At 38.6% G+C, this 72089-nt stretch overlaps 3 protein-coding genes and 2 long non-coding RNA genes across 6 annotated transcripts in view; 3 read left to right on the plus strand and 2 right to left on the minus strand.

Annotated features, from left to right (window-relative positions):
* otx2a (orthodenticle homeobox 2a) overlaps positions 1-2346 on the plus strand; it is a 7192-nt gene extending 4846 nt beyond the window's left edge. The window contains exon 4 of the mRNA XM_007260603.4: positions 909-2346. Within this exon, the coding sequence (XP_007260665.3) occupies positions 909-1736 (828 nt within the window). The 3' untranslated portion in view covers positions 1737-2346. The remainder of the gene's footprint in view (positions 1-908) is intronic.
* The window catches only part of LOC111193512 (uncharacterized), a 17576-nt gene extending 4853 nt beyond the window's left edge, over positions 1-12723 (minus strand). Inside the window, exons 1-2 of the long non-coding RNA XR_007427915.1 lie at positions 12638-12723; positions 4786-4861 (exon numbers count right to left, since the gene is read on the minus strand). This is a non-coding gene — a long non-coding RNA (uncharacterized LOC111193512). The remainder of the gene's footprint in view (positions 1-4785; positions 4862-12637) is intronic.
* LOC125785567 (uncharacterized) lies at positions 9241-10692 on the minus strand. The gene is made up of 3 exons (XR_007427914.1): positions 10605-10692; positions 10273-10312; positions 9241-10229 (listed from the first exon to the last, which is right to left on the minus strand). It is a non-coding gene; the product is annotated as an uncharacterized LOC125785567 (long non-coding RNA).
* Positions 12724-37658: 24935 nt separating the features above from the next.
* On the plus strand, positions 37659-54930 carry mdh1aa (malate dehydrogenase 1Aa, NAD (soluble)). Of its 2 annotated transcripts, none has more exons than XM_007260601.4 (9): positions 37659-37818; positions 44119-44217; positions 45447-45543; positions 49745-49920; positions 51196-51318; positions 51554-51730; positions 52722-52835; positions 52950-53039; positions 54498-54930. In XM_007260601.4, the coding sequence occupies exons 1-9, from the start codon at positions 37765-37767 to the stop codon at positions 54618-54620; spliced, it is 1053 nt and encodes a 350-aa protein (XP_007260663.2). In that variant the 5' UTR covers positions 37659-37764; the 3' UTR covers positions 54621-54930. The 2 variants fall into 2 exon arrangements, with proteins under 2 accessions (XP_007260663.2, XP_007260664.2); XM_007260602.4 differs by lacking the exon at positions 37659-37818 and adding an exon at positions 43162-43308.
* Positions 54931-60681: 5751 nt separating this feature from the next.
* ugp2a (UDP-glucose pyrophosphorylase 2a) overlaps positions 60682-72089 on the plus strand; it is a gene marked incomplete in the record, with an annotated part of 29380 nt that continues 17972 nt past the window's right edge. Inside the window, 3 exon segments of the mRNA XM_049469239.1 lie at positions 60682-60904; positions 62774-62901; positions 69624-69731. Of these exon segments, the coding sequence (XP_049325196.1) occupies positions 60889-60904; positions 62774-62901; positions 69624-69731 (252 nt within the window).

Raw genomic sequence — 72089 nt, forward strand, 5'->3', positions numbered from 1 at the left:
TACATAACACCCTGTTCAGTCACACACAGTTCAGGTGGATCAGCAGGCTCGAGTTCTACACAGTGGAACTTTACAGGAGAAGAAAACAAAAACCTACTGAACTTCCAATGGAAGTCAATGTAAAACCATTTAGTTCTACTTATATTTTGGAGGATTTCTATTGGTCTATTTATTATAACATTTAGACACAATGTACAGAACACCTGCCAGACTCACAACAAAAAGGACAAAAAGTAAAAACAGTCAAAAACATCAGAACTAAAGATAAAAGCATGACATTTACAACACATCTATATAGCAGTTAATACTGTTTATTATAGATTATAGTACAGTGTTTGATTGTACATCTCATTTAGTGATGCATAACTAAATGTTTATAACAAAAAATACCAAAAAGATAATGTAGCTAACAAGCAACTAAAGTTAAGATGATTATTTCCAGATCTGGAAGAAATTAAAAGACCACTTCAGGTGGTTTTTAATCACAGTTTTCATGAATCTTGGCATGTTCTCCTCCACCAGTCTTACACACTGCTTTTGGATAACTTTATGCTGCTTTACTCCTGGTGCAAAAATTCAAGCAGTTCAGTTTGGTGGTTTGATGGCTTGTGATCATCCATCTTCCTCTTGATTATATTCCAGAGGTTTTCAGATTGATAAAATCAAAGAAACTCATCTTTTTTAACTTCTGATTCTTGCCCAAGGACTTCCTGTTGCTCTAGTATGATTGGTTTGCCAGCTTAGGAATTGCACCATAGTCAAGGAACAGGGAAGGCAGTGGTGTTATCCACTACTCCACACCGTTAACCATATAATACATAAAAAGTATGTCTGAGTGTATGTTTGAGTGCTTAAGAGTTTGTGTTGATCATATCTTTTTTTTCTTTCTTTCTTTCGTTTCTGCTCAGGTTTGGTTTAAGAACCGCAGAGCGAAGTGCCGGCAGCAGCAGCAGAGCACCAGCAGCAACAACAGTGCCAAAATCAGACCCGTAAAGAAAAAGTCCTCTCCGTCACGCGACAGCCCCGGTTCAGAGAGCAGCGGACAGTATACGCCTCCGGCCGTGTCCAGCACCAACTCCTCTTCATCCTCGTCCTCGTCTTCATCATCTTCAGGATCGAACCCCTCAGGTTTGGGAGGACTAGGGATGAGCGGGAGCTCCGCTTCCGGTACCACGCCTGTTTCGTCCATCTGGAGCCCTGCACCCATTTCGCCTCTGCCGGCACCTGCCAGCCTACCAGACCCGGCACCACCGTCCAGCGCCTCCTGCATGCAGCGTGGCGTGTCTGCGGCGACCGGCGTACCCTCGTACCCCATGTCCTACAACCAGACGACCGGTTACACCCAGGGTTACCCGGGTGCCACCTCCGGGTCGTACTTCGGTAACATGGACTGCAGCTCGTACCTGGCGCCCGTGCACGGTCACCCGCACCACCACCATTCCCACCACGCACAAATCGGCTCATTGGCAGGCACCGGCGTGTCTGGGCACCATCACCCGCACCACCCACATCATCTCAGCCAAAGCAACGGGCACCACCATCCACACGCCCACGCTCACCCGCACCAGGGCTACGGCAGCTCAGGGCTGGCATTCAGCTCCACGGACTGCGTGGATTACAAAGACTACAAAGACCAGCAGGCAGCAGCCGCTGCCGCCTCGTCCTGGAAACTGAACTTCAGCTCAGACTGCTTGGACTACAAAGACCAGGCCGCCTGGCGCTTTCAGGTTTTGTGAGTTCCTTTCTTGCTGAATTTGATTCTTGTTTAAAAAAAAAAAAAAAGACAAAACCCTCGCCCCCACATTGAAGACGTTTTTGAAGACGCTCGGATTGGGAAGCCCAAGCTTTTCTCTACGGATTCCTAAAAATTATACCTCCAGACCCGAGACTTGAGCCTGAACTCTGAACTCTTGAGCTGTTCCTCTTACTGTAGCCCTCACCAAAGTTTCTACTGAAGTAATGAATGCCTTTTGTTTGGTCCTGTTAAAAAAACAAGGTTCTGCTGTAACCTGAAACCTGAAACCCACCCGGTCCTGCTTTACTGGACCTCGATTGACCAAGATTTTGAGACAAAACGCAAACAAAAACTTACAAAACCCTGCTGATGCCATCAAGAACCAGATTGGTGCTGTGATGTTGCTGCGAGTGCGCTTTTTGTGAGTGTGTGTATGTGTGTGAGAGAGAGAGAGAGAGAGAGAGAGAGAGTGTGTGTGAATGCATGAATGTGTGTGTGAGTGAGTGTGTGTAAAGAAAGTAATAATTCTGTGATTTCACCTCGTTTCTTCTTGTGAAAATGTGCTGATACGTTTTACATTATGTTCATTAAATAAAGTAAATCAGTATAAATGCTTTGAATGCTTTTCATTTTTCCCATTCCACTTTTTCTTTTACCTTCTCAAATATGGTGTCCCAAAATAGTCTTAATATGAATAGGAGCTAATTTTGTGTCCCATGTGTTCGCATGGACAACTCCAGCCAGAAGTTGCCGGTCACGATCATTACCCCCCACTGTGAGTAATGTCCACTGTGGTTGGTAATATCATCAGCCATATATGGTGTATTTCTGGTACACGTGTGACACTGTGGATGGAGGAATGTTAAATACCTGCACTTAAAACTTCAAAAATAGACAATCCCATCTATCTGCACCCACTATCAGACCTAACTTCCATAAACTCCGCCCATCTCACTCACAAGAGAGCACCTTAAAACTTGTACAGGTGTTGGTATTCCCAAGTCCCAGACTTTTGCACCAGGAGTGATTAGCATAAAGTTATCCAAAAGCAGTGTGTAAGACTGGTGGAGGAGAGCATGATGCCAAGATGAATGTTTCAAACTGTGAATAAAAACCAGGGTTATTCCACCAAATATTGATTTCTGAACTTTATGAATATGAATTTGTTTTCTTTGTATTATTTGAGGTCTGAAAGCTCTACATCTTTTTTTTGTTATTTCAGTCATTTCTCATTTTCTGCAAATAAATGCTCTAAATGACAATATTTATATATATGGTTGCACATATGGGGGTTGCAGAAGAGGTACCCACTATATTAACTGCATGCCACTGATAAATACCATAGTCAAAGCTGGTAAAATGGTTAAACGAAATCGACACTTTGGTTGAATATAATGTTTTAGATTTCTAATGTTATATAGAGCAAATTACAGGTAGACACTCTCATTGATCACTGACTTTATTCTTTATGTTTATTTGGGTTTAGGATTCTAATGTTATATAGAGTTAATTACAGGTAGCCTTCCCTCATTGACAATGTTTTTTATGGGTATATTGTATTATACTGTATACAGTTTTACATGGTAAAATCATGTTAGACATTATAAAAGACCAAATAAGGGGATTCAAATAAGGACAAAAATACACACACACATATACACACACCTTTTAAGTACACACACACAGTGTGACGGTGAGTTTGTTTATCCAACAAGAAAAGCACTAATCACGATTTTAATTAACATGGTTTTCTCTGGTTTTCCCAGAGTTGCCACATCCGCCATACAGCTGAGTAAACAGGCTGGTGTGTGTGTGTGTGTGTGTGTTTGCCCTGTCGAGTCCCACTGGGGTTTTTCTGAGCTGGTGTACAAACAGTGCAGGATTTGGTGGATCTGCATCAGACAGATCTGCTAATCTCTCTCAGCGCTACGGCTACGCCATGCCCGCGTTTACACTGTAAACACCTGTTTATCCTCAGCAGCTCATCACCACACATCTACCTCACCTTACACTGTACTACCTCACACTCAACTACCTTCTCCTTACACTGTACTACCTCACATAATGGATGGGACTAAAATTAATGGAGGACCATGGAGTTTAGAGAAAAACAATAGATAATTCAGGTTGTCTGAGAAAAACACGTACATGGTCGTTCTGGATGGTAATAAAATCACAGAGGACCCCCATAAAAAATTAAATTAGCCCAGAACCCCCTGAGAAACTAATCCCGTCCAGATAGGGCTATATACTGTATTACTTTGCACTAAACTACACTCAGAGATTCTGGTCCATATTGACATGAGAGCATCACGCAGTTGTTGCAGATTTGTCGGCTTCACATCAATCATGCAAATCTCCTGTTCCACCACATCCCAAAGCTGCTGTATTGGATTCAGATCTGGAGACTGTGGAGACATTCCAGTAGAGTGAACTCTTTCATTTTCATGTTCAAGAAACCAGTCTGTGATGATTCGCGGTCATCTTTATGACATGGAGCATTATCCTGCTGGAAGTAGCATCGGAAGATACAGGTACACTGTGCTCATAAAGGGATGAACGTTCAAGGTTGAACGTGTTGTGCTGATGTTCAGAGATGCTCTTCTGCAGACCTCGGTTGTAACGAGTGGTTATTTGAGTTACTGTTGTTGTTCTATCAGCTCGAACCAGTCTGGGAGTATCTCTGTAAACCCTAGAGATGGTTGCGTGTGGAAATCCCAGTATATCAGCAGTTTTTGAAATACTGGCACCAGCAACCAACCATGCCACGTTCAAAGTCACTTAAATCACCTTTTCGTCCTCATTCTGATGCTCTCATGGTTTGAACTGCAGCAGACCATCTTGGCCATGTCTACATGTCTAAATGCATTGAGTTGCTGCCATGTGATTGGCTGATTCGACATTTGCGTTAATAAGCAGTTGGACATGTGTACCTAATAAAATGGCCAGTGATTGTACATACTGTGTATGACCTGCCGTCCTGACAAAAAGTATGAAACGTGTGTGTGTGTGTGTGTGTTACTCTGAGTGCAATGCAACCTGTAGCTGACCTGTTCACTGGTTTTAGGAGCCACTGAGGCATGACACCACCATGCTGCCATCACACGTCCATGGGCAGATACCTATCTGTGCCAAGCAGAAATAGAGAGAGAGAGAGAGAGAGAGAGAAAGAGAGAGAGAGAGAGAGAGAGAGACAGTGGGGGCGAGAGAGGACTATGATCAACAGAGGCTTAAGGATGAACATCAGATTTTGGGCATCTATCAACAAGCACTGAACCTCTGGTATCTCCTGTTGTTCTGCTACACACACACACACACACACACACACTTTGTATCTGTTGATACAAACAGAGAGTCAAACAGAGGACAAAGTCAAACCACCTGCCTGGCTTGTCTAGTACCAACGTTAGAGAACTACTCAACAGAACACGACTCTTTAGAACCGATAAACCATCATGAACCGTTGAGCATCATGCCTAATGCAGGAGTGGGCTATAAAGGGGGTGTAACGCCCCCCCAGTACTGAGCTGTGAAGCAGTGGGAAAATTGTTTTGGATTGGATAAGTTGATGAGTTAGAGATGATGAGGTGAGGTGGTGATAATCACCTTCAGACAGCCCGTACCTGTTTTGCTTAATCTTATTTATTCTTAACTTTTATTCTTTATTTTAGTTTTTCTTTTAGTTTTTTATTTCCTTTCTTTTTCTTTCCTTATTTTATTATTATTTTAAATAGTTTTTTATTATTGTTTTTGTTTTACTTATTTAAATTTTCTTTTATTATTATCACTATTTTTATTATTATTGCTTTTATTTTGTATTTTTTTAGTTCATTTATTTATTTGTATTTCTATTGTATTATTTAAAAGTTAGTTTTAGCTAATTTTAACTAATTTGTGTTGTATTAAACTTATTATCTTTTTATCTTAATTTTTTATCAGTTAAACTTAAATTAAGCTTTATTGTTATTATTCGTTTTTTTGTTTATTGTAATTCTATTTTTATTTTTTATCTACTTTTATATTTTATTTACTGTTATTTTAAAATAATTGTAAAAAAAAAAAAGAAAAAAATATTTTCTCTGTTATGTCAATCCTTGTTTCTGTAAATGCTTAGCTACATTGCAAATGAGGGTTCCCCTTAATGTATTTCCGAATCAAATCAAAAAAAGGTTGATTAATTGATTGATTGATTGATAATCCAACATCCTGACCTCAGTAACTCTAGTTCATTTTACTGAATGCAAGCAAATCCTCACACCAATGTTACAGAAAATTGTACACATCAGCAAACACCTTAGCAACCAATAACGTCACCAGAGAAACACATCAGCGAACATCTCAGCAACCACCAAGAAGTATCGAAACACCTTTCCATTGCTACATCCTAGCAATTAACAACTCTGCCATCACAACACCTCATCAACCAGCTTGCAGCACCATTAGTAATACACAACTGTACCACATCCTCTCAGTAACCACCTAGCAACACCATAGCAACTGCCTTGCAACATTTTAGCAACTAGTAGCTGAAGCATAGCAACATCTCAGCAGCCACCTAGCAACACCTTAGTTACCAACAACTGTACCACAACCTTTTAGTAACCACCTTAACAACTAGTAGCTGAAGTATATCAACACCTCAGCAGCCACCTTAGGCACACATTAGCAACCAACAGTTGCACCACAGGAACATCTCAGCAAACACCTAGCCACACCTTACCGACCACCTAGTCACACCTTAGCAACTGCCTTGCAACATCTTAGCAACTAGAAGCTAAAATATAGCAAACACCACAACAGCCATCAATAATCACCCTTAGCAACTAACACCTGTACCATAGCAACATCTCAACAAACACCTAACCACACCTTACCAACCACCAAGCAACACCTTACCAACCACCTAGCCACACCTTTGCAACCAACATTGTGTACCAAAATAACACATCAGGAACCACATCTTACCAACAACCAAAACTTTTACCGACCACCTAGCCACACCCTAGAAATCAACAACTGTACCATGATATCTCAGCAACCACCTAGCTATTCCTTACCATCCACCAAATACCTACACACCTACACACTCACAGAACTACACTCTCTAGTTATCTGTGGAATTTTTCTTTAAACAAAATCCACGGTTGCCACTGAAGCCCCTCCTCCTGCAGGAGTGAAATGAAACTGGCTGGAGCTTCTTCTGCCCGGGCTGGGAGTGTGCAGGGCTGCAGGTTGGCACTGCTGGGCACTGCAGGGGGGCTTCTGGGGGCTCAGAGCTGAAGAGTGGCTGCAGTGCAGCTTCACCAGCTTCACCCTCAGAATAAGTGTGAATAATGAATGAATGCCATTCCACATTAAACCAATATCGATCCGCTCTGGTTGAGCTGAATTAATGTTTCATGTTTACGTTTAAAGTGTGTGTGTGTGTGTGTGTGAATTAGTCGAGGGATATGCTTTAACACTATAATAAGGTAATATAGGACCGTTTACGGCTTACAAACTGATACTCAGCTTTTCAGTATTACCACACTTTTCCCTTTTAAGTATAGTGGAGTACAGAGTAAAATATTATAGGGATATATTAAAAACATATGAAAGTAAAGGGAGTGTAGGGTATTTTAGCTAGCCATGGAGTACTGTTGTAGTACAGGATGGTGTCGGAAGTACGGGATGTATAGGCTAGTGTAGGGAGTATACATAGTACCATGTGGTATAGGGCAGTATAGAAATTATATGGAGCATTGGCTAATACAGAATGGGTGTAGAAGGTACAGGAAGCATAAAAAATATTGGGTAGTGTAGAGAGTATAGGGTAGTATTGGGAACATAGGGAAGTAAAGAGAGAATTGGGTAGTATTGGAAACATAAGGAAGTAAAGGTAGTATAGGGGAGTATAGGCTAGTCTACAGAGTATAGGGCAGGGTAGTATAGGTAGTAGAAGGTGGTATAGGTTATTATAGGCAGGATAGGTTTGAGGTAGTATAGGGACAATAGGGTACTATAGGGAGTATAGGGTATTATAGTGAATATAGGCTAGTATAGGTACTATAGGATAGTATAGTTAGTATAGGGTAGTATAGAGAGTATAGGGTAGTATGGGGAATAGTGTATTATTGGGAACATAGGGAAGTAAAGAAAGTTTAGGGTATTATAGGGAGTATATGTTGGTATATGGAGTATAGGGTAGTGTGGGGAGTATAGGGGAGTATAGAGTAGTATTAGGAACAATAAGTAAAGGTGGTAAAGGGTAGTATAGGGTAGTATTGAGAGAATAGGGCAGTATAGGGAGCATAGGGTATTATCGGGAACATAGGAAAGTGAAGAGAGCATAGGGTGGTATAGACAGTATAGGATAGTATAGGGTAGTATAGGGAGTATATGGTAGTATAGGGAGTATATGGTAGTATAGGGAGTAAAGGGTAGTATTGTGAACATAGGGAAGTAAAAAGCATATAGGGAGCAAAGGGTACTATAGGGAGTATAGGGTAGTATTTGAAACATAGGGAAGTAAAGGGAGTATAGGGAACTATAGGGAGTATAGAGTAATATAGAAAATATAGGGAAGTAAATGGAGTATATGGGAGTATATGGAGTATAGGGTAGTATTTGGAACATGGGGAAGTAAAGGTATTATAGGTTATTATCGGGACTATAGGCACTATATGGTAGTATAGGGAGTATATGGTAGTGTATGGAGTATAGGATAGTATTTGGAACATGGGGAAGTAAAGGTATTATAGAGTATTATCAGGAATATAGGCACTATAGGGTAGTATAGGGAGTATATCTTAGTATTGGGAACATAGGGAAATAAAGAGAGTATATGGTAGTATAGAGTAGTATAGGGAGTATAGGGTAGTAAAGAGAGTATAGGGAACTATAGGGAGTATAGGGAATTAAAGGAAGTGTAGGGTAGTATGGAGAATATAGGATCGTATAGGAAATATGGTGTAGTATGGGATAATATAGTGGTTGTATATGGTATGTTGTAAATGTATGGAACAGGGTAGTAGTGTTGTATAGGGTAGTAAAGGTGACATATGGTTTTATAAAATAGTACAGGGAGTGTAGAGTAAGAGAGGGTAATGTAGGGAATATAGAGTAGTATAGTGGAATATAGAAACGTATAGGGGAGTATAGGGAATATAGGGTAGTAGTTTTGTATAGAGTAGTACAGGGGTATAGGGTAGTATAGGGGAGTATTTGGCAGTATTACAGAGTCAATGGTATTATAGGGTCCTAAAGTGGGTATAAGGTATTATAGGGAGTATATGGGACTATAGGGGAGTATTAGAGAGTATAGTCACAATTTGCAATTAATTTATTTCCATTTTGGCATTTTTTTCTTAGCATTTTTTTCTTGGCATTTTTTTTAAATTCTCCTCTTTTTTTTTTTTTTTTTTTTTTTGCTTTTTTCTCGTTCACTATTGTTTATGTGTTTCAGCACATTTAGCACTTATTAGCTCCATAGCTTTCACTTTGAAACTGTACACCCTCACACACACACAACACACACACAAAACACACAACACACACACACACACACACCCTACAGCCCTGTATGTTTTACACAACATCTTTTCAGCAGCAGTGTGTGAGTGTTGTGTTTTCTGCTTTGTCCTGCATGCCTCTGCGTGTGTGAAAGCCGATCTCCTCCAAGCCTTTGGGTGCTGTCAGGGTTTTGATTGGCGGGTCAGGTGAGTGCAGTGGGATTAAAGGGTGGTCCGGCATAAACAGACCCTGAGCTGTGAGTCCAGTGCAGCCCAGAGGCTGGAAGTGGGCAGTGATTACTTCCAGATATCGAGAGTTAAAACAGTGATTGTGTGTTTGGACTTTCCTCGGTACTTAATAATTTAGTCATAGTACTTTTCCTTCCAGTCAAGTTCACTCTTTAAAATAATAGTTCTTCTTGTTTTTCAATATTATAATACATCACCATTTCTGCGTAGAGTATGTATTAGTGAGGAATTAGTAAGAGGTGGTGCACTATTCTACTGTGCATTGATATCTCAGAGTTCATCACTACACACCTCCAAACTTCATGTAGTTTCAGAGTTCATCACTACACACCTCCAAACTTCATGTAGCTTCAGATTAGTTCATCACTACACACCTCCAAACTTCATGTAGCCTCAGATTAGTTCATCACTACACACCTCCAAACTTCATGTAGCTTCAGATTAGTTCATCACTACACACCTCCAAACTTCATGTAGCCTCAGATTAGATCATCACTACATACCTCCAAACTTCATGTAGCTTCAGATTAGATCATCACTACACACCTCCAAACTTCATGTAGCTTCAGATTAGATCATCACTACACACCTCCAAACTTCATGTAGCTTCAGATTAGATCATCACTACACACCTCCAAACTTCATGTAGCTTCAGATTAGATCATCACTACACACCTCCAAACTTCATGTAGCTTCAGAGTTCATCACTACACACCTCCAAACTTCATGTAGCTTCAGAGTTCATCACTACACACCTCCAAACTTCATGTAGCTTCAGATTAGATAATCACTACACACCTCTAAACTTCATGTAGCTTCAGAGTTCATCACTACACACCTCCAAACTTCATGTAGCTTCAGATTAGTTCATCACTACACACCTCCAAACTTCATGTATCTTCAGAGTTCATCACTACACACCTCCAAACTTCATGTAGCTTCAGAATTCATCATCACTACACACCTCCAAACGTCATGTAGCTTCAGAGTTCATCACTACACACCTCCAAACTTCATGTATCTTCAGAGTTCATCACTACACACCTCCAAAATTCATGTAGCTTCAGATTAGTTCATCACTACACAACTCCAAACTTCATGTAGCTTCAGATTAGTTCATCACTACACACCTCCAAACTTCATGTAGCTTCAGAGTTCATCACTACACACCTCCAAACTTCATGTAGCTTCAGAGTTCATCACTACACACCCCCAAACATGAAATGGCTAAAATAAAAAAACAGATGCAGAGCTTTCAGACCTCAAATAATGCAAAGAAAATAAGTTCATATTTATAAAGTTTTAAGAGTTCAGAAATCAATATTTGGTAGAATAATCCTGGTTTTTAATCACAGTTTTCATGCATCTTGGCATCATGTTCTCCTCCACCAGTCTTACACACTGCTTTTGGATAACTTTATGCTACTTCCTGCGCAGAATTTCAAGCAGTTCAGTTTGGTTTGATGGCTTGTGATCATCCATCTTCCTCTTGATTTTATTCCAGAGGTTTTCAATTTGGTAAAATCAAAGAATTTATAATATAAGAGGCCTTTTACTACTCCCTAATCCCAACACACACACACAGCTCCAGTCAATTTATCCTCAGTGGCTAATTAAACGACTGGGTGAAACGTCAGTGCCCCCCTCCTCTCCTCTATCCCTCTATCTCTTCACCTCTCCTCCCCCCTGCTCCTCTCTCGCTCCCTCCTTTTGTGCACTTTAAAGTGGTCGACGGAGTGTTCATAATTTGTTGCTCTCTGTTCTCTCCCTCTCTCTCTTTCTCTCTCTCTCATCTTCCTTAAGTGAGCAGGATGGGGTCTTTCAGGGCGTCACCCACCCCTGTTCCCCTCATTCTTTCCCTCTCTCCTTCTCTCTGTTCTTTTCTCTCCCTCTCTCCCTCCTTTTTCTGATCCCCTTTCATGCTCCGTGGCTCCAGTTCCACCCTTTCAATTTGGACTCACCACAGCGCCACTTTCACAGCGACTGGACTGGAACTGTTGCTATCTTTGTGATCTTCCCCAGTGCGGCAGTACTGTGGAGTGTGTGTGTGTGTGTGTGTGTGTGTGTGTGTGTGTGTTTTATACGTTTTAGGACAAAACTGAAAACTAAGAATCATTAAGTATTTGCTATAAATTATTCAGTTTCTGCTGAAAATGATAATTAATTTACTAATTATTATTAAATTACTTTAAATGATAAAGTTTTTATTTTTTTTAAACAAATATGTTATTCAATATTAAATACTAATTATTTAACTATTTAATTGACTATACATTAATTTATATTAAGTGATCACACATTTTGTTTCATAAACGACTATAAATTATTTTATTATCTACTTTAAGAGACATACTTTACAAACCTTTACTTTTACTTACTACAAATTAATTAATTTATTACATTGATTTGTACATTATACAGTATCTACTATAAATGATTCAGCAACTGCTATAAAACATACAGGATCAACTATAATTGTTCATTAATTACTATTACTATTATTATTCAGTATCTACTATAAATGATTCAGAAACTTCTGAAAATAATACAGTATTTACTAAAAATATTCAGTACCCATATTATTCAGAAAATTACAAAATGATTTAGTACTTATTTATAACTTACTTATAAACTATTATATATGTACTATACATTTTTGATCCATTATAAAATCACAACTGAGAAGAATTTCAAAGTTTACCACAAATTATTCAGTATCTACTAGAAATTATTTAGTATCTACAAAAAATTATTCAGAATTGCTATAAATTTGTTTTTAATTTCTATAACAAACCAATTTAAATATATTATATAGTATTTACAATATATTATTGACTATAAATTAATCATTCTCTACAAAAAAACTATTTATTAACTAAATTCTTTCTACTACAAAAAATATATATTTATTTAGCAAAACTTCTAAAAATTATTTACTAATCGAATTATAGAACACAAATATGTAATTTCACCAATTATAGGGAGATATGCTTTAGAATGTAGGGTTGAATTTTTATAAAATAGTGATAAATAATTTCTAAATCATTCTTTAAAAGGTTTAGTTATAAAAAAACATAAAGCATGTTTGTGAGGTAGAGTCTGATGGTTGTAAATAAAGTAAATAAAGAACTGGGTGTTTATGGGTATAAGAGTAAGAGATTACCTGTTCCTAATAAAGTGGCCGGTTGTTGTGGTGTGTGAGGAGCTGTATCTGTGAGGTTGATCAGGTCTTTAGGATGAGAAACAGCACTATTTGGTCCGGTTAAAACAGTAATCACACTCAGGTTCGGATCAAAAGAACCGGTCCTAACTGGTCCTAATCGAACTCTGCAGTGGTTCACTTGTGGTGAGAACGTGATCCGTTCTCGATCCGACCCAGCCATTAAATATAGTCCATTTATTTGAGCTAAACTGCTGATAGGGCGCAGTTTAAACTAATATATATTAGCCAGATAACGCTAATTACCACAGCTATGAACAAACGCTGTATCCATGCTGTTTACACGCACGGTCTGTGCTGCGTTCACTGCTCACTGCTGCATTATCCGGTTTACTACATACACATCTGCGCTGCACATCCAAACACTGTGTTTGAAAGCACAGGGTTTCAGCGTTCAGTGTTAAAGCACAGATATACAGATATATTACAGCTCTGACCAATCAGAGGACACAGCCTGCTCGCGTGGGTAATTGGTGCTCATTTAGGTTTATGCCTGTGTGAAACCAAACCAAACAAAAGGAGAAACGCTCCAACTAAACAAACTCATCAACTGATCCGGACCAAAGAAACAAACTACAGGTGTGAAAACGCCCTAAATCTTCTGACCAGATTTTGTCTTCACATAAATTAATGCATTATTTTTGATTCTCCTTTCATTGACGTACTCTGGAGATACGAGGTTCTATTGGAACAGTGATGATATGCAGCTCATATGGCGATTGCTTTCCACTCTCCTGTACTGTATATATTTGACTCAGCTCAGTTATTTTTCCGTCTTACGTCAGACCCCCGGCCCACTCTCCTAAATCCCAGCGTCCCGCGCTGGTCCTGGGGCAGGTGGGGCACAGCGGGAGCCCCTCGGCTCCGGGGCTGAAGCGGCTGGCTGCTCCCCAGGTCCACAGGCTGCGGCCCTGATACCACCTGGCCATAACCGTACCCTCCCACCCCGCCCCCAACGCCAGAGAGCCCCCTTAATTTAAGAATCTAATCTCACCCCAAAACACACACCATCAGCCGGGTCACACTCGGTGTCTGATATTCACTATTATAGTAGTTTTACACTGAAGCTATGAGACTAATTTACAGAGTTAAAATAAAATACATGAAGCTTTTAAACAGCTTTTAGTTGCAAAACTAAGCATTGTTTAACATGTATGAATATTTTCTGTTGTTTTACAAGAAAATTGTGAAAATTCACTGTCAGACACAGATAACTCCATGGAAATATGCCAGAAAATACATGTAATAAAAGACATTTTAGACATCTTTCAGAGATTTCTGTCTATCAAAAAACAGAGAAGTCCTGTTAAAGTACAACCATTGCAGCAAGGGTGCCAGAAAAGTACAATTTCCTGGTAAAGCTCTGTTCAAAAAAAAGGAAAGTCTTTTTTTGGCAGAAATGTCTCAAAGATGTCCGAAATGTCGTGTGCTACATGTATTTTCTGGCATATTTCCATAGAGTTATCTGTGATTGTACATTTCGGTTGTTTTACAAGAAAATGGTCAATTTCCTGGTTAATCTCTGTAAATAACAATAATAAAAAAAGGAAATTTTACTTTTCTGGCACCCCTGCTGCAAGGGATGTACTTTAACAGGACTTCTCTGTTTTTAATAGACAGAAAATTCTTAAAAATTCAGAAATTTATTTGTTACATGTATTTTCTGGCATACTTCCATGGAGTTATCTATATTTGAACGTGAATTTTCTTCTCACTGTTTATACTTTTAATCGAATAAAAATGTAACAAATTAAAAACTAAAAGATTTTTAAAAACAGACAAATTGTGTATTTTACAGATACAGCATTTTTATCACACCATAACTTTTTATAAACAGTGTATTTTTGTTATATTTAAAAAAGTTTTTTCAGAAAAAAGGTTTACAGAAAATATATTTATAGGTAAAATGTGTGAAAAACATTTTACAGTGTAGTTCTAACAAGAAATAGAAGATATTAGCAAATATTTGTGAATACAGCAGTCCATGGTTATAAGTGGGATATAATTGATCTCTGTAGTGATTTCCATCAATTTATAACAATTAAAAAAGCCAAACTTTAGACATGAAACTTCCAAAACATGACATGAGCTTATTGTAAGTGTGGAAGTTGCACTGAAGCTTGGGTAGAAACCTCCCTGACTCAGGCCTCTCCTTGTATCTCCTCTGGCCCATTTCCACAACTGGGAATTTGGGATTTTTTGGCAGAGGGCAGAGGCAGAGGGTGTTGGTCTGGTGTTACATGACTAGATATGGCCAAGAGTTTAAGTGTTTTGAAAAGAGTAAGAAGACCTGAGCTTTAAAACAGGGATTTTAAGATGCTACAAAAGGTAATTTCATTGGTATCATAGAAATATGCCATAAAGAACCATAAAGAACCATCTCTGTAAAAGAGATTTCTTTAAAGTTACTGGTTTAAAGGGTTAGAAATCTCGTCCAATGACTTGCACTGTCACATGGAGTGAAAACTGAACCCTGGTAGGCAGTGGTGTTATAATAAATAAAAAGAGACTCCAGTTCAATTCCCACTCTGTGTGATTATGAAAGCCATCTGGCAAAACGTCTAAAGCCCTATCCACACAGGATTAGTTTCTCAGGGGGACGTCTGTGAAAAATATTTCACACTTCTACTTAGTGATAAAACTCCTGCATCTGGACTGCACTTAAAAAAAGAGGAGCAGTGAGATTTTTGGCTTTCTTGGTCACATGACATCGCGTTCAGTAGCTCTTCCATTTCCACTGTTGTGTTTACATGGATCTCTGTGGAAACGTAATTACGGTGCACAGCAGTGGACAAATAGCTATTTTATTAAACGCAAGGAGATGTGGATCCGGACAGGACTAAAATTACCGGAGGACCACGAAGTTCAGAGACAAACAGTAGATAATTCAGCCTGTAATTTTCTCAGAGGACGTCTGAGAAAAACACGTACATGATCGTTCCAGACGGGAATAAAATCACAGAGGATAAAAGAGAAAATTACCCCCAGAACCTCCTGAGAAACTAATCCAGTCCGGATAGGGCTTAACACTTTATTGACCAAAGCACTCAGCTTTTTCGAGTTGTAGCCATTGCTGACACAGGTATACAAATGCACAGAAGTTTTGTAGATTGTGTTCTATCCAGTAATTTTGGAATGAGTTGGGAAGCTGGGGATAATTAAGTGGTGTGGTGTTCATCTAACAACATCCTAACCACACTTTTCGTTGCTCCTGTTACTGAAAGCAATCAAATCTTTTTTTATTTTTTATTTTAGCTGTGATTATTTTATTATTTATTTTCAATTTTTATCTCATTTTCTCCCAAATTTACAAGGCCAATTACCCAACCCAACTCCCTGATGATAAATGATGCCACAACACCAGGAAGATGAAGACTAACACATGGTTCCTCCGATACATGTGGCCCCACCTCTTTTCGAACTGCCGAGTAGCATCACAGTGCTAACACTCGGAGAAAAATGCAGCAACTTGGTTCTGATACATCAGCTCACAGGCGCAGCCTTGTGCTGATCCACATCACCCTTTGGAGTGATGAGGGGAAAAAGCACCATCTACTGTACCCACCCAGGGAGAGCAAGAGCAATTGTGCTCTCTCAGGGCCCTGGCAGCTGATGGCAAGCTGCATGACCGGGATTTAAACCAACAGTAAAGATAGTTACTCCTACAAAAGCATGATAAAACATTTTTCAAAAAAAAACTATGAATATTCAGACGCCCCAATACTTTTGTCCATATAGTGGGGTTTATAGAGGAATCAAACATTAAATAGTTTTAAATACAGTAGAATAGAGTACAGCACACTATTTTGAAGGGTTGCGTAGCAGTGTGTGTGAGCGCATGTATTAGAAAGTGTGTGTGTGTATGTGTGTGTGTGTGTGGTTGGGGGTAGAAAGCAGCAGCATGGGGTGAGTCACAATAACATTTCTGTAATAGCGTCAGCGCTAAGCAGAAAATAGGCTTAGCATTCAGATAGCAGAGCCAACAATGGGAACAAGCAGCAGCTCAGTCTGATTACAGTCTGTCTGTCTCTCTCTCTTCTCTCTTCTTTCTCACACACACACACACACACACACACACACACACACACACACACACACACACACACACACACACAGCTAAGATGGTGTTCTGCAGGTCTCCACACTCTAAACACACTTTAATTAGATGGATGGAAGACACACACACACACACACACACACACACACACACACACACACACAACCAAATCAATACTGAACCATCCTATATAATATCACTACTTATAATACTTATAATACATCTTATGTACAAACAGGACTTTTTCATGACTTTTCCTTGCCTTCAAGGCAATTTTGTTCATGACTAAACGATTTTTAAAACATCAGTGCAAACAATAAACCCAAAAATCAACTAAAACTATAATTAAGTATTATAGTAGGTCTAAAATTAATCTGATAAAAATGTTGACACAATCTTCAATAATAAAATGTGCGTCAGATTCTGTTTAAGGGCTAAATTACTGAATTAACTCTGAGTTGATGTATCTGTAGCTCAATATAGATTTTCTCCATTAATAAACTGAAACACAAAGATTTGTAGACCAAATTTACATGACTTTCACAAAACTTACTGGATATTGTTATTTTACCAAAACTTATCCAGGCCTGGAAATTGCTATTTTTAGATTCCATGACTTTTCCAGGTTTTTCATGACAGTAAGAATCCTGACAAAAGTATTGAGACACTTGCTCATTCATTTAAGAGTACTAAAACTTAGAATTTACCCATGGTTTAGTTGGTGACTTCTACAAGAGGATTTCGGCTCTTGCTCATGTATATTCATAATTGCAAACATATCGCCTCTGACTGGCTAACAGCACTGCGACATCAGTTAGAAACGTTTTAAAATAAAGGCATTTTTACACTAATAACAGTCTTTGCAATGTCATATGTTATTTTACAACATGTGTAATAATGCCCTGCTAAGTGCAGTTCAGCCACTGACCTAGTCTTAGAGTCTCTGTAAAACACCAAATCCACCGGAGATCCTATTTAAACCTATAGTTACACACAGAGGTGGGTAGTCCAGATCCAGAAAGTAACAATCCACCCTGAGGTTTGTTGGATGAGCCATAGCAGCAGTTGGAACAAAACCACGGAGTGGATTTTTCCTTTAAACATACATAACATAAATTACTGGGCAATGATGTGTTATTCGCACAAATAACACAGGAATGAACTGCATTCTGTTTCTAGCGCTGTTATTTAGCTCCTATCTGACGAGACGGCGTCGCTGCCCGGCTTCAGCTCTGTCTGTGGGCGGTCGCGAGCCGAGGTGGGCGGGGCCATGAATACTAATTCACGGGTTGGCGTAGACACGGTGCTTTTCCTGATCGACTCGTTTTTCTGAATATTTTCTTTTCTTAGCTACTGCAGACAATAGAGGCTGAGGAAGAGTTTCATGTGCAGCATCATAAACAACTCAGAGAGACCTACCGTATTTCACAAACAACAGAAAAAAGTGATTAGTGAATTGAGACCTTTAAGTACTTGAGAAGAACCTGAAAGCATTCTAGCGACCACTAGCGGTGGTGAGTGTGAACTGCGGCTCTGTTGTTTAAGTATAATTACTGTTTCCCTGATTATTTTTAACGCAGTTTTCTCCCTCCTCAGGCCTGAACACGCTGTGGTGGATGATCAGCTGTGAGCAGATGTGTTGTGCAGGAGGAGCTCCTGACACGCTGATTCCGGATGAGCACTGATGTGTTGTGGGTTGTGGCTGTGAGGGCTTGGCAGAAACAGTGCAGAATCGCATGCAGTGTTGTGATGGAGCTCTGACAGGCTGGAGTGTGTGGCCAAGTGGGTTAAAGCATTATGTTTCCCTCTGCTAATCCAGATAACGCCATTCAGAAGAACAGAACGGGGCAGAACTGAAATACAATGGACTTAGACTAGAGTAGAATACTGTAAAGAAGAATAAAATACAAAATAATACAGAGACTATAGTCAAATAGTCAATAGAATAGAATTACATTAATCTACGCTTCTCAAAACCTTAACAGATCAGAGATAAAAACACATATCGGAAGATGTTTAACGAAAGACTCAAGTTTAACACAAATTCTTTACTGATATAAATTGTGTACTAATTAGCTGAGAAGAAAATTACACAATAACAGTCAATGGAAACCAAAATCATAAACTTATGGAGGACTGAACTCAAAATCATACCATTAATTTAAAGCGTAAGCTCTTCCTATGTATGCCTGTACACTGTAAGCCTGGATAAATTGAGTTTACTTAAAAATCAACAGGTACATTTTAAGTAGTCTTTATTACTGTAAGTTAATCAAATTGTAAGATCAGGTAATTGATGTTTTTTTTTTGTTATACAAGTCTACCTCAATATTTACAGTCAGGAAAAAAAATAATAGACCACTTCAGTTTCTGAATCAGTTTCTCTGATTTTGCTATTTATAGGTTTATGTTTGAGTAAAATGAACTTTGTTGTTTTATTCTATAAACTACAGACAACATTTCTCCCAAATTCCAAATAAAAATATTTAAGTCATTTACAGCATTTATTTGCAGAAAATGAGAAATGGCTGAAATAACAAAAAAAAGATGCAGAGCTTTTAGACCTCAAATAATGCAAAGAAAACAAGTTCATATTAATAAAGTTTTAATTTTATTAAGTTTAAGAGTTCAGAAATCAATATTTGGTGGAATAACCCTGGTTTTAATTACAGTTTTCATGCATCTTGGCATCATGTTCTCCTCCTGATGCAAAAATTCAAGCAATTCAGTTTAGTTTGATGGCATGTGATCATCCATCTTCCTCTTACTATTATATTCCAGATGTTCTTTTTTAGCAATATATATCGCGATATTAAACAATGCAGGGTCCATGACATCACCAGCTCCGCCTCCACCCGTGCACTGTCAAGCGTCCGGACCAATCAAGAGCTGAGTCAGAGCTGAGCACTCAAAACCAGAGAAAAACAGCAAAACAACAGTAACTGGCCCTTTAATCAGGCATTTAAATGGCTTTTTAAAATGTAAATAAGAGCGTTTGTTTTTCTGGGATTCAAAGAGTTAATTCAGCTGTAACTGGAAATATCTGCGCTAAAAACTGAGCTGGACTGAGGTGCACAGCTTTCCACACGTGCTCACGTTTACAAGCATTTGCCAAAGCATTTGTGTGAAGCTCCCCCCCCTTATGCTTCTCAGGCAGCAGCAGTCTGTCACTCACACAGACACAGAGACAGCGCTGTGTATCTACTTCTTGTGTCAAGAATCAAAACAACATTGCAACATGACGTGTTTGATTTAATTGCCTTAAGTGACATAACACGTCCCGCAACGTGACTATTGCGCATGCGCACATCACGATTATGATGCTTAAACGATATATCGTGCAGCCCTAGAGTAGAGTATTGTAGAGTATAGTGTATAATACAGGTGTATGTGGGGTGTTTTGAGGTCAGAGTGGAGGAGTGGGATTTGTTGCACTGATCACTTCCATGCTTCAGCAGCTCTGAAGAAAAAAGTACATCCAGACCCAATTTGCGTCACACTAATTTCCCTTCTACTGTTACAGCTCTTTCTCTCTTTCTCTCTCTCTCTCTCTCTCTCTCTCTCTCTCCCTCCCTCGCTCTCTCTCTCTCTCTCTCTCTCTCTCTCTCTCTCTCTCATGTCTAAGGCCTGGAGGGACGGTCGAGCATGTGTGAGATAAAGGGATGGACTAAAGAAGAGCACAGTAACACAAAGCCCATCACAGCAGTGTGTGTGTGCGTCCCGCTGCCTCAGGATGTCCATTCAGCCTCTCACAGGGACAAAGCGGCGCCACGGCACTGCTGTCTGTGTCTGCGAGCGAGTGTGTGTTTGTGTGTGTGTGTGTGTTTGTGTATGGTTACATGCTGATTTAGGTACAAGTGAGAGGGTGAAGTGTGTAAATAACACTGAATAACAATAGAAGATTTTAAACACATTTGTTAATCCATTATAAACTTATTATAAATCATACCGGTTGCCAAGTATAATATGGGAGTTGGTCTGACATGGCTTTGCTAACACCCACACAAACCCCAATTGCCGAGTATAATTAAAAAATTTGGCCCAAGCTTTTTTTGCGAACACCCCGGTTGCCAAATATAATACAACAAGCAGCCCAAGCTTCATATGCTAACACCCTTGTTGCCGAGTATAATACAACAATAGGTCCATGCTTCATGAGCCAAAACCCCAATTGAAGAGTATAATAAGAAAAATGGGCCCAAGCTTTATTTTCCAATACTCCGGTTACCGAGTATAATACAACATTCAGCCCTAGCTTCATGTGCCAACACCCCAGTTGCCGAGTATAACACAACAATTGAGCCAAGCCTTATGTGCCAAAACCCCAATTGCTGAGCATAATATGAGAATCAGCCTGAGCCACTGTTGCCAACACCCCAGTTGCCGAGTATAATATGGGAACTGGCCCAACACACTATTACAAACACCCCAGTTGCCGAGTATAATACAACATTCAGTCCAAGCTATATGTGCCAAACCCTCAACTGCTGAGTATAATATGGGAATCTGTCTGAGCCACATTTGTCCATACCTTTGAGGCAGAGTATAATAGGGAATCAGCCTGAGCCGCTGTTGCCGATACCCCAGTTGCCGAATATAATATGGGAATCAACCTGAGCCGCTGTTGCAGATACCCCAGTTGCCGAATATAATATGGGAATCAACCTGAGCCGCTGTTGCCGATACCCCAGTTGCCGAATATAATATGGGAATCAACCTGAGCCGCTGTTGCCGATACCCCAGTTGCCGAGTATAATATGGGAATCAACCTGAGCCGCTGTTGCCGATACCCCAGTTGCCAAGTATAATATGGGAATCAACCTGAGCCGCTGTTGCCGATACCCCAGTTGCCAAGTATAATATGGGAATCAACCTGAGCCGCTGTTGCCGATACCCCAGTTGCCGAGTATAATATGGGAATCAACCTGAGCCGCTGTTGCTGATACCCCAGTTGCAGAGTATAATATAAAAATCAACCTGAGCCGCTGTTGCCGATACCCCAGTTGCCGAGTATAATATAAGAATCAATCTGAGCTGCTGTTGCCGATACCCCAGTTGCAGAGTATAATATGGGAATCAACCTGAGCCGCTGTTGCTGATACCCCAGTTGCCGAGTATAATATAAGAATCAACCTGAGCTGCTGTTGCCGATACCCCAGTTGCCGAGTATAATATAAGAATCAATCTGAGCCGCTGTTGCCGATACCCCAGTTGCAGAGTATAATATGGGAATCAACCTGAGCCGCTGTTGCTGATACCCCAGTTGCCGAGTATAATATAAGAATCAACCTGAGCTGCTGTTGCCGATACCCCAGTTGCCGAGTATAATACAACAATTGGTCCAAGCTTCATGTATAATATGGGAATCAACCTGAGCCTCTGTTGCCGATACCCCAGTTGCCGAGTATAATATAAAAATCAACCTGAGCCGCTGTTGCCGATACCCCAGTTGCCGAGTATAATATAAAAATCAACCTGAGCCGCTGTTGCCGATACCCCAGTTGCCGAGTATAATATAAGAATCAATCTGAGCCGCTGTTGCCGATACCCCAGTTGCCGAGTATTTTATAAGAATCAACCTGAGCTGCTGTTGCCGATACCCCAGTTGCAGAGTATAATATAAGAATCAACCTGAGCCGCTGTTGCCGATACCCCAGTTGCCGAGTATAATATAAGAATCAATCTGAGCCGCTGTTGCCGATACCCCAGTTGCCGAGTATAATATAAGAATCAACCTGAGCCGCTGTTGCCAACACCCCAGTTGCCGAGTAAAATATGGGAATCGGCCCGAGACACTAATACCAACACTTCAGTTACAGAGTATAATATAACAATCGGAACAAGCTTCATGTGCCAACACCCAAATTGCTGAGTATAATATGAGAATATGCCTGCCTGAGACACTATTGCCAATACCCCAGTTGTCGAGCATAATACAACAATCAGCCCAAGCTTCATGTGCCAACACCCCAGTTGTCGAGTATATGGGAATTGATAATTATTCTTTTGCAAACTCTCCGGTTGCTGAGTATAAACCACATTTGGCCCAAACCAATTCCACATGGCTGATGCCGTGTCTTAGCTGATGCCATAAATCAACTGGGTGGAATGTCACACCAACATACAATGATATGCTATTAAATACGTAAATACAATTTGTCTTACACATTCGATTTATCAATGAGGTGAATAAGTTAAAGCAGTCAAACAGTCATTAACCAGATGGTTATAATCACCGTTAAAGAATTAATGCACTCAATTCCTCAAACTGTTTTACAGTAACAAATGCATTACGGTTCCTGATTTCTAAAATACAGTTGAGTTCATATTTATTTGTACACACTTTCTCGACCTGCAGTGTTTGGGGTCATATATTCAGGAAGGCATGTAAAAGTGTGTGTGCATGTGTGTGTATATGTGTGTGTGTTGACATGCTCATACCTGGCAGGGGTGTGTGTGTGTGTGTGTGTGTGCATGTATGTATAATCCTCATTCAGACACATGAGCAGACTGACAGGTGGAAGGGTTCACTCAGCGGTTGAAGGTCAAAATGGCTCTTCACTTTGACAACACAGAGAATGAGTTCCCTCAGTCAAGATTATACTGCCCAACACACACACACACACACACACACACACACACACACACACAGGATACAAAGTAGTCCACGGTCCTATAAACTATAATAAACTCACTTTACACTGTTGTCATTATAATGAGAATTAAATAATTCTACAGTACTGCTGTGAATCTAGTATGAAGCATCAATTGTAGAATAATTCAATATTTCTTTAATGATTATGAAATTTCTCAAAGATTATATTTTTGGAACAATTCTTAAATAATTAATATAGAAATAATTAAAATACTCCACAATGATTTAAAGTTCCTAAAATATTCTGGATTACTTAAAGACTCTTTAAAGGCCTGATGATTTCAGACATATTTAGTGACCCCCAGGGGCGCCGCCTGGCCTGGGCTTCCGGGGCCTTAGCCCCAAATTATTTTTAGTAGCCCCAAATCATTTCGCTCAGCTCAGCTGTATTATTAATGAGGAGACCACTGACCGCTGTGTGTTATCTTTAGAATTAGCTAGCCTAAACAGATAGTCAAGGTTTGAGGAGAAAAAAAGAAAAAAATTCTTGAGATGAGGGACAAAAGATGTTAGAGAGATCAAACTCATTGTAATTCTTAAAATGCATTTAAAAAATGTCAAATAATTAGAATAAACAATAAAACAATAACTTATTTATACCACAAAATGTGAATTAATGTTTTTTTACACATATATTTTATTTTACATCACATAGTGTGCTGCCTGAACCTAAAAATACCCTTGTCCGAACGCAAGTTTCATAACTTTACAATACTTAAATAATTGTTTAAAGTAAAATAAAACAAACACAATAGCTACTGTGATCATGTATTTTAAGTAATTATTCAATCTGTATAGAAATTTACAATTAAAAAATATATATTTATGTACTTTTTCACACTCTAAGAACCACTTTTTCACTTCCTGTTTGGTGGACATGCTGTGAGGCCACTGCCCTGGTACGTAAATATTTCTCATATGTTTCATTAATTATCTTCTTTTACAAAACCAGCTTTGTCACAACCACGGAGTGGTCGATAAAATTCAAGGTTTATGTGATTTTATTAAGAAATAAAAGTTTAATCTAACTTTATTGTTGATGCCACAAGCAGCAGAAATTTTGTAATGAGGACCTTTTCAATCAGTTGTTGCCAGGTGTTTAAATTCATGTCTTGATAAAAGATGAGTTCAAGATTTTTTTCCATTTCCAAAGGCTGAATTAATGAACATTCTTAATGTTTTTCTCCATGATCTGTATATTTGATGAGTTAATGGACTGTTCAAGAAATCTGATATGCCTACTTCCAAGTTCCTGTTTTTAAAGTGGGTGTGAGTGGAAAAATAAGATTTGATGTTAAATTGCCTTTTATCCTGAAACGTTACAGTTGATAAGTTGAGTTTTTGAAGTGTAATGGTCATGTTAAATGAAGTTATCTCCAGTTCTCTTCTAATGCATCAACACCGTCAACAGCTCGTCAACTCCATAAGATGAGTTTTCTGTTCATTTTTGGTTTTTAAACAGACATTTTATTACATTGTCTCAGATTATCTAAAAAAAACACTGCATTTCCTAAATAAATTTGTAATTTCTGTGTTGCTGACCATCATTGTTTGTTTTTTAAATCAAAAAATAAATGTTAAATGTATATTTCCCCAGTTATAATAATCAGCAGCTTGATAATATAAGTTTTTTAAAGTAATAGTATTAGTTTAAAAACATGGATTGAATAACACAGATTAAAATAACATCCAGTAGTCAAAATAATTGCAGTAAGTATATTCAAAAAACATATTTTATGTTTCTTTGTGTCTTACGGTGTTGACAAAATCCCAGGCTTGTTTACCAAACATGAAAAAAATGTTAAAAATGGGACAACTATAATATATAAATATATTTTGTAAAAATCAATATTTTATTTTTAGAAATTAAAAACCCATTGTGTCCCTTGTGTCTCAAGAATCCCTGATATATATATGTATGGGCTGAGCCCCGGATCTTTACATACCCAGGCAACGCCCCTGATGACCCCAGAATATATAAGATTTTGGATATCCCATGGTCTACATGGTACATAATATCATCTAAAGGTCCTAAAAATCTGGAGAGATCACTATGTTTAAGAAACAAGGTCGACAGTCAGTACTGGATGCTGTTGATCTTCTGGCCCTCAGGAAGCACTGCTTTAAAAACAGGCTGTATGTTCAGAAATCACTGTCTTCAAACAGTTACACAGCATCCCAACTTTTCCAGAATTGTGGTTGTACATTAGGATGGTGTAACAAAGGCCTACGAATGGCGACCCCTACACCTCTTTCCACTCCACCAAATATTTTATAAGCATAAGAGCAAGTAAACAGACTGTTAAAATGATGACTCTGCTGATTACAGCTCAGCTTTCCTCTGCGTGTGAATGAGTCAGGCACTGGCAATGTTGTTTCTTCTCCAGTCATCAACCAGTCAGTGCTACTCAACTACTCAACCAGTCCTGACACCCTAGGGTGCCCCGGGACAGGAGCGTCTGTTAGCATTAGCTCAGCTGGTGCTCAGCATGTGCACCAAATCAGAACACTTGATTGGCAGCAGGAAGGAAAATGAACGATGTTGCCAATGCCAGAAAATAGAGCGAGAGAAAGGTGTGTAAATATACATAATTACTTGACACTGTTTCCAAGTGCTGGCATGTTTCAACACTTAGGTAAAGATAGAACGCGAAAGAGAGATTTTATAAATATGATAATGTTTTTTATATCATGACAGCTTTCCTATAATTTGGTTCATACAAGTAGTCCACAGTCCTATGAACTTTATTATTGTCACACTATTGTCATTATTACAAGAATTAAATGCCATGGTATAAAGCAGCAATTGTAGAATGATTCAATATTTCTTTAATGATTATGGAATTACTAAATGACTATTTCTGGTACAATTCTTGAATAATTAATACAGAAATAATTCAAAGACTCGACAATGATTTAATGTAACTAAAATATTCTGGAAATTTAGTGATTCCAAAATGTTCCTAAAATAATTACATGATTTTAAAGAGTGGTTTAATGTTTTTGTAATAAATGATATTCCAGGAATAATACAATATTTTGTAGAAAATAAAGAGAGAGAGAATGAAAAAATAGGGAGAAAGGTGTGTAACTATACATAATTAGGGGTGGGAATCGTTTACTATCTCACGATTCGATTCGATTCCGATTTTGGGGGCCACGATTCGATTCAAAATCGATTTTTGATTCAAAACGATTTGAATTATAAAAATTTCTGCTTCTGGCTTATGAATCTTATTGAAAAAAAAACCCTCCATAATATACACTGGTCCTGGAGCAGGTAATGTGTTACAAAAACAATAAAATGTGCAGGAATGTGGGTCCTCAGTGACAGAGGAATCACTGGGATATCACAATGACGTTAATGAACAATAAATAAATAATAAATAACACTGCTTTATTACCAGGCTACTAGCGGTGGTGTGTAGGTGACGCTGCTGGGCTGATGTGATGATAGCAGTGGAGCGCTAAAGTTCAGGAGCAGCTGCTGATTAACTAGTTAATTTAAGGTCGTTGTATTTCTTCAGAAAGGGGGCAGGAGGTGGAGAAATTAATTCATATGGTCCATTCCTTAATTCCTCTGTGATGAGGAGCTGAAATTAGCTCTGATTAGCTTATTGTATTTTTCCGTTCCGCCTTAAATGCTGCAGCCCGCTGCCACCTGTAGCGTTATTTAAGGTGGAACTGGAAAGTTAGCTAGTTAGCTAGCTAACAGTTACTGAAACGAACTACTAGCGATCTTTTTTATGCTTGTTATGAAGCATTCTGCCATAAAACATTGAAACTACACGTTAATCTAATGTAATATAGTGCTTGTTCTGCCATCTTACCGGTGATTCTCAAACACCTACGCTCTGTGTGTGTCTGGAAGATCTCCGTTTGAAAGGACAAGCGCTATCCCCAGGGTTGCCAGGTCCAACAAAAATACCCAGCCCAAAATCAGTCTAAAACCCGCCCCTCAGAATCGATTTTGGGACATTTTAAATCGATTCTGAATCGTAGTAAATGAGAATCAAGATTCTTATGTGAATCGATTTTTTGGCACACCTCTATACATAATCACTTGACACTTTTTCCAAGTGCTGGCATGTTTGAACGAGAGAGAAAGAGAGAGAAAGAGAAAGAGAGAGATAGAAAGAGATAGAAAGAGAGAGAAAGAGAGAGAGAGAGAAAGAGAGAGAGAGAGAGAGAGAGAGAGAGAAAGAGCGAGAGAGAAAGAGAGAGAGACAGAGAGAGAGAGAGAGAGAAAAAAGAGAGAAAACGAGAGAGAGAAAGAGAGAGAAAAAGAGAGAAAGAGAAAGAGCGAGAGAGAAAGATTGAGAGAGAGATTTTATAAATATGAGAATGTGTTTTTATATGATGACAGCTTTCCTATAATTTGATTTATACAACAGCACTACAGTATGGACACCCCTTTTATTTTAAAAGTGAATTGAAAGGGAAATGACAAACAGCCCCTCCAAAAGTACAGTGAGGCCAAAGAGGAAGGCCAGGCAGGAAGTACAAAGACTGATTATGGACTGATTATGGACAGATGAGACCATGTCAGTGGATCAAAGACTTGATACAGTTATCGCAAGCAAAGGATATGCGACTAAATATTAAAGCATTAACCTTTGTTGAATAGCCCACCTCCACTCTCCTGCAGCTTCCTGAGATCCAGCTATTTTTTTCAGCTTGTACAAACACTCTTCAGACTGGGTGATACAGGGCATATGCTTGCCCCTGCAGATAAATCGCTTTTACACCGTTATCCAGCTAAAAGTAGCTCCACACCTCATGGGTAGAATCCGGAGAGCCCTGACATTTAAAACGACGCATTTAGAACTTTAAAAGTGCACAAGAAGTGATATCTTATACATGCGGTAAATAATGCGTGAGGGAGCCTAACTTTTTTCTTTTGTAACCACCATCTTGGAAGCCGCCATATATCATTTATAGACATAAAAGAGTGTCCTGCGACTTTTGACTCACACTGTATATCCCCTCACTTACAGTCTTGTGATCTATCACAATATATTGCAATTTATTGATTTGGAATCCTTGCCAATGGAAGTTTATGCCAATACACAGCCCCAGTCAAACTGTTGATAAGACCTCGTCAGATGACCACTCGTTAGCACAAATCTAATGTTGCATGACCACCAATTGTTGGAAAAAAAGTGCATCTACAGTAAGTGACTGTCTCTACTGTTTAGCAAAGACTTTCTACTAGATTGTAGAGCATAGCTTTGAGGATCTGATTGCAGTCAAGAGCGACAAGCGCCAGCATTAATGGATCACCACCCCACCTCATCATCTTCAACTTCCTAACTTATCCTATCTAAATGTATTGGACAGAACTCAACTCAACCCCTTATTTTATTCCAGGCCTGACATTAACCTATTTTATTGCCATTGCTGACCTACAATGACTAGGGAAACTGTGTAGCTGTGCATATCTATGTCAGCATTGGTAGTTCATTCATTGAAAGAGGGTTGTCCACAAACTTTTGGACATCTTAGTTTTGACCCTGTGTCCTCAGAAGATAAATCGTACCATGTCCTCAACCGACCAAGCTATCACCCTGAAACCACCCCGATGTACTGGAAATACCCCAGTGCATCACCCGCTGTGTACGTGTCGGTTTAGGCCGCCGAGCGGGTCGAGAGATGGCACATCGCCCTCATGGAGGCAGAAACAGGACGTCTGGCCGCCATTGTTGTGTCTGATGCCTCACCGACAACATTCACACCCGTATGCGAAGCTGTAACGATCGCGTTCGTGTCTCTGCTCTGTCTCGCCGTATCGCTCCATCTTTAACGATATAATCCGGATTACACAGATACGAAATCCGCTTCTGTTTGTTAATCCCCTTCGGAATGCGAGAGTGCGTGTGTATACGCCTGTGTGTTTTGGGTGAACGTACGTAGCTCAGGTTAAGATACCAATCAAGCGCACCATTACGCTACGTGCACACATGGCGTGATATACCAGCATAAGCGAAGGGGTCGCAAGGTCAAGGTTGGCCATGGGGTTCGATGCGTAGCTCATTCAGAGTTTGAGTTATGTTGTGAAACACTTGGGACACTGTGTCATTTAATTTTACTGTTTCATGAAAAATACGAACCCATTTAGAAATTGATGACAGCAACACATCTCAAAAATTGGTATAAGGTAACAAAAGTCTGGAAAAGTAAGTAATACTTAAAAAAAAACAGCTGCAAACTCACATTTTAACATTTTAAAAAGGTCTCTCTGAAGCGAAAATGTGCAATATCCCACCATCTACACTACATACTATAAAATCTCCAGATTTTCTAAATTCCTGTGTCTAAAGAACAAGGCCGATGGTTAGTTTTGATGCTGGTGATCTTCGGGCCCTCAGGTGGCACTAAGAGCCTTACAACCAGGATGTACTGGTTCTGTACTGGAAATCACTGCATGAATCAAGAACACATACAGAAATCACTATGTGTGAACACAGTTCACCACGTACGCCATAATTAAAGCTGGATCATGCAAAGAAGAAGCCAAATCTCAACACCATCCACAAATTCTGCCTTTTTTCCTTTTAGTCTATGAGATACATGAACTCATTTAGAACTTGAATGCAGCAGCACATCTCCAAAAATGGTAAAAGGTAACAAAAGTCTGTAAAAGTAAGTAATACTGACAAAAACAGCTGCAAACTCACATGATGGGTATAAATAGAACATTTTAAAAAGGTTTAAAGAGTCTCTCAGAAGCAAAGATGTGCAGCAACCCACTTTCTACAATTCCTTTGTCTAAGGAACAAGACCAATAGTTTGTTTGATGCTGGTGATCTTCAGGCCCTCAGGTGGCACTGCATTAAATGCAGGTTGTACAGATTCTGTACTGGAAATCACTAAACAGGCTCAAGAACACTTCCAGAAAACACTGTTTGTGAACACAGTTCACCACGTACACCATAATTAAAGCTGGACCATGTAAAAAAAGAAGCCATATCTCAACACCATCCAAAAATGCTGCCATCTACAGAGTTTTCCCTTTTTACCTTTCAGTCCATTTAAAATTAGCTTTAGCCAGGAGAAGACAGTGGCAGTTCTGGACCATGGAACTGAGTGAGCAAATTGAGAAACATGGAGAAGTTGAGGTAGTGGTGGTGGTGGGGTGCATAAACCTCCACGCCATAAATATAAAACTGGAAAATGGATGTTTTTTCTTTACCACATTATGATCTAATTTAAACATTGAGGGTCATTTAAAAGTCTCATTATGTCACTATCTCTCATCTGGATACACCAGTCAGCCAAAACATTAAATCCACTTACTGTGAAACTAATTTGAATAGCATTGATTACCAAGTTCCAATGGCACTATGGCAAGGCATGGGTAAATTACTATACTGGTAGAAAGCAAGAAAAAAAGACCAATGGTAAGAATCTGAGACACATTGAGAAGCACCAAACTGTGATGTTCCAGACAATGAATGAGTCAGAACATCTCCAAAACATCAGGCAGGTCAGGAGGGTTTTCAAATTAATGTCATGGCCTAGTTTAAAATGGGCCAAAAATCCCATAATCCAACTTAAAAATACTTAGGTACACCTTGGGGATCAGTAGAGTCAACAGTAATACATGGGAGAGGATAAAAGTTTCACAATCATTAATTGAACAGTAAAAAAATCTATTTAAAAGAGATTCAGTTCTGCAGAATTCAGTCTCAATGAGGGGAGTAAGAACAGTTCACAGTCCATGGTTGGCTTCACCACTGACCAAATACAGAAAGAAAAAGAGAAAGAAAGTGGAAAAAAACTAAAGCAATCACTAATGTAATTGGATTTCAGCTGAAAATTAAACCAGCAAAAATGCTATAAATATATAAATATCTAGCCAACAACATAATAAATGTAGGGTCAGGGTCACTGCACCAAAAGCTCATTGTTTTACCTCACAACTTATAGAACTTTTCTCAGACCTTCTCTCCTTGTCGAGTCCATGTCTTGAGTCAAAGGACTCAACAATGGGCACTTATGCAAGATTATGCAGGTGGTTTTAATGTTATGGCTGATTAAGGTATTAAGGTTAAACACTGAGAAGGCCTACTTTCTCAGGCTTGAGATAATTTGTGTGGTGTGTAATATTATGTTTCGTCCTGTCATTCTCTGTAAGTGTAAGTGTGTGTGTGTGTGTGTGTGTGTGTGTGTTACTGGCGGAGCTCGTCAGGCCGCATTCTCAGTCACGCAGAGCAGACGCATATAAAACCCACCAATCACAGAGCGGACCACGGGCTCCGGGTTGAAGTGTGTGTCAAGGATAGATTACCCACAGTGCTCCCGTGTCCTCCTGCGGGTCTCTAGGCAACCGGTGCAAAGCATAACCTATGCAGTCTGTCCTTTAAGCTGTTGCCTATGCAATACAGTGTTTCTTCATATGTTGCTGATATGAGCATTGGTACTGGAGCTTTATTTTATTTATTTATTTTTTTTACTTAAAATAACAATTTAAATAGCTTTTATAGTTTGATGAATAATCTAATGCACACAGTCATTACCACTGATTCAATAACAACATATGTGGTCGATTAGTCATATTGGGCTGGATGTACAGCATCTAAATTAAATTCTTGTGAATTAACATTTTATTCACGTTTTCCATAAATAGACACCGTCACAAAGTTGGTTATAGGAGTATTTTGGTGGAAATTGTTGCCCACGACTGCCCACTGTTCCCCCACCAATTTACAGAAAATTGTCTTTTTTGATTAGCCTTTTTTCCTGAAACATCTGCTGCAAGAAAATAACTTTTTTTTTTTTTTTTTTTTTTTTTTTTTTACATATTTAATGTTTTTACAGTGTAGTTAAGTTAGTTATATATGATCAATCAATCTAGACATGTTTGTTGTCCAAATGTAACTTATTTGGCTTTAAAGCTGCAGCTGGGATGTTAACATTGCTAATACTAGAAGTCAATCGTCCCCCAAATGTTTTCTGTAAAAAAAAAAAAAAAAAAAAAATTAAATATACATGAATCCATATGTGGTCAATCAGCAAATATATCTTCGGTGTCTAAATTTCCAATAAGAACCACAGACACAAAGTTCTAGACTTCTGACAGAAGGCTACGGACCATCAAATCCAGCCCAATATGACATGCTAACAGCTTCTTCCCCAGATCTGTAGCACTTCTCAACCACAGTGAACACCTCTGAGCCTCCAAACCTCACTGAACTGAAATGTACTGACTGGACTTTACAATTTTGCTCATGTTTACTATGCTTATTTGCTATATTTAATATAAATATCTCAGGATATTTGGACACAATATATATTGATAGTAGAGATGGGCGATATGGCCCTAAAAACATCACGATATTTCATGGTATTTTCGCGTTAACTATACTCTTGGAGATATGAAAAACAATGAATTAAAAAAAATTATATTTTGAAGAATACACTACTGCAACAAAATGATAATAAAATTTTATTCTTGCATACGATATGATATGGCACACCCCTAACTGAGATACTAAAAAAATACAAGAATTTAATAAGATTTGTAACAAAAGTCGATGATCCAGAATATCATGATACTAATAATGCACTCCAAATACTATAATATCTCCATAAATCCAGGATTAAATTAAAATAAATGATACTGGACAGATATAATCTGTTTCTAGTAGATATATAATGGGAAATGAGAACTGTGTATTTTTTTCTTTTTTGCTAAAAATATAAAAAATAAAAAGTAGTGCTGTGATGTGATAAATAGGGGTGGGTGATATGGCACCATATTTCAGGGTATAATATTGTTCTGGACATTTAAAAACGGTACGGCACACCACTAATTGATATGTGTACAGTATAGATTTTATGAATCTCTACCTTTTAATTAGCGTATTTAACCACTTTAAGTTGCACACATTGCTGACACAGATGTGAAAATACACAAACACAGCTTGTCAAGTCTTTGTAAACATTTACTGCCAATAGAATAGAACCACATGAAGCATATAAACAGCTGACAAACCATGTACTGTATATTGCCAGGTGTGAGCTAGTGAGATAACTGTGTTCTCTGGTGTTCTATTATAATGGTGCTCCATTCAACACTCTTGGGATGAGTTGGGGAAATCTCGTTGACAAATGTAATAAAAATCTTCACAGCAGTGCTTCCACAAAAAATCTAACAGAAAGCTTTTCTCTAGATAGTAAAACAGTTACTCCAACAAAAGCAGGACAGATAAATTCTTTTTAATACCACAGTGCACCAATACTTTTGGATATAACAGCAGTTATGTGTCCAGACAGGATATACTGTTTATAATAGTGCAGCTCTCTGCTGATGGTGAACTAGCTAATAAGACTACATTCCCAGCATGCCTTGCTCCGCTAATCCACACACTGACAGTGGCTGTCACTGAGGGTGTAATTGCAAGGAGAGCACAGGAAACACTCGGCCTTTCCCTTATACTCGCCTGACACACAGAAAACACACTCTCCACTTCCTCCAGGGCCTACCCTGACTGATGGGAAGAGAGAGAGAGAGAGAGAGAGAGAGAGAGAGAGAGAGAGAGAGAGAGAGAGAGAGAGAGAGAGAGAGAGAGAGAGAGAGAGAGAGAGAGAGATGGATGGAGAGAGAGAGAAGACTACAGTGATTTTAAAACTCGCTGTATTTCAGTTGTCAGTCAGTCAGTCAGGTAATGAAGAGTGTGTGAGCAATGATGAAACACACACAGCAAGAATGACAACATTCATTAAGAACTGGTCACACAGATTTTCACACAACTTACAGTGTCATTCACAACCTACAGATTGTTAGAAGTGTGTGTGTGTGTGTGTGTTGCATAGGTCTAAACCTGATCGTAACATTTGCGAATGCAAATTTCACAGCCAGGTTTGTTCTTTAGCAGTTTTATCTTTGTTATATTCAGTGATGGTAGTAACGGCGTTGAAATAAACTTTTTTCAGTAACGAGTAATATAACTAATTACTCTGACTGTAACTATAACACTGTTACCATTTCCCACACCCCGTTTTCCTGAATACAAATCAAACAGTTCATGCCTCCAAACCTTTAGTTTTGTTATGTTTGTCTAGTTTTTACGTCTGTTTTCAAACCTGCAGAATTTGGGTTAATTCCTGTTACTGATCTGGAACAGGCAGCTTCTCTAAGTGTCCTGTAGGAGATTTCAACCCCATCAAATTGTCAGAATGTTAATGAGTTATTTTAATGCAGAGAAAAAGGGTTTAGTATCACCTACACCTGTAGCCTGTGTACAGAACAAGGCATTTAAGGGGTTTTAACATTGGCTCAACTGGGTTGAACTCTGCACATGCGATCTAGATGGTCCCTGTGTGAGATTAGGTGGGCTGTAAAGATAGGAAGCCCAACTGAATCCCAATAACAGCAGTTAAACTAGTAAAAGTAAAAACCCACTCAAGAAACGTACAAAACAAGAAAAAAACCCAATCAGAGCTCCAAATGATTTGCAAATAAGGACTGACAATTTATGAAAAGCATAAGGTGCCCAAACGTTTGCCTAAGTTTGCCTATACGTGTTTAGTGTGTGTTCAGTGTGTGTGTGTATGTGTGTGTGTTACAGGTCAGGGCCTGTGTAGCTGTAGGCTGTGTAATGAAGTGTGGTGTCTTGCTATGTGATGTGTTTATTAAAGAATGCCAACCAGTCTAATCACTCATTCATCACACACCTCTCACTCAGCTATGGACTGCAGGCTGCACGTGGACACCGTTTAATTTTATTGGATTATTTGGTTTATAAGATAAAGTGTTTATTCTCTTGATTAAGGATTATATAAATATCTGTATCTGTGTACAGATAAAAGTCTATGAATTTAAGCATTCACTGGTTGTGTTGTTTTTTAAACAGTGAAATGTCGCCCTCTTTTGCCCAGCTGAAGTACTGCAAGCGACCGCTCCTTGCCCAAAGTAAAACAGTGCTGTAGCGCCACCGTGTGGAGATTTAGAATATTACTGCCAAAAGCGCTTTAAAAAGAATATTTTACGATTTTAGACAAGAAAATATTAGTGGAAAATATTAGCAGAATTATGAAATTATAATATTGATTATTATTATAATAACAAACAATTATATTTTATCTATTTTAATTACATATAAATATATATATATATAATTTATGTTTAAATATGTGGAAAAAGTATTTAAAATCACACTATATAAAACCATATTAAGCACTTTGCAACACCCTTACAGCTAACTACTGTAGTAACACCACAGCAACCATGTAGTAACAGCCTGGGAAAACATAACAAGCACTGTGCAACACCATCCCAATATAATCTTTCATGCCATAGCAACCACAGAGTAACACCACACAACCACCTAGCAACCACATAGCAACAACCTGGGATACAATAGCAACTGATTAGCAACACCCTAGCAACCACTCATCAACACCACCGCAGTAATAATTTGGGAAACCCTAGCAACCACCTAGGATACAACAGCAACCACTGAACCGATCAACCAAATGGCCGTCAAACAACTACACATCATCTCGACACTGCAGCAACACTGACACAGCTCCACTAAACCAACTGTGACACCAATGCAACGCCCATACATGTCTTTATCATCCAGCTACTGTAGCAATATCACAGTAACCACTGTAGCTGTAGCAACCGCAGAGTAACACCACTCAAACACACAGCAACCACATAGCAACAACCTGGGATACAATAGCAACTGCTTAGCAGTACCCTAGCAACCATGCAGCAACAGCACCTCTTTAATCATTTGGAAAACCACAGCAACCGTCTAGGATACCACAGCAACCACTGAACAACTTTACTAAATGAAGCATGAAGACCACCTGGGAAACCATTGCAACCACTGACCAACCAAATGTCCATCAAAAAAATACACTTCATCTTGACACAGCAGCAACACCGCCACAGCAACCACTAAACCAACTGTGACACCACTGCAACCTCCATACAAGTCTTATCATCCAGCTACAGTAGCACCATCACATCAACCACTCAGCACCATCACCTCAGTAATCATTTGGGAAACCACAGCAACCACGTAGGATGCCACAGCAACCACTGAACAACTTAACTACATGAAGCACGAAGACCACATGAAATACCACTGCAACCACCATACTAGTCCATGTCATCTAGCTACAGCAGCAACACCACCTTAGTAATCATTTGGGAACCCCCAGCAACCACCTAGGATACCACAACAACCATTGAACAACTTAACTACATGACGCATGAAGACCACCTGGGATACCATTGCAAATGGCCGTCAAACAACTCCACATCATCTTGACACAGCAGCAACACCGCCACAGCAACCACTAAACCAACTGTGACACCACTATAACACATAACCAACATACAAGTCCTTATCAACTAGCACCACAGCAACCACCTACCAAAAACTGCTTCGACTCTAGTGGTAATGAAGTAGTACTATTGAAGTCACTGCCCTTCTTCCCTACTAGAGAGAAGAGAGGAAGAGAGAGAGAGAAAAAAGAAAGAGAGAGAGAGAGAGACTGGCTTATATTTATTTATAAAATTCAGCTCCCTGGTGTCACTCAATCATCAGTTTCACCACCTTCAGACAGCCTGTAACTATTTTAGTTGAGTGTTTTCTTTTTTATATATTCAATTTTATGTTTTACTATTTAGCCTTTTATTTATTTTATCATTTATTATTTATTTCATCCCTTTATTTGTTTTATTACTGGTTTTACTTTTTGCCTATTACCTTTTTATTAAACTTATTTTGTCATTTTATTTTATTTTGTACTTTATTAAACGTATTATTATTATTATTTATTTTAATCCAATCAATTACATTTTTTATAATTTTGGTGTTATTTTAGTGCTCTACTTCTTTAATTGTGTATATATTTTTATTATTATTATTCTAATTATTTATATTTTTGTTATTACATTTAAATCTTAGCCTGATAGATAGATAGATAGAAGAGAGAGAAGAGAGAGAAAGAGAGAGAGAGATGGGAGAGAAAGAGAGAGAGAGAGAGAGAGAGAGAGAGAGAGAGATTATACACCTCCTCTATTTTAGTCCCTTAAAGCTCATCATTACCTACAGACTGCGGCCAGAAGGTGTCACTGAAGGCGATACTGAGAGAGAAAGGTAGAGAGACATTGAGAGATACAGGGAGAGAGAGCCGGGGTAATAGAACTGTATAGAGGTGGCAAATTCGCCTGTGGTGGGTTTTTTTTTCACGCGGTGCGCCACCCTGCGTCTTTCTGCACGCGGTTTGGGACCCTCAGAGACCCCCCTGTGTGTGCGCACGAGCGTGGGAGAGAGACATAGGGAGACAAAGAGAAAAAGAGGAAGAGAGAGAGAGACATAGGACAAGATAACAATGCTGACGCTTTTGACCGCGATGTACCTGGTTGTCCGGGCTGCTTCAGCTCAGGTAAGCTAACACACACACACAGTCTCACACACACACACACCTACACACCTCTATTCAGTCGTGAGTTAAGCTAAGCCTCATTTCAGCCAGTGTCTTTTTTTTGGAACTCTCCATTCCACCTTAAACGGTGCAGCAGTTGCATTCAAGCGCCTGCACCATTTAAGGTGGAACGGAGAGTTGCAATAGGACACTGCCCAGTGAGAGGCTAACTTCTGCAGTGGGTTGAGGTTTAACTAGATTGCTATTCTAAAAGGATATCACTGATATAGAAGCATACATTGTGTTTCATTTATTGATATATGCATATGTATACACTGATTGATTGTTTAATTGATACATTGGTTCACATATACATATGCACGCTTGCTTCAGCACCATGGACAGCGAGCCCACTGTGTGGGAATGCAGTGTTGGGCAACTCTGCACCAACCACCCACCCACCCTCCCATACCTCCATGTACCCCCCCCCCCCCCATCCATCCCTCCCTCCTTCCTTCCTTCTTCGTTGTGTAATGGCAACCCTAGCATGTAATTGATCCCCCCTTTAAAAGGCTCAGAACAGAAGGTTCTTTGCAACACAGCAATCGGTTTGGTTTCAAGTGTCGGTTCAGACGATTCACATGTACTCAGCAATATTTATATATACATTTATAGCTATAGAGAAGGAAAAAGTGAACTGAAAGGCAAGTTTAAGCTAATATTTAGCTGTTTATCTTTTATAATTCACTGGAGAGTCAGTATCGGATCAGTGAATCGTTGGAAAAGAATCAAAGAATCGTTAAAGGAGTTTCGAATCAGTGTTACTCTAAGTTAAATATCATTTCAAGAACGTTCAATTACTACAGGAATTCTGAATCAGAGTTTAGTTGAAGAATCATCCTACAATTTAAATGAAGTAACTAGAATCATAGAATCACTGAATCATAGTAGAATGTTTCCTATTTATCTTTTATGATTCACTGGGGAGTCAGTATAGGATCAGTGATTCGTTACAGGATTTTGAATCGGTGTTAAGTTGAAGATAATTTCTGAATAAATCATTGTAGAGTAGTTACACAGTCTGTGAATTGTGGTAATGAATCATTGATTAACTACAGGAATTCTGAATCAGTTTAGTTAAAGAATCATTCTAGTATTATTATAAAGTAACTATTGAATCTGTGAGTCATGTCTGTCAAATGTATCATAGAATTACTGAATCATTATAGAATGTTTTATGAATCATGATTTAGTTAAGGAATCATTCGAGAATAATTGAGTCATTTTAGAGTATGTGAATTTGTGTTTTTGAGTCAATGAATCATTACAGCTTAGTGGAGGAATTATTCTAGAACTGTAGTAAAGAATCACTGAATCATTACAGGATTTAAATCTGTATATAATACATTTGAAGAACACTTTATAATCATAGAATTATTATAGAACAGATGCATCATTCTAGTGTGTAAAAATCATTTTAGAATAAATAAAGAATCTGTGAATCGTTACAGGAGTTTTGAATCCAAGTAAAGTTGAAGATCATTTCTGAATGAATCATTGTAGAGTAGTTACACAGTCTGTGAATTGTGATACAGAATCCCTGACTTACTACAGGAATTCGGAATCAGAGTCATTCTAGAATTGTTGAATCATTATAGAATGTTTCATGAATCATGGTTTAGTTAAGGAATCATTTGAGAATCATTTCAGAGTCATTTCAAAGTATGTGAATTGTGTTTAGAATCAATGAATCATTACTAATCAGGGTTTAGTAGAGAGACCTTTCTAGAATCATTATAGAGTAATAATAGCATCAGTGAATTGTGGTAGAATAGAATAGAAGAATCAGTGTACCATTGAATCAAGTACTTTGAATTTGTATATAATAAAGTGGAGGAATTACTCCAAAATCATATGATTGTTATAGAATAGGTGATTCATTGTCGTGTCAAAGAATCACAAACATTACAGATTTATTGAAACAATGCAGGAATGAATCATTCTATAATCATTATCGTTTTAGAATCTGTGGAACATGTTTAAGATTTATTTAATCAAATCACAGGATTTGAATTTGTATATTATAGATTTGATGAATTACCTCATAATCGTAGAATTGTTATAGGATAGCTGCATCATTGTAGTGTGGAAGAATCATTCTAGATTTATTATAGAGTGAATAAAGAATCTGTGAATCGTTGCATCATTAATGGATTTTGAATCAGTATTGAGTGAATAAAATTACTCCAGAATCAAGGAACCACAGACTAAGTCAATCCTTTCAGTGCCTAAGAACCATTGCATGATTACATAGGCATTAGGCAATAGTTGTTATAGTCATTATAGAATTAATCAATTCAGAATCATATCATCATGGAAACGATAATATCAAAAAATCATTATTGGACCAACTTTAGCAGAACTGAATCATGTCAGCCATAGAAATGCTCCAGTAACAGAATTTCATATAATAATTTAATAATTATTAATTCAAATGTTTTTAAAATCCTAAACATGAAAACATTTTAGAATAATTTAATCAGTTTTGTACCAATTAATACATTTAGTATAAATCAATCATGCCAGTTATATGAATGTTGCAGAAACAGTAAATAAATTCAGATTTTTGTCATAATAGAATCATTATAGTAGCAATAAATACAAAAAAACTGCTTGTATGTGTGTGTAGTAATGGAGTTTGAAGGTGTGAATGGATTTAGGGAGCTGTCTGATGTTCAGGTCACTGGGATTTAAGCCGATAGACTTGACTGAGATTAAGTTTTGGCACAGGACCAGGTGCCAAGGACTCAGTCCAAACCAGCTCTAGTAGATTGCAGTGAACATGCAGGTCTAATGCAACAACACAGATTACATCACACCCACAGCAGGATTGAGTGTGTGACTGAGTGAGTGTGACATCACAAGGGATCGCATCATGGAAAGTAAACATTTCCTGGCATGTTTTATGTTTTTACAGAAAAAGTCCAATGTTGAGAGTAAACACTCCACAGTTCACACAGCCCCACATACTTACACTAACGTTATAAGGAGTGTATAATCTGGGGTTGTTTTTTTCAATGAGACTTAAAGGGGCACTAAAACTCCCAATTTTTGTTGATTCCACCTTTAACTTAAATTTGAAAAATGCAAAAAAAAGGGAGTAGTGGTTTGGGATGGGTTGGGTTTAGAGGCAGGGCAGAAGAGAGAGCTGACTGGGCTGAGCAGTGTGTCTCTAAAAGAGGCGAGACCTAGATGGTTGGACATCACCAGGGGGAGTTATTATTGACTGATTTGCATATTGTGAGTGTCCACATATCAAAGTACATTATCCTCACCTATAGCACAGCTGAACCTGAGAGGGCACTGCAGTGGTGGAAATGACCGAAATAAGTGTTTTTTAAAGGTTAGAAAAGGATTATAAAAATTTTAAGCAGGACTGGTGTGCTTCAAAGGAACACATTTTAGCTTTTAATGTAAAAATATGGTTTAGGGTTTAGTGACTCTTTAAAGTAATGACAACAGAAACAGTCAAACATCCAATAGACGTCACATATTATAGCTTTAACACTGTAGCAAAAACACGGTAAGTAGGCCAGAGTCTTACCAGATGCCAGTGCTGCTATCTTCTCTTTGCTTCCTCCAAATGAGATGTTTTGTTAAAAAGCTGAAGAGATCGCAGACAGTTAGCTTTTAGCTTTGCCCCCAGTCACTCCCGTGGATTTGGTTTTCTGGAGTGTAGAGTCCTTTCTAGTGTGTTTAGTTCCAGTTTGGTTTAGCTGGGCCAGTCCATTTTGTTTCTGAGGAAGTGGATGACGGAGAGAAGAGAGTAGCGGTTAGACTAGCGCAGATCTCCTTTGCTTTCACAGATTTCTTTCCAGCTTAGTTGTGTGTTGACACTGACACAGGAGAAATATATATTATGTATACACTAGTTTACGTAGTGCAACCTATTTTTATTCAGTAATGCGTAAATCTGAAATTAATAAACATTTACATTACAACTAGCCAACGTATGAACTTAAGCAGAGTAACCCTAAACAAGACATTGAGTTGTCCACAAACACTGCAAAAAACAAAAAAACAAATATATATATATATATATATATATATATATATATATATATATATATATATATATTAGTTGGCTATTCAATAGAGTATAATAACAAAAACATACAAAAAAGGTTAAATGTAACACCTCTTAAACTTATGTAATTTTGTGCAATTACTAGTGGTAAAAATGGTAATTTCCAGTTTCTGAAACCACTCAAACACGGCATAAAACTCATAGTCACAGCCTTAAAATTTCTTATTTAAGGCTACAAACTGACAACACAAGACCATATTTCAGAAGCAACACCAACGTACAAGTGTAAATGCTCACGACTGCCGCTCACAACGTAGACCATGGTTCACCAGTCTTATCCACAAAGGGCTGGCTTGGGTGCATGTTTTCATTCCAATAAAGCAGAAGCACACCTGATTATGCTTGTTCAATCAGTCAGTCCCAGCCCTTAAAGACGTGGTTACGTATACAGGGTGAATTTCTGCTTGGTTGGAAGGAAAACCTACAACCTTGAGTTTCCCCTTTACTAAATACAACTTCACTAGCTGTTTGTGGGCAATTTACAAGTGGTATAAATGTTAATTTCCAGCTTCTAATGCAACTAAAACATGAAACAAAACTCACAGCGTTTAATTTCATTCACAGCTTTGAAATGACCAATATAAGGCTACAAACTGACAAGACTATATTTTAGAAGGGACACCAACATACAAGTATAAATAAATATCATGATAGCTGCTCACAAGGTAGACCATGGGTCACCAGTCTTATCTTAATTATGACTGTTTAATCAGCTAATCTTAGCCTTTAAAGAAGTGGTTACCTACACGGGGTGTATTTCTGCTTGTTGGTATGAAAACCTACAATCCTGAGTTTCCCTTTTAAAAAATATGACTTCACTAGCTGTTTGTGTGCAGATACAAGTGGTACAAATGTTAATTTCCAGCTTCCAATATCACTAAAACAAAAAACAGCACTCATCTCCTAATTTAAGCTACAAACTGAACACACAACAGCGTTTTAACAGATGTGGGTCGTTTAAATAACCAAATCAGCATTATTTCACACAAAAATCCCTTCAGAAACATTAGCTTAGCATAGTTTATCAAAAAAAAAAATCTAAATTCAAAACTCAACGGTCATCTCACGCGCCTCCCATATATGGCAGTGCGGTGGGCAGATACGCTCGTTTTTTATACTGTGACGCGAGGGGCGCGGTGGTACATGGGTAGTGTAGTTTTTTGACAACACGGCTTGGGCGGAAAAGAGCAGATATCGGTGAGGAGATGACTACAGATCCCAGCGCGCTGCGGGAGTCTATTTGGCAATACAGCACTGACATTTCTGTACAAGAACAGAGGTGACCCTATCCGTCTGGGCCAGAGTGGGAGAGCTCAAACTGCAGATAGAACATCTCCATCCTGAGGAATAAAGATTAAAATATGGTGAGAGATTATTTTAGCCGGGAACGGGCATGATTTATAGATTTATAATGGGAGCAGCATGTTGTTTTTTTCTTAATTATTTATTTCTTTGTTATTTTCCTTGTGTTTATGTCGTTTAATATGATTAAAAACATATTATTTAGCATTTTAGCTGCTAGTTAATGTATTTATTTAGCTCGTATTTGTCTTTTAAAGCATGTCTGGGTAACGTTTCTTCTATTTCCGCCTTTTTGCAAGCTAAAGCTTGAGGATGCTTGATTCATGTCTTCTGAAAATGGCTGAAAACAGGATAAATACTGATAAATATGAATAAATACCGGTAAATTATGTAGTTCTAGATGATATTAGCCTTTAATTTAATCAGCGTGATTGTCTACAAACCTGCAGAAGTTAGTTAGCTCCTTTTCTCCAGCGTTTTCTTGGAATTCGCCGGTCCACTTTAAAAGATGCAGCCGTTTCAATGAAACGTATCAGCAGCGCTTGTATTCTCTCCAATATAACGTCTGCACTATTTAAGGTGGAATGGAAAGTTGCAAGAAAAAAAGGATTAAAAATATGAATTTGACCACATAAAACGTAATATACATATATATTTTGCTAAGTAATCACTGTTTTGTAGTATTTTACACTTCATTCATCATGATCCAAAGCCGATTTTCCAGTGGGAAACATGTAACCTAGTTAACCTAGTGGTTTTCAGTGGTAGACGTTGCGCAATTCGCCATCAGCCCTTGTCTGATTTGGTTGAGCTAACCTAGTTAGGTTGCCTAAGTAGGTCACCACGTTTTCCTCTGTATATTGTATTTCCAGGCCGAACCCATCCGTGTTTTGGTGACTGGTGCCGCCGGCCAGATCGCCTATTCCCTGCTGTACAGCATCGCTAAAGGAGATGTCTTCGGCAAGGACCAGGTAAGCAGACACTTGGGCTGTGTCCCAAATCCGTGCCTACTTTCTCTTTAGGGCACTATGTAGGGCACCTTACCCTAAAATGCACTGTTTGTACATGTAGGAATTCAGTAATTCAGTTCAAAATGTGAAACTATTGTTGATGATTATGGTTTACAGCCTATGAAAAGCTAAAAAATAGTGTCTCAGAAGATTAGAATATTATATAAGATCAATTGGTACTTTTGGCAGTGTGCCAAGTCCTGCTGAAAAATGAAATCCACATCTACATAAAAGTTGTCAGCAAAGGGATTTTCCAGGAAAACGCAGAAATTCATGCTTCAATTTTTGGCATGACTTGGCACACTGCCCACACTGCTAAAAGCACCAATTGATCTTATACAATATTCTAGTTTTCTAAGACACTTCTTTTTGGGGTTTTCATTGGCTGTAAGCCATAATCATCGACAATAAAATCAATAAACACTTAAAATAAATTACTCTTTAATACATCTATATAATAAATGATTTTCACATTTTGAACTGAATTACTGAAATAAAGTAACTTTTCAATTATATTCTTATTCTAATGTGGTTAAAATGTGGTATATTATGACCTGTTTAGTACCCTATGTAGGGAGCATGAAGATAATTTGAGACAGAATTACATACAGCATGATGAAGTGCATGGCTGAATGGATTTTCACTTATATAAGTTGCATTATATAAGCACAATTGGGGTCAAAATGTAAAAATAAATGTGTTCTAAAATAAATAAGGATGCATAGAAATGCATTTTTTGTGCAAAAACAGAACAAAAAGTTAAAAATTAATTTTTATTTATCTTTTTTTTTTTTTTTTTTACAAAAATTACAACGTCTTAACAGACATACTATTCCATCTTTTTTGTAAAATGTTTCATTCTTCTCCTCTATTTGGCTCAACAGTTTGGCCTTGACATTGTCGCATGTTAATATTCATCTTGAACATTTTAACATATTTAACCGATATACAACTGCTCACACTTTACCAGACAATTTCATTGCTTTTTTATTGCTTTTGTGACCTTACTTGGCTGTGAGATTTATACCAAACTATTAAATAATGTTTAAAAACAGCTTCACGCTTGACAAACGTGACTCCGCTGCATGTGTGTGTGTGTGTGTGGTAGCTTTTATAAACTGCTGGGTTGAGTTGTGTTGTTATTGATTGATTCTCTAAGGAGTTTATTTTACTCTCTTTATTCCTATCAGCCAATCATCTTGGTTCTTTTGGACATCCCGCCCATGCTGCCCGTCCTGGATGGAGTTGTCATGGAGCTGCAGGACTGCGCTCTCCCACTGCTAAGAGGTGAGAGCTGCACCCGTATAATAAAGATATAAAAATACACAAGGGGTTTATCTGATTACATGGCACTTTCCATTCAGTGTGTTAGCTGCTTGGTGATGCTAGTGTTGGGACCATTGATAGTGATGGAGGGAGTTCATATAAACAAGGATTGGGGTAATTGGCCTTCCAAATAGGGAAGAAAATGGGGTATAATTAAAAATAAATATGTGCAACATGCATGTAAATAAGTTAAAAGTAATTTAACTTGAAAATTAGTTTCCTGTAAGTGAGGATTTTACCATAAAATAAGTTTAAAACTTTTAAAAGGCCAGGATTGGCCTTATAGCCTGATGTTGAAGGTCATGTTATATATAGATGGAGTGAAAGTCCTGGGCAGAAGGACAATATAATCAATTATCATTGATTATCTCACTGACTATGATGACAGAGGTCAATGTAATACTGCTTAATACAGATAAAGTTTTAAAATATACTCTGCATTTTAATATTTGACATCTGAGCTGTAAAAAGCCCCTTTTTTATTCACTATTTTTAAAATGTCACCGTTTTTTGAATGAGGCAGCCAATCAGAAAAAGCCTGTTTCATTTCTAAAGAGCCATTAATAGCTGAAGTGTTCTTTTGAAGTAATAATGCATAGCAGTCCTGCTATTATACACATTTTATAACCTTTAAAAAACGTTTTTATTGTGGTAATTTCTGTCTTTGCGGTGCCCTCTCAGGTTCTAAACCCATACATCACCCAGTGCTTCTTCCCAAACTACGCATCCCATTTAAAAAATTTGAGCTGAGGGTGGAGTCAGCAAAAATCAGGGGGTTTAATGCTCTTTTATGGGACAAAATAAGTTAAAGAAAATTAATACTGTTTTAAAAATTGAAAGATTGATGTATAACAGCATGTTTTTGTTAATTAAACAAAATATAAAATCAAATTTAGTTTGTTGGACGTTAGAACATTAAAACATTGTTTGCAGCGGCAGCTAAGAATCAAAGGACTGAGTGATAAGTATCATTACTGATGTTCTGTGAGTGGTTTATTAGTGCAGTATCAGTAGTGCAGTAGAGCTTTGGGGGCATTGTTGTGCCCTTGTCTCTGTGTTTAAAGGGCAGGTTATTTCTGACTGTGCTGCTGTGAGTAGATATCATTGTTCTGTGGAAGACTACAGGAGCACAGAGTAATTATTACTGAGTGATTTGATAAAACCAGTAAAGCCAGTTTTATATCTGTATGTGGAAAACAAATACGGGCTTGTATTAACGGCTCATTTATCACACATATTTAAATAACCAATATAAAAACCAATAGAATAGCATATAAAGTGTTCACCCTGTGGATTTATTAATTGTGTACATTTGTCATTTTATTTGGTCTTAGATACAAGATACAGTGCCACCAGTGTAAGTGTTTAAGGCCAGACCACTGACTGCTGTATGAATGAGAGTTCTGTTAATGCTGATAATCATGGCTCCGCCCTTTAGCAAAAACAGCCAATCAGCTTTCTTTTTGTGCCGAGAGCAAAGGAGGGTCAGCATGGTAGTGAGGGTGTGGAGATCTGCGCAGTCGCAGCAGCCAGAACACGCAGAAAAATCATGTTTTTTGTGCAATATTGAGTCTCATAAACACTAAAACCTGTTCATAATGATTTTATCTGTGATTTAAAATATGATTCTTATATAGTAATCAGATGTTTGAGTTCCAGTTTTTTGATCTGTAGTTAAGGTACACATTATTTAATTTTGAGTTATATGATCTGACTTAAATTGATATGGTAAAATACCCTTGTATCTCATTTTTTTTAATTAAACCTCTATGGCATGAATAAAACCATATTTTAGTTATTATATCAATCCATACCATTTCTTATTTTTTTTGTGCATTTATTTATTATATGTATATGTATATGTTTGAGTAAAATGGACATCCACATACAATGGATAACTCTCAGTTAAACTCAGTAACTTAACACATTACAATATTCTAGTCCAAACGTCATCCAAACTACTGTAAGATTAAGATAATATATTAAAACACAATACACTATTATTACTATTATTACTTATTATTACTTTCTTACTAAAAATACAGTTAATTACCAGCATTAAAAAGATAGAATCATTATTTTATCCATGATTTAATCACAGGATATTGTTGAAAAATACAATACTTTTATAAGGGATTAGCACCAATAATTCAAACCTAAGTGTTTCTAACACAGATTATTTTATTCACATTTAAAATGCCCATTATTATCCGAAAGCTTAATCTTAAGGAAGAAAATGTGTGATTTAATCACACAATTCTGTTGTGATTAAGTTGATGATTATTATTTTTTTAATCAGTTTAAACCACTGTTAAAAACTCCAGCAGCACTGCTGCTGTGTCTGATCCACTCACTGTACCACCACAACACACACACTCTTAACACCTCATACACCACCACCACCATGCTAATGCCAATAATAATATCTGTATCTCTGTGGTGGTGGTAGGTATTGAAGAACAGGGTAAAATAACTTCAGTCTGTAAAAATTATAGATCTACAGAATGTCCTATATGTTCAGTGGAGTTGATATAATGGATATGGGTGTAGCAACAAAGAGAAGGTCTTCTCTCTATCTTCTCTAATCTCTCTCTCATATTACACCACTTTAACAATCCCCCCTCTATTCATCAGTGCTTAGTTCAGCTGATCTGACTGATTATTTCCTCTCTGTTCATTAATGAAGAGCGTTCTTTATCAGAATGGACTTCAGTCACTTATCCTTTAAACTTCCCTTCACACTGTGTAACCAGGATCTCTGTTCTGATTGGCCCAGAGAACCGAGCAGGCCCACGCCCACAGTAACTCCCCACAGCACTGTATCCAATGCAGGTGGAGCAGTGCAGGGGCGTCTGCAGGGACTGCGCAGTTCTGCAGAGTCATGCAGTGCCTGGACTGAATGCTGTGTTCAGCTATAGCATGTTTATAATGAGGAACAGAGAGTGTGGAGTCAGTAAATCTAAAGTCTAAAGACTGTGGGGTTGAGCACAGACCAGTAATGACTGGATCTTTGGATGTGCACCAGTTTCATAAGGGCAAGTTAACAAAACAAGGTCAAAACCTTCTTATGTTTCAATGCAATTCATTCCAACGTGCCACTGTGGAGCTTTTCTATTGGTCCAAACATCATAAGCAAAATTAAACCTTGTTTTAAAATTTGCTAACATCAAGAATGTATGAATATAAACAGCCAAATATTTTTTTACACGTTCTTGCACATGTATAGCTCTGGGAAAAAAATAAGAGAGCACTTACAAATGATGAGTTTCTTTGGTTTTACCAAATTGAAAACCTCTGGAATATAATCAAAAGGAAGATGGATGATCACAAGCCATCAAACCAAACTGAACTGCTTAAATTTTTACACCCTGGAGTGAAAATCATAAAGGTATCCAAAAGCAGTGTGTAAGACTGGTGGAGGAGAACATGATGCCAAGATACATTAAAAAACTGTGATTAAAAACCAGGATTATTCCACCAAATATTAATTTCTGAACTCTTAAAACTTTATTAATATGAACTTGTTTTCTTTGCATTATTTGAGGTCTGAAAGCTTTACATATATATTTTTTTTTTCAGCCATTTCTCATTTTCTGCAAATAAATGCTCTAAATGACTAAAATATTTTTATTTGGAATTTGGGTGAAATGTTGTCTGTAGTTTATAGAATTAAATAGCAATGTTAATTTTACTCAAAACATAAACCTATAAATAGCAAAAACAGAGAAACTGATTCAGAAACTAAAGTGCTCTCTTAATTTTTTTCAGAGCTGTAGTTTTGATAATGGAATTTAATTATGATTATGGTCATTGTTAAAAAGCATAATAAGAAATAAGTTTCAGTTTAGCTATTTTGAACTATGTTTCAGTGAAGCATGTATTTTTCTACCTACTCTGTTCCAGAGTGTAATTGTAGCTCTGTAGTTAAGGAACAGTAGTTGGGAAATGTTTCTATATTTGGAGGAAAACACTCCTGCCTTTCTGTGGTGTATTTTGGCTGCATGTGTGCCTGAATTATTCATATTCTTTGTTGCAGAAGTCAGGGAGGGGTTGGATGGCTGGTTATGCAGTCATTTCTATGCAAAAGTGTCATCAATTCGACAATTTAAGCAAAGAAAATCCATAATAAGTGATCAATAAATCAATAAATGCATGTTTGCAGAGGTGATCCCCACGGATAAGGTGGAGGTGGGCTTTAAGGACCTGGACGCTGCCATCCTGGTGGGCTCCATGCCCAGGAAGGAGGGTATGGAGAGGAAGGACCTGCTGAAGGCCAACGTGGCCATCTTTAAAACACAGGGAGCCGCGCTGGAGAAGTACGCCAAGAAGACCGTCAAGGTAGTGCAGCGTACCTTCTGTTCATTTTCAATATAATAAACGGCTTCCAGTGCAAATGAGCCACTGTGCATCATGAGCATCCCTTCCAATACTACGTTATACATTAATATATGTGGTTATTTTAAGGCCCTGTCAAAAGTATTAAGACATTTTTGTCTCCAGCAGCATTTATGAATATTTGTTTCAGAATGCTGCAAATATGTATAATGCCCAAAATAGACCTTAATCTAACAGATAATCTACTGATGATGTTTATGAACCAAGTAGCCTCCAAATGCAATCCAATATCCCGCACAGTTTCAGCCAGTTCACATCTATAGTGCAGGCTAGAAAAAGTAAGTGATCAGATTTTATATGTCCAATATCAGCTTCTTAATTGTGAAACACCATATGCTAATTAGCTCTTAATGAAATCAGAGAAACAAAGGCTCAGTTACCTTTTCTAGCCTGAATTTTGGGGGTTTACTGACTTTTGCACAATAGCCGAAGTGAACAAAGCAACTGTTTGTTTGTTTTTAGTGATGTAATAATCAGGCTACATTTTTTTTTAGTAAAGAGTTAATGAAAAATTGAAGTAATTAAAATAGGTTTACCTACATATTTTTTGCAGCTTTATATTCAGCCTTTCTATATCATGATTTTAAAACAGGTATACCTTATTTTATTTAATATATTTTACTTTAAAAATCCTTTAATTTTCCCAAAAATCGTCAGTGCACCTTATAATCCGTTGCTCCTTGTGTATGAATTCTACCAGCGACTCCGCTGAAGTACAGACTTATAAGGGTGAGTTTTCAGTGAAGTTTCTCCAGCACTAAGGCTGGAGCAGCATTAGCGTTAGCTGCTAACAGCAGGGCTAGCCCTTTTTGCTGTTCACAGGTGAGTATATTGGACTGTCGTCTGTGTGTTTACCATGTTAAAACAAGCTAAGCGGCATGAATCGCTAGCTAATATCGCCTAGGCTTATAGGAACACTCAGGGTTCCTCAGTCTAGTTCAATTGGTGCTGAATGAATGAATAGAATAAAGAAAGATGAGTAAAAAAAAAACTGTCACATAACTCAAATAACAATGGATCCTAAAATAACCATGGGCCTCCTGGTAACTCATCAGTCACATGCAACCCAATCTGTCCTTTTAAAATAGCATTTCTATTGATTTTATTGTTTTGAGATCACTCTTTTCCTATTTTTCAGCACTAGTGTCCAGTAAAGTCTGTATTATATTATACTTCATGCAGTTTAACCTGTCTGGGTGTGTTCTGTTCTTCTCTCAGGTCCTGGTTGTTGGAAACCCAGCCAACACAAACTGTCTGATCGCCTCCAAGTCCGCTCCATCCATTCCCAAAGAGAACTTCTCCTGCCTGACCCGTCTGGACCACAACAGGGCCCGCTCACAGGTCTGTCTCTAACACTGAGGGAATCAGACACTCTACTGTAAAATTATAGTTTTATCTTATAGTAAGTACAGATTTTAATAAATATTTTGGTGAAAAAAGGTTGTGTGTGCCTGTGCCATTAACACTACCAAAAAGTGTTTCTTTCATTTTAAAATTATAAGTGAGCAAATTCAGTACGTTTGGAAATAAGCCCTTTAAACTAGACTGACAGTCAGTGCCTCCTCTGTGCCTGTAGGTGGCGATGCGTGTGGGCGTGTCCTCAGATAAGGTGAAGAACGTGATCATCTGGGGAAATCACTCCTCCACTCAGTACCCTGACGTCCACCACGCCACCGTCAACCAGCACGGCAAGGAGGTCCCCGCCTACGACGCTGTGAAGGACGACAGCTGGCTGAAGGCAGACTTCATCTCCGTGAGTTTAAATAAAAGTTTTTATTAATTTCTCCCCTTTTTAACTGAAAAACTGATTTTCTGCCTTCAAGCAACACCTTAGCGGTGAACTAGCAACCACATAGCAACCACTATGGATACCATAGCAACACTTGAGCAACCACCTAGCAGCACCTCAGCAGCCACCTGGCAACACCTTAGCAACCACCTGGCAACACCATTGCCAACACTTAGCACGATCATACCATGACCTTCAAGCAACACCTTAGCAGTTACCTAGCAACATCATAGCAACCACTACGGATACCATTGCAATGCTTTGTCAGTGACCTTGCGACATCTTAGCAACCACCATGGATACCATAGCAACCACCTGGCAAAACCTTAGCAACCACCTTAGCAACACCATAGCCACCACTCACCACGATCATACCATGACCTTCAAGCAACACCTTAGCAGTGACCTAGCAACACAAAAGCAACCACCATGGATAGCATAGCAACTCTTTTACGAACCACCTAGCAACACCTTAGCAATACCCTAGCCAACATTTAGCACAATCACACAATGACCTTCAAGAAACAGCTTATCAGTAACATAGCAACACCATAGCAACCACCATGGATACCATAGCAACACCATAGCCACCACTCACCACGATCATACCATGATCCTCAAGAAACACCTTAACAGTGACCTAGCAACATCAAAGCAACCACCATGGCAACACTTTAGCAACCACCGGGGAACACCTTAGGAACCACTTAGCGCAATCTTACTATGACCTTCCAACAACACCTTAGCAGTGACCTGGCAACATCATAGCAACCACTATGGAGACCATTGCAACACTTTAGCGTCCACCTTAGCAACACCATAGCCACCACTTAGCAACATCGTACCACGACCTGAGATACCATAGCGACCGTTCAGAGCCCTTTTAGAAAATGCACCTTTCTAGTTTCTGATCTCTCTCTCTCTCTCTCTCTCGTTCTCTCTCTCTCTGTCTCAGACTGTGCAGCAGCGTGGAGCTGCCGTGATCAAAGCCAGGAAGCTGTCCAGCGCCATGTCCGCCGCTAAAGCCATCTGTGATCACATGCGTGACATTTGGTTCGGGACCCCTGATGTAGGTCTGGGCTCTGGACAGAAGCCTGTTTACAATCTTCTCTCTAATGTACTACATTACAGAGCTGATTCCCTCTCTCTCTCTCTGTCTCTCTCTCTGTCTCTCTCTCTGTAGGGTGAGTTTGTGTCTATGGGAGTTTACTCCTCTGGGAATTCCTACGGTGTTGCTGATGACCTCATGTACTCCTTCCCCGTCATGATCAAGGTCTGAGCTTTTATATTATACATCATTAATTCATTGTTAATCAATAATTAATACTGTTCTATTCATTATTAAAGGCCGGCTAGTGTGCGTGCACACATCACTAGATATGGACATGTACTGTTATGAAGGAAATCACTTATTATCACTGTTAGAGATGTGAAATTGTGTAGATGCATCAGTATGTATGAGTTACTTGGGGTTAAATAAAACTAACGGCATCAGATTGCAAATGTTTAATAAAATCAGTTTGTTATAGAATATTTTGCTGATTTAACTGATTTAAGACAAACTTTTATTTTATCTTGGCTAAGTAAATAAGGCAATTCTGTCACATTTATTCGGTGAGATTTTAAAAACAATTATAAATCATACACAAATAATACAATCAAATAAAGCCTGTTAATTATGTCTTGATATTTAAAGATTCATTGAACGACTTTATAAAGAAATGCAATCAAATCAGATCTTTAGACACATAAAGAATCAATATGTTTAAAGAATCAGGTTCACCTGTTTGTTTTTTTTTACTCGCTAAATTGCTTAATGGATCATTGTTGAATCACAATTTGAGATTTAGCGATTCACCAAGTCGTTTTTAAAGCAGATTGTTTCCTAAAAAGTCATAAATGAATCAAATTGACAGTTTGAACTATAATGATTCACTGAGTTTTGTTACTGAATCAGCTTGACATTTTGCGATTTGATGATTCACTAAATTGTTTTTGTAAAATAATCCTAATTTAATCATATTGACAATTTCTACCTAAATGATTCACTGAATTATTTTTTTAAAGAGCCATAAATGATTCAAATTTATAGTTTGAAATATGATATGATGATGAGACACAGATTTGTTTGAATCAAATCTATCATTCTAATGACTCACAGACTTTCATTAAATCATTTATATCAGATTATATCTGATGTCTGATCAAGGGATTCACTGAATTGTTGTTTTGTAATTGAATCAGATTAATGGTTCATTTAATTGATTCCTAAAAAAAAAAAAAAATCATACTTTAGACGGGTCATTTGAACTTAAATGATTTAACTGAACTGTGATTGCATCAATTATAGTAATTCACATAGGGTGCAGACTATTTTAGCTGTCTAAAGAGATCGCTGGTTCGAATCCCGGTCATGCAGCTTGCCATCAGCTGCCAGAGTCATGAGAGAGCCTTGCTCTCTCTCTGGGTGGGTACAGTAGATGGTGCTCTTTCCCCCTCATCACTCCTAGGGTGGTGTGGATCAGCACAAGGTATCTGTGAGCTGATGTATAGAGTAGTCTGTGTGGCATCTGTGTGAGTAGCAGCTGAATGTGTGCAACAACTAGCTTAGCTAAATTGGGAGGAAAAAACATAGAAATTAAGAAAAAAAGTACAATAATTTACTGAATGGTTTCCTAGAGAATTTTGATGATTGAATCAGATGAATACTGTGCGATTCGCTCTTTTTTAGAACAAGTCGTGGAAGGTGGTGGACGGTCTGCCGATTAACGATTTCTCCCGCGGTAAGATGGACGCCACGGCGGCGGAGCTGATCGAGGAGAGAGACACAGCTGTGTCCTTCCTGGGAGTGTGACTAGACCCCCCCACCACAGCGGCGCAGCACCCACACCCACCCAAACCCCCCCACTCACAACTGTAAACCCAGCCCACCTCCAGCGCTGCCCTGTGCGAGTGTGTGTGAGAGAGATAGGAGGTTCTGAATGTACGTGTGCATCATTTCATACAGTAACAGAAACTGGGGATCTGTATTATAGCCGTGAATCCGCTGGGTTTTACACCGGGGTGCCACCCAGAGGAGAAGCTTCGTTCAGGGTTCAAACGCACACTGTCGTCCCGATCAACTTAACAAGACTCCATGTGTTCCAATAAACGGAGAAACTTAACCGTGTGGATTCATTTCATTACTGTGTAGAATTTCCAGACACTACTACTGCACACACTCACACAGGATCAATGTGATTACACACCTGTAGTTTTTATAGTTTCTATGATCCGGATCAGTTGATAAGTTCATTTATTTGAAGCATTTCTCCCTCTAGTTTGGTTTGGTTTCACACAGGCACAAACCTAAACGCACCAAAATGCACACCAATAAACCACACAAGCACTTTGTGTCCTCTGATTGGTCAGAGCTGTCTGGTGCGGGAGCAAAAAAGTAAATATAGTGAAAAGATTCTGTGTTCCAGTGCAAATGTCTGTGCAGCATTAAAAATTTGCAGCTGTGCTTTTAAACACAGTGTTTTCAATGGGACATGCAGCACAGATGTACATGCAGTAAACAGAGTCGCACGGCTGTAAGCAGTCAATGCAGCACATACCACGCGTGTAAACAGCGCGGAGCAGCAGCAGAGACAGCGTTTGGTCATAGCTGTGTCAATTAGCGTTATCTGGCTAATATATCGGATTAAACTGTGCCTTATCAGCAGTTTAGCTCAAATAAAAGGAGTATATTTGATAGCTGGGTCGGATCGAGTTTGATTTTAATTTATGAGTCGTTATTTGGTGAGCCTTATCATATTTCATCAGAAATAAGTCAGAATAGTTCAATACTACAACTTTTAAAACACTTTTCAGACACTGCTTCAAACTTTTCCCAAATTTAAGAATATTTTTCCACAGTGCTGCTAGTTTAACTTTACAATCACAATTTGAAGAATATACAGTATCGGTAAAAAGTGTGGATACGCCTTAAATTCAGTGTTTTTGTAGATTATTATTAAAGTCCCCTGAAGTTATTTAGTAAACTAAAAATTGTGTTAAACGAACCACAATATGTTTTATATGTTACATTTTTCAAAGGTTTGCACATCTTGGCTGGATTTTTTCAGCCTGTTTTATGAGGTAGAATCACCTGGAATTCGAATTCAAGCGTGAAAAGTTGTGAAGAGGTAGAGTTGGTATACATTGAATAGTTCTATTTGAGACTAATTTGAACTGTAAAAGTGTACAGTCACAAGTTCGTTCACAAAGATCATCAAAAACATTCTGATGAAACTGGCACTCATCAGGACCACCCTGGGAAAGGAAGAGCAAGAGTTCCTTTTGTTGGACAGGATAAGTTCATTTTATCAGAGTTACCAGCCTCAAAATAAATAGTATAGTAAGTTTACTAAATGTTGCTTCATGGTCTGGATCACTTTAGTAAATAAATACATTTTAAAAAGTGTGTACACAATTATTGCACATTAAAGAAAATAATTAATTTTCAGAAAATAAATTATATATGTTTATAATATTGTGAATCAATATGTTGGGGAAAGAGGGAAACAAGTCACATGTGCTTTCACATTTAATCTGTTTAATTAAAAATAGAATTTTTTGAATCCGGATTTAAAAAAAATAAACTTTTAGCTGCATTTCCCTCTGCGGCCTGAAGGTGTCGACATTGTACCATTTTCTGCTCTCCTGTGTAAAACGCAATCTGATTGGCTGCTGCGGCCATTTCTGGCCTGTGATTGGTCGGCGCTGGCGGCGGAGGACTCTGGAGGACTGGAGCTCGGGCCGGGGCTCAGACTGAGGCGCTGTGTGTGAGTGAGTAAGTTGAGCATGGCGGTCTGACCCCCGCGCGGGCTGTAACTGTGTGTGCGCTGTTTATAGAGGGACTGAGGGACGGCATGCCCGCCTTACCGAGCTTCTTCTGCCCCCACAGCTCCTCTCAGCCGGCCGCAGTCCGCTCCTGCTTTGTGTGTGTGAGATAAGCCCACCTCCTGCCCTTGACTGGAGGTCTTATATAAGGTAAACAGCAGTAGTGAGCTGCAATAGTGAGTTGCTTTAGGAATGAGTTATAGTGAGCTGCTGTAGGAATGAGTCATAGTGAGTTGCTGTAGTAGTGAGCTGCTATAGTGAGTTGCTCTAGTAGTGAGCTGCTGTAGGAATGAGCTATAGTGAGTTGCTGTAGTATTGAGCTAAAGTGAGCTGCTGTAGGAATGAGTTATAGTGAGTTGCTGTAGTAGTGAGCTGCTATAGTGAGTTGCTCTAGTAGTGAGCTGCTGTAGGAATGAGTTATAGTGAGTTGCTGTAGTATTGAGCTAAAGTGAGCTGCTGTAGGAATGAGTTATAGTGAGTTGTAATAGTGAGCTATAGTAAGTTGCTGTAGTAGTGAGCTATAGTGAGTTGCTGTAGTAGTGAGCTATAGTGAGTTGCTATAGTGAGTTGCTGTAGTAGTGAGCTATAGTGAGTTGCTGTAGTAGTGAGCTATAGTGAGTTGCTGTAGTAGTGAGCTATAGTGAGTTGCTGTAGGAATGAGTTATAGTGAGCTGTTGTAGTATTGAGCTAAAGTGAGCTGCTGTAGGAATGAGTTATAGTGAGTTGCTGTAGTAGTGAGCTGCTATAGTGAGTTGCTCTAGTAGTGAGCTGCTGTAGGAATGAGTTATAGTGAGTTGCTGTAGTATTGAGCTAAAGTGAGCTGCTGTAGGAATGAGTTATAGTGAGTTGTAATAGTGAGCTATAGTAAGTTGCTGTAGTAGTGAGCTATAGTGAGTTGCTGTAGTAGTGAGCTATAGTGAGTTGCTGTAGTAGTGAGCTATAGTGAGTTGCTGTAGTAGTGAGCTATAGTGAGTTGCTGTAGTAGTGAGCTATAGTGAGTTGCTGTAGTAGTGAGCTATAGTGAGTTGCTGTAGTAGTGAGCTATAGTGAGTTGCTGTAGGAATGAGTTATAGTGAGCTGTTGTAATAGTGAGCTATAGTGAGTTGCTGTAGGAATGAGTTACAGTAAGTTGCTGTAAGAATGAGTTACAGTAAGTTGCTGTAGTAGTGAGCTATAGTGAGTTGCTGTAGGAATGAGTTATAGTGAGTTGCTGTAGTAGTGATCTATAGTGAGCTGCTGTAGGAATGAGTTACAGTACGTTGCTGTAAGAATGAGTTACAGTAAGTTGCTGTAGTAGTGAGCTATAGTGAGTTGCTGTAGGAATGAGTTATAGTGAGCTGTTGTAATAGTGAGCTATAGTGAGTTGCTGTAGGAATGAGTTACAGTAAGTTGCTGTAAGAATGAGTTACAGTAAGTTGCTGTAGTAGTGAGCTATAGTGAGTTGCTGTAGGAATGAGTTATAGTGAGTTGCTGTAGTAGTGATCTATAGTGAGCTGCTGTAGTAGTGAGCTATAGGGAGTTGCTGTAGGAATGAGTTACAGTACGTTGCTGTAAGAATGAGTTACAGTAAGTTGCTGTAGTAGTGAGTTATAGTGAGTTGCTGTAGGAATGAGTTATAGTGAGTTGCTGTAGTAGTGATCTATAGTGAGCTGCTGTAGTAGTGAGCTATAGGGAGTTGCTGTAGGAATGAGTTATAGTGAGTTGCTGTAGTAGTGATCTATAGTGAGCTGCTGTAGTAGTGAGCTATAGTGAGTTGCTGTAGTAGTGAGCTATAGTGAGTTGCTGTAGGAATGAGTTATAGTGAGCTGCTGTAGGAATGAGCTATAGTGAGTTGCTGTAGGAATGAGTTATAGTGAGCTGCTGTAGGAATGAGCTATAGTGAGTTGCTGTAGGAATGAGTTATAGTGAGCTGCTGTAGGAATGAGCTATAGTGAGTTGCTGTAGTAGTAGTGAACTGCCGTAGTACTAGTGAGCTATAGTGAGCTGCTGTAGGAATGAGTTATAATAAATTGTTGTTATAGTGAGCTATATTGAGCTGTTTTAGGAATGAGTTATAGTGAGCTGCTGTAGTACTAGTGAGCTATAGTGAGCTGCTGTATTAGTGAGCTTCTATAGTAATAAACTGTATTAGTGAGCTGCTGTAGAAATTAGCTGTAGTGAGCTGCTGTAGTAGTGAGCTGTAGGAATTAGTTGCTGTAGAAATTAGCTGTACTGAGCTGATGTAGTAGTAAGCTGTAGTGAATTGCTGTAGTAGTAAGCCGGCATTGTAATTGTCTGCTGTAGTAGTAGTGAGCTGTAGTAGTAGTGGGCTATAGTGAGCTGCTGTAGTTGTAGTAAGCTGCTGTAGTTGTAGTAAGCTACTGTAGTAGTGAGCTGCTGTAGTGTTATGGTGTAGCTGCCTGTTTGTGCCTGGCCTGTGAAGCTTGTTGCTGATTTGTCAGTGTTATAATAGTGATACCAGTATTTACAGTCCCATATAGTATTAGTACAGTAAATCCTTATATTAACTGTAACTATAGTAGTTAAATGTCTTATAAATAATCCAACATGTTTTCTGTACAAATAAAGGGCTTAGTAAACAAGCTTCAGCTTTTATCTACCAGGTATTTTCTAAGTCAGCTTTATGAGGTAGAGTCACCTGGAATGGCTTATCAAATTATCAGGAGTTAATTACTTGAATTTCTTGCCTCTTAATGTGTTTTTGAGAGCATCAGGTGTAAAGTTTTTGAGCGTTAGAGGTATAGGTATACAGTGAAGAGCTCTATTTGAGGCTACTATGAAAAATATCAAAAACGTCCTGATGAAACTGGCACTAATCAGGACCGCCCCAGAAAAGGAAAACCCAGAGATTCCTCTGTTGCACAGGATATGTTCATCTTATCAGAGTTACCAGCCTCGGAAACTGCAAGTGAACAGAGCACCTAAATGCTTCTTCACAGAGTATTTTTTATTTTATTTTATTGTTTGTTAAATGGATGGATGACTTCAGTATGTATTTACAGTGGAAAAACCCTATTTGAGTAATGTTCTAATCCACACTACTCAATTAAGCAGAAAAAAATACCTTAAGAAATGAAGGTCAATCAATCTAAAAACAAAAAAGGGGAAAAAAAGAATTTTAAAAATATTCTCAAGTGCAAAATCGTGTGTCAAAAAGATTGTCAAAAATGTTCTGATGAAAGTGCCAGTTTCATTAGGACCACCTTAGACAACGAAAGGCAAGAGTTTCCTCTGTCTTATAAATAGCTTAACAGGTTTTCTGTACAAATAAAAGGCTTAGCATGCAAGCTTCAGCTTTATCTACCTGCATTTTCTCAGTCAGTTTTATGAGGTAGAGTCACCTGGAATTCAGGTTTTCAGTTAACAGCTGTGCTGAACTCATCAAGTCTCTTAAAGTGTTTGAGAGCATCAGTTAAAGTAAAGTAGTGAAGAGGTAGAGTTACAGGTATACAGTGAATAGTGAATATTTGAGTAATGTTCTAATCCAGATTATGGCGAGAAAGACTCAACTAAGTTTTTTCAGTTAACCTGTTGGTCCGTTACACCTTAAATGCTGAAGTAGTTGCATTAAGTACTGCAGTAATTAAGGTGGAATGGAAAATTCTAAAAAAAATCTAATTCAAGCTTAGTAAAAGCACTGTGTGTGTGTGTGCGCCATGTTCTACTTCCCCTTTACTAGCACACAATGTACCCAGGGGGGTGGAAACACTATAATTATTTAGAGGTCAGAGGTCAATGTTAGGTGTAGCATTAACATTAGCATTTGGCTGCAGGCATCTATAAATATACACTTAAAGAAGAAGTAAAAGCAATAAAGCACTACATAGTCATGAATACAAGCAAGTGTGTGTTTAAGAAACAGTCTATACAGAATGTATGTATGGATGTGTGTATGTGTGTGTTTGTATTCATATAAAAGCAGGGACCCTGCAGCTCAGTCAGTGGTCACATTACTAGCTTTTGTCACCTCCAGAAAAAAAAAACAGTGTGTGTGTGTGTGTGTGTGTGTGTGTGTGTGTGTGTTCCAGTGTGTGTGTGTCAGTCAGTCAGTGGGAGGGGATCAAACTCAACACTGGTGCTCGTGCATGCATAGAGCTCGAGCCCCCCGTTAAAACAACAGGACATTTAGCAGCAGATCTGTGCCGATATCTCCAGTGAGAGAAGCTGGAAGAGACTCAGGGACAGTTACTGTAATCCTAGCTCTGCTCTGTATCACATTTCTGATCTCAAAGTGTTGCTAAAAGAGGGTTTTCATCATGTCGTTTGTGGCTGGTGAGTTGTCTTGATTAAGGGTATCTATTTTAAACTCATCCAAGATGCTGTTTTTGCTTTGATGCTGCATGAAGGAACAATGCTGTCCTGTCTTTTTGTCTTGTTTTAATTTTGTGCTTTATTTGTTTAATGTCTGTAACTTTATTTCCGTAACAGTGATGTGTGTGTTCATATTGATTTACGTAAATTTGATCTTATTTCTAATAAAATACGATAATTTATTTGCTTACATACACTTGCTTTATTCTGTAGACTGAAGTAGTGGATGTAATTTAATGTAATGAGTGAAATAGTCTGAAGTAATATGGTGAAAAGAGTTAATCTACAACTCTGGAAAAAAAATGAAGAGAGCACTTCAGTTTCTGAATCAGTTTCTCTGATTTTGCTATTTATAGGTTTATGTTTGAGTAAAATGAACATTGTTGTTTTATTCTATAAACTACAGACAACATTTCTCCCAAATTCCAAATAAAAATATTTTAGTTATTTAGAGCATTTATTTACAGAAAATGAGAAATGACTGAAATAACAAAAAAGCTGCAGAGCTTTCAGACCTTAAATAACGCAAATAAAAAAACAAGCTCATATTCATAAAGTGTTAAGAGTTCAGAAATCAATATTTGGTGAAATAATCCTGTTTTTTTAATCACAGTTTTCATGCATTTTGGCATCATGTTCTCCTCCACCAGTCTTACACACTGCTTTTGGATAACTTTATCCTACTCACTCCTGGTGCAAAAATTTAAGCAGTTCAGTTTGGTGGTTTGATGGCTTGTGATCATCCATCTTCCTCTTGATTATATTCCAGAGGTTTTCAATTGAGTAAAATCAAGGAAAAACATCATTTTTAAATGCTCTCTTATTTTTTTGTCTGTGTATATGTTAGACTTGATAATTGCATGTAATTATGTGATGTAATTCATTACATGTAATGTTTTATAGCTTACTTAGATTTAAAAAATTACATGCAATTGGAATCTAGTGAATTACACAGTACATTAGATCCTAACATTGCATGTGCATATTTAATGACAAAAGTATTTTGTGGACGTAATCAGATTACACTATACGTTAGACTGAATTATATTATATTAGACTAAATAATTACATGTAATTATATTATTTATTGTCTTGCACTGAAAAGAAGACTATATAATGGTAATATAATGAGTTACACTGTGTAATGAGTTAAGTGATTACTTAAAATACATATTGGACTGAATAATTACTTGTAATTGTGATTGAGTGAATTACACTAATCATTTCATGTAATTATGTTAATTGATTATTTACGGTATTTATTGGACTAAATAATTGCTTGCAATTGTGATGGAGTGAAATACACTACATATTTTATGTAATTATATTAAGTGATTACTTGCGGTATATGTTGCACTGAATAATTGCTTGTAATTGTGATGGAGCGAATTACATTACATATTTTATGTAATTACGTTACGTGATTACTTGTAATTGTGATGAAGTGAATTACACTAAACATTTCATGTAATTATGTGAAGTGATTATTTACAGTTCATATTGGACGGAATAATTACTTGTAATTGTGATGGAGTAAATTACACTACATATTTTATGTAAGTATGCTAAGTGATTACAGGTGTACATATTGTACTGAATAATTACCTGTAATTACTTGTGATTGAGTGAATTACACTAAACATTAGAAGGAAACATTGCATGTAATTATGTTAAGTGATAAGTTAGAGTGCATATTAGACAGAATAATTGTGAAGTAAGGACTAATTAATTTCCTGTACTGATGATGTAATGAATTACAGTATATGTTACTGTAGATCAGTGAATTTCAGTGTGATGTAATGAGTTAATTTGTGTATTTGTTGTGTGTAGAGTTGAGTCGAGCAGGTCCGAACGCCGTGATGACGGAGTTTCAGGAGAAGCTGAGGCAGCAGCATGAGAACTCCATGCATAAAGAGCTGGAGAAGCTTCTCTCCACCACCTCCGGAGCAGAGGCGGAGGTAAGCGGGAGAAGGGGCGGGGTTAAAGAGCTGATTACAACAATGACAACAAGCACCATGTTTTCACTGCTACATACACTATATATGTGGAATGAAGCAGGTGGCCATGATGCTAATGCTTCGGTAGCTATGTGGGCATTAGCATTATGGCTACCAGCCTTTAGCTGTTGTGAAAGCTCAAGTTATGCTAGCATGCTAACTTGCTAACTCTGTGGAATAGTGTTGTGAAAGCTCATTCTTTTTTATTTTGCATTTAATTGACATGCATTGTTCACAAAGATTTGGACATATAGCTAATGCCATGGTAGCTATGTGGAATGAAGCAGGTGGCAATGGCTGTTGTAAAAGCTCAAGTTATGCTAGCATGCTAACTTGCTAACTCTGTGGAATAATGTTGTGAAAGCTAACAGTTCTCCATTTCACATTTAGTTAGCATACCCTGTTTCACAATGCAAGCATGCTAACCTGCTAATGTTGTTTCATTTATTAATTTAGTCATACATGTAACTCATCAGTGCTATTCCAATTATGAATGTACCTCAGCAGTGCCATTCTAATCATACATTTATTTTAAGTCACTCGTGTGGCTATCGGTGTGGCCAGTTAACATGCTAGCTAGAAAATTGGGGTAATGTGACACAAGGACGGGATACAGACTGAGGAAGAAAGTCAGGATCTCGTGTTCAGTTCTTGCAGAAAGTTTTAAGATCAATCTGCCACCAGACTGACCAGCATAATCCTGTTTGCTTTCCTCTAAATACATTAAATGTCCAATTATTTGTGAAAACCCCTTCTTACTAACTCATGCTCTTATCATTTTCTAAATGCAGTCAAACCCTATCAAAATGTAATTTATAAAAATCATAAAATTGGTGTTTTAATAAACCTAATTTTAAAATCAATATTTACCTGAATTCAAATCTAACAGTGCTATTCTAATAATACATTTACCCTAACAGTGCTATTCTAATCATAAATGTACCTCAGTCGTCCTGTTCCTGATATTACTGAAAATCCTATCAAAATATAATGTATAAAAATCATTAATCATTGACGATTTCCTGAACCTGAATTTTCCTGAATTTTAAAATCAATATTTTCTTAAATACAAATCAAACAGAATCTAAGCAGTGCTATTCTAATTATACATTTGCATCAGCAGTGCTATTCTAGTCATACATTTACCTTAGCAGTGCTATTCTAATAATACATTTACCTTAACAATCCTATTCTAATCATACATTTACCTGAGCAGTGCTATTCTAGTCATACATTTACCTCAGCAGTGCTATTCTAATAATACATTTACCTTAACAATCCTATTCTAATCATACATTTACCTGAGCAGTGCTATTCTAGTCATACATTTACCTCAGCAGTGCTATTCTAATTATACATTTACTTTAGCAATCCTATTCTAGTCATACATTTACCTCAGCAGTGCTATTCTAATAATAAATTTACCTTAACAGTCCTATTCTAATCATACATTTACCTCAGCAATGCTATTCTGATCATACATTTACCTCAGCAATGCTATTCTGATCATACATTTACCTCAGCAGTGCTATTCTAACCATAAATGTACCTCAGTAGAGCTTTTACTGAAAATCCTATCAAAATATAATGTATAAAAAATGGTGTTTTCCTGAACCTAATTCCTGAAGGCCAGCTGTTAGCATCATGGCTAACCCACTATTTCTGGCTTTGTAACTAAATGATCCCTGGTATCTTTCTATATTTCTTTATAAGACTCTCTGCCGCACTGTCCAGCTCTAAGCTGAAATGACAGAAACGCCGCCATGTTTTAAACTCTTCTGATCTTAATCCCACCGTTCCTGCTGATCCTGGTGGGCGGCGGTTCACTCTTCCCATCAGGCTGCTTTATTCCATCCCAACTTTTCAGCATCAGCTCCTCCAGCAGCAGTAAGAACTGTAATTAAAGCATGTAGAGCTTCCCTAGAGGCAGCGACCACTTAATTACACCTCATTCATCCCACAGAGCAAGACTAAAAGCATTATCGGGAGGTTAAAGTTGAAAGACGTAATTATACGAACACACCGATTCAGCACTGCAGTATGGGCACTAATTACCAAGTGTGAATTTGCGGTGCTTTAGAAGCTGCTGAGGTGTTTGCGAGGCGTTTTGCAGGCGTTTATGCAGGAAGCATTCAGAAGAAAGTGAATTTGTTTAGTGTATTATGTAGAGTAGGGACGCATCCAAACAAGCCTTTTATATTTTTAGGAGTGCTATCCTAATCATACATGTACCTCAACAGTGCTATCCTAACCGTAAATGTTCCTCAGTAGTGCTATTCTAATCATACAGTTACCTCAGCCGTGCTTTTCTATTCATACACTTTCCAGAACAGTGCTATTCTAGCCATAAATGTACTCCAGTAGTGCTTTTCTAATCATACATTTACCACAACAGTGCTATTCTAGCCATAAATGTTCCTCAGTAGTGCTTTTCTAATCATACATTTACCACAGCAGTGCTATTCTAGCCATACATGTACTCCAGTAGTGCTTTTCTAATCATACATTTACCTCAGTAGTGCTGCTCTAATCATACATTTACCTCAAGAGTGCTATCCTAACCATACATTTACCTCAGCAGTGCTATTCTAATAATACATTTACCTCAGGAGTGCTATCCGTACCATACAGTTACCTCAGCAAAGCTTTTCTAATCATACATTTACCACAACAGTGCTGTTCTAACCATAAATGTTCCTCAGTAGTGCTTTTCTCATCAAACGTAATTAAAACGTGATTAAATGTAGTTAAATCAAGGCGGCAGGTAGAAATAGAAAAACTGGTTAAGGAATCAAGGTTACTCAGAAAGAAGTGGAAGAATGGGAATGAGGCAGAAAGAGAGGGCATTGAGTTATTGCAGGAGGAGTTGAGAAGTAAGTTGGTAAAATTGCGGAGAGCAGAGGCTATGAGGAAAAGGAGGAAGAAGAAGGAGCATGCTAGGATAGAGTTCTTTAGAGATCCATTTAGGTTTGTTAAGAGTCTGTTTAGAAAGGAGAAATCAGGAAATCTAAAGGTCGGAAAGAGGGAGTTGGAGGAGCACTTTAAGAGTGTCTACACAGAGAAGGAAAGGTCTAGCGACCTGGACCTACCAGCAGACATGCCGCCGTTAGGTGATATAGAGTGGAAGATGGATGTTAACCCCCCTAGGTGGAGTGAGGTTCAGGAGGTGGTGAAGGCTGCAAAGGCAGGTTCTGCCCCAGGGCCAAATGGGGTTCCATATAGATTATATAAAAGTGCACCAGATGTTTTGAAGTTTCTATGGAAACTAATGGCTATAGTGTGGAAGAAGGGGATTATTCCAAAGGAGTGCCGCAGAGCAGGTGGTGTTCTTATCCCAAAAGAAAAGGATTCTGTGGCTATTGATCAGTTCCGTCCCATAAGCTTGTTGAATGTGGAGGGTAAGATCTTCTTTAGTGTGGTTGCACGTAGACTAGCAACGTACCTGAAAAGAAATAATTTAATTGATACGTCTGTACAAAAGGCAGGAATTTCTGGTTGCGTAGAGCATAATAGTATGATTTGGTATCAGATTCAAACAGCAAGAGCCGAGAAAAAGGATCTACATGTGGTGTTTTTAGATCTGGCTAATGCTTTTGGTTCGGTACCGCATGCATTGTTGTGGAAGGCATTACATTTTTTTAGGGTTCCAGAAGAGATTTCAAGGTTAGTTAAAGCCTATTTTGAAGACATACAGTTTTGCTTTAGTGTAGGGGAGTGTGTCACATCTTGGCAACGACTGGAAATAGGTATAATGGCAGGTTGTACAATTTCACCGCTAGCGTTTACGATGGCAATGGAGGTGATTATTAGGGCTTCTAAGTGGGTCGTAGGCGGGGAGAGGCTGCATGATGGCCCCCGACTCCCACCAGTTAGGGCGTTTATGGACGATATGACAACATTAACGACCACGGTGCCATGTACCTGGCGACTGCTAGGGAAGTTAAATGATAATCTTAGGCTGGCTAGGATGAAAGTTAAACCGAGCAAGTCTAGGAGTGTATCAATCGTTAAAGGGAAATTGATACAAGAAAGGTTTATGATGGAGGGAGACGTCATACCATCTATATTGGAAAAGTCAGTTAAGAGTTTAGGTAGGTGGTATACTGCAGCACTGAATGATAAAGAGCAGGTGGAAGGGTTGAGGACGGAAATGGTGGAGGCCATTAATAGAATTGATAAGTCTTTTCTGCCAGGTAAATTAAAATTGTGGTGTCTGCAGTTTGGTTTGTTGCCTCGTCTAAGGTGGCCACTTACAGTTTATGATATTCCGATTTCTGAGGTTGAGAGGTTAGAAAGGGTTATGAGCAAGGGTATAAGGACATGGTTGGGGGTGCCGCGTTGCCTTAGTAGTGTGGCGTGGTGTGGGAGAGGGATGCTGGAACTGCCGTTGACGAGCTTGGTTGAGGAGTTCAAATGTGCTAAGGTAGGACGTGAAATGCAGTTGTTAGGGTCAAAAGACGGGCTGGTTAAAGCAACAGCACCAGTGACTAGGTCTGGGAGAAAGTGGAATGCTCGAGAAGCTACTCAAGCCGCAAGGAGGGCACTGGAGCACAGGGATGTTGTGGGGCAGGTGCAAAATGGGAGGGCAGGATTAGGTTTAGGTGATTCTTGGAAAGCATTCGGCAAGGCCACATCACCTGAGAAAAGGCGTATGGTTACAGGGTTTATTCGTGAGCAGGAGGAGGAAGCAAGGAGGGCAAAAGCAGCAGGGCAGAGTAAACAGGGGCAGTGGATGAGATGGGAAAGTGTAGAGAAGCGGAGAATCACCTGGCGAGAGTTATGGGGATTGGATACAGACCGTATAAAGTTTCTTTTGTGAGCTACATATGATGTTCTGCCAACGCCACAAAACCTTGCTCAGTGGGTGGGTGAGGATCCAAGTTGTAAGCTATGTGCAGGAAGTGGCACGCTGAAGCACATTTTGTCGGCATGTAAGGTGAGTCTATCCCAGGGGCGCTACACATGGAGGCATAATCAGGTACTTAGATCTCTTGCAGGTGCACTTGATAAGAAACGGTTAGAAGTTAATAACATGCCCGTGGTAGGTTGCAGTAGGGTAATCACGTTTGTGCGTGAGGGGCAGCATAGTGGAGAAACAGCACAGTGCTTGAAAACTGCTGGTAAGTGGGCCAATGCACGAGATTGGAAGTTATTAGTGGATGTAGGTAGTAAACTGCAGATCCCAGAGTGCATTCTGGTTACAACCTTGAGGCCGGATGTAGTGTTGTACTCTGAAAGTAAGCGGATAGTGTATTTTATAGAGCTGACTGTTCCGTTTGAAGACGAGGTAGATGGAGCTTATGAAAGGAAAAGGCTGAAGTATACAGACTTGGTGGCTGAGGTGAGAGAGCGTGGGTGGCAAGCGTATATTAGACCGGTAGAGGTAGGTACTAGAGGCTTTGTTGCGAAGTCTGCCACAAGACTGCTGTCTGAATTCGGAATTAGAGGTCGTGTGCTAAGGACTGTAGTGAAGGAGTTGTCAGATGTAGCTGAAAGATCTAGTCAGTGGTTGTGGTTCAGAAGGGCTGAGGCTACGTGGGGAAGGGAATGAGTTTGTGCTTCAACAGCAAGCTTGGAGGGGGGTGGGTCTGGGACGCCAGACTTCACTGTTGAGCCTTCTGGAGGTGTCGTGGGCCTAATTCAGTGAAACACTGACGAAGGAAGGTGCCTGCCTGATGACCCCTGAGAAGAGCTTGCACTGAAGTTTGTGTTAGAGTTTGGATGAAGGGGATTGGTGTGGTCCTGCTCTTGTAATAATTTGTCTCATGAGTTTTTGTAGACGTCTGAGTACTTGGCAGTTGAGGCACGGACCATGAACATAGTTCGCTATGCTTCTGGATTCTTGTCGAGCCAGTATCAGATGGTAGTGGTTGCTGTGTTCTGCTCACGCAACTTATAATGTGATTTATTGTGTGTGATTGTGCTTAGGTAAGTGTGTTGTTGCCACAGTTAAAGGAAGTGAGCTTAGATTAAGGAGGGATTCTGTGTGTTCATAGGTTATTTTTTTGGTAGGTCTGTTACTTGGCAGTTGAGGCAATGGACCATGAACATAGTGTTAGGCTGTGCTTCTGGATTCTTGTCGAGCCAGTATCAGATTGTGGTGGTTTTGCTATTGTTGTTAGTTGAGTGAGTAGTAGATCCTGGCTGAGCCCTATGCATAACCCCAGCTGTTAGGTGCAGGATTTGTCAATTTCCTGTATTATATTACTTACCACAACAGTGCAATTCTAGCCATAAGTGTACTCCAGCAGTGCTATTCTAACCATAGATGTACCTCAGCAGTGCCATTCTATTAAATAATTATTTTCACATCGATGAAGTATTATTATTTTAACAGTGCTGTTTTATCATGTAGCAAGCTAGCTACCTGAGCAGTATAATTTTAGTAACACGTTTACCTCGATAGCGCTACTCAAGTTATGTAAGTGAAAATTACAGCCAGCTTTAGCCAGTAGTAGTAACCTTGTATATAAGGAAGGAATAAAAACAATAATAAAATAATTCAAATATAAATTAGTCGTTATTTTGTGTAAATTATACACAATTATTCACATATTTGGCCAAATGCCTATTTTTTTTTGTATTTTTAAATAATTTTGGTTGCCAAATAATTTGTGCATCCTTTAAAAATGTGTAACAGACACTGTAATAATGACTGTGTATTTGTGTGTGTGTGTTTTCAGTGCTCCAGGAAGGATTTTGAAGGATTTAAGCAGCTGTTCCACAGGTTCCTGCAGGTAAAAGGACCATCAGTGGACTGGGCCAAAATCAACAGACCTCCCGAGGATTCGGTGAGACACACACACACACACACACACATATCCATAGAAGACATACAGTGCTTCATGCTAATATACATCCTGTAAAGGACATTGGGGAAGCTACCTGGGGCTTCAGTCAGTGCTGTGATTGATGTTAGAGAGCACACACACACACAGAGTTGTGGGGCTTGGGTGGGTGGAGGAGGGTCTACAGTGAGGAAAGACAGAGCGAGAGGGAGGTGATGGAAAGTATAGGAGTGTGTGAGAAAGACAATGGAGATAACTGAAGAGCTTAAGAGTCTTTCTATAGGCCGTTACTGTACAGCTAAAAGAAGGCTTTAGTTTAGACTCTGTTGGAGCCTCTAGGAGTGGTTGGTGTGGTGCTGTTACACATGTTTCTATATGGCATCCTGCAGCACATTTACTCACAGATTAAGTTCCTACAGCTGGGCCTGTAGATCCTGCTCTACACTCGTAGGCTTTAATCTGGTGGAGACGTTACTGTATTCCTGGAAAACTCTTATATAATATAATCAAGAGGAAGATGGATGATCACAAGCCATCAAACCAAACTGAACTGCTTGAATTTTTGCACCAGGAGTAAAGCAGCATATACGTATCCAAAAGCAGTGTGTAAGACTGGTGGAGGAGAACATGATGCCAAGATGCATAAAAACTGTGATTAAAAACCAGGGTTATTCCACCAAATATTGATTTCTGAACTCTTAAAACTTTATGAATATGAACTTGTTTTCTTTGCATTATTTGAGGTCTGAAAGCTCTGCATGTTTTTTGTTATTTCAGCCATTTCTCATTTTCTGCAAATAAATGCTCTAAATGACAATATTTATTTTGAAAATGTTGTCTGTAGTTTATAGAATAAAACAAAAATGTTAATTTTACTCAAACATAAACCTATAAATAGGAAACTGGAGTGCTCTCTCGCCTTTTCAGAGCTGTATATAAGAATTTTGTGTATTCAGTAGAAATAAAAAATCTAAAAAATACCTTACCAACAGCAGATTTTGCATAAAATAAAATAATAGTGTAGCAAAATAAAAATATAGCAACATTTTTAAGCAAAACTAAAGTTTATCATATTTATTGCTTGTAAACTGCAAACAAACAGACACAATTAAAGTAACCACAGTAAATATCTAAATAAATACAAAATAGACTGATTTGAAGAATATCGCGATATCACGATATATCATTTTTGGTGATTTTACTGTGTATGATACAATATGGCACACCCCGATTAGGGGTGACTGACTGTCATATGCGAAGGTTTTTCAGATCATCACATTAGCACACTAGTATGTTGGGGCAATGTGTCGCTCCACAACAAAGGTAGGATTGAAGCACTCTGTCTCCAGACTCAAACCTGACCATTGTTGGATCCCCAACCGAACCTGTATTTGTGGTTAAAGGTTTCAGTAATTAACAGTTTAGATTTATCATTCATTACTGCCACTGTCTGTCAACTGGCAAGAAAGTGTTTGAGTGCATTGTAGAGGCATGTCTAGCAGTGAAAGATCCCTCACCAAGAGGTGCACTACCCAAAAGTAGCCTCTAAAAGTCTTTCTGGTGTATAAGGCCTTGGGGTTTACTGTATCCATGTATTTAAGTGAGTGTGTGTCTGTGTGAACCCGAGGTTGTACAGACAGTTTTTGACCTCCGTGACATTTTAGTCCCTCGACCTCCATCTATAAATACACACACACACACACACACACACACACACACACACACGGGCATACAGCTGATCTATGAATAGACTGACCCCTCCAGCATTCAAGAAGAGCGAGCGAGAGAGCGCACGAGAAAGTGAGAGAGAGAGAGAAAAAAAGAGAGAGAGAGAGAGAGAGAGAGAGAGAGAGAGGTGTGGAGGTAAAGAAAGCCAGAGCTTATGAGGTTTCTGCTGCTGGCTGACATTTCTTTCATCCAGACAGTTGTTCCTGTCAGGTCATGCCGGAGGCAGAAACAGCTGATCCGTAAGCCCCGCCCACTGAACGCTGACATGATACCAGATCTACCGCTCTGTCCCTGCAGTCACTGTACGTGCCTGTCTGACTGTAGGCTGCCAGCTCTTCAATTCCAGAATCAATCTATTCTTGTTTAATGTTTTCTTTATTGTAGATTTGTCAACAGAAATGTTAGCATGTGCCAGAGATTTCTGTAAGTCTTTAGCTGACACTCTCAATGAGGATTCTTCCTCACCTCATTGATCATTCTGCGCTGTGCTCTTACAGTCATCTTTACAGGACCACCATGCCTAGGGAGAGTAACAGCAACAGTGCTGAACTTTCTCCATTTGTAGACCGTCTATCTTACCATGAACACATGAACATCAAGGCTTTTAGAGATACTTTTGTAACCCTTTCAGCT

Source organism: Astyanax mexicanus, chromosome 21 (genome assembly GCF_023375975.1).
Source record: "Astyanax mexicanus isolate ESR-SI-001 chromosome 21, AstMex3_surface, whole genome shotgun sequence".
In the NCBI taxonomy this organism is placed as follows: Eukaryota; Metazoa; Chordata; class Actinopteri; order Characiformes; family Acestrorhamphidae; genus Astyanax; species Astyanax mexicanus.

Coding starts and splice junctions, on each gene's coding strand:
- mdh1aa (XM_007260601.4), top strand. CDS start 37,765: ATGCTGACGCTTTTGACCGCGATGTACCTGGTTGTCCGGGCTGCTTCA. Junction 44,218..45,446: donor ATGTCTTCGGCAAGGACCAG/GTAAGCAGACAC, acceptor TATTCCTATCAG/CCAATCATCTTGGTTCTTTT. Junction 52,836..52,949: donor TTTGGTTCGGGACCCCTGAT/GTAGGTCTGGGC, acceptor CTCTCTCTGTAG/GGTGAGTTTGTGTCTATGGG.